Source organism: Trichosurus vulpecula, chromosome 4, assembly GCF_011100635.1.
Source record: "Trichosurus vulpecula isolate mTriVul1 chromosome 4, mTriVul1.pri, whole genome shotgun sequence".
Classification (NCBI taxonomy): domain Eukaryota; kingdom Metazoa; phylum Chordata; class Mammalia; order Diprotodontia; family Phalangeridae; genus Trichosurus; species Trichosurus vulpecula.
The window spans coordinates 159,912,110-159,984,198 of record NC_050576.1 but is presented as its reverse complement, the minus strand read 5'-3'; the positions used below and the strand labels follow the sequence as shown (position 1 = coordinate 159,984,198).

General features: G+C 41.4%; 1 protein-coding gene across 1 annotated transcript; it reads left to right on the top strand.

Annotated features, from left to right (window-relative positions):
- The first annotated feature begins 24,528 nt into the window (after positions 1-24,528).
- On the top strand, positions 24,529-53,461 carry LOC118845708 (SLAM family member 7-like). Its single transcript, XM_036753713.1, has 7 exons — positions 24,529-24,663; positions 39,222-39,575; positions 46,910-47,206; positions 47,586-47,705; positions 47,982-48,073; positions 48,508-48,598; positions 53,112-53,461. Exons 1-6 carry the CDS (start codon positions 24,573-24,575, stop codon positions 48,589-48,591), a joined length of 1,038 nt encoding a protein of 345 aa, XP_036609608.1. The 5' UTR covers positions 24,529-24,572; the 3' UTR covers positions 48,592-48,598; positions 53,112-53,461.
- Positions 53,462-72,089: the final 18,628 nt, after the last annotated feature.

The following is a 72,089-nucleotide window of genomic DNA, read 5'->3' as shown; positions in this document are numbered from 1 at the left end:
ATGGTAAACCACTTCAGTATCTGTGCCAAGAGAATCTCGAAGGGGATCATGGGGAATGGGGACATCACTGAAAAACAACTAAACAACAACGACTTACAATTATTAACCCAATTTGTCCTCACAACAACCTTGGGAGGTAGGACCTATATTACCATGCCCATTTTATAGATGGGGACGTTTAGATGGGTTAAGTTAGAGAGAGGGGTTAAGTGAGCTAAGTGGCTTCTTCAGGGTCACACAACTAGTAAGTGTCTGAGGCCAGACGACTTCAGGTCTTCCTAACTCCAGGCCCATTGATCTATCCAGCCACTTAGGTGTCTGAGAGAGAAAAGAAATTCAGATTTGTGGTCACTGTATCTGAGTCAGCTATTGGTGACTGCAGCACTCTTGGACCCAGAGCAGACACTGCTTCCCAAAAAGATTTGTGAAAGGGGGCTCCCAGCTTGACCCTGCATTGGAGTGGCACAGGGTCACCTGTCTATGATGTGAGTTAAGTGACTATATTCTGGGACTAGCTCTGCAATTTACTAGCTGTGTGACCTCGGGGAAGTAATTTCACTTCTCTGGCCCTCAAATTCCTTACCTGTAAAATGGCTATAAATCCCCCTGCCCCCTACTTTGTAGCTTTGTATTCACATTCAGTGTTTTGGAATTTTCTAGAGGAGAGGGGTGGGGGTGGGGAAGAGCAGTGGTATAGGGATGGAGAAAAGATCCCTCAATGTCCTCCCACTTTTCTTTACCTCATTTAGGAAGGAGGGAACACAAGGTGGAATAAAGGGAAATGGGGGGAGGTGGTACAACGGGTGTAATGTTAGCTCACATTTATATAACTGAAAATCACTTTTCCTACCATGTCTCACTTGATCTTCACAATAACCTTGTGATTACAGGTGAAGAGAGTGAGGCTCAGAAAGGTGCGGTGGAGTTGTAGCTTTAAGCTGCCTCTTCTTACAAGGCCCAAATTTAGGGCTCTTTTTTCTCTGCCACCCTGTTTCTTCCTTTACTTAGCTGGGGCAGGAAGAGAATGGAGGATGACCGCTAAACCCCAGTACTAAGCATGGCCCTGTCAAAGTGCCCTACATCTTAGGCAGGGGTGCCAGAAATGATTTTTTAAATTAACTTTACATTATTCTAAATCTAAATATTTCTGGCCTAGGGAGAGGAATGTCCAGACTGGAATAATTCCCCCCCACTACCTGTGGAAAAAAAGGAAATAGTCTGGTATGATCTGTGCTTGATGAAATCATGCAGGCTCTTTTCAATGATTTCTTCCTTCCTTCCTTCCTTCCTTCCTTCCTTCCTTCCTTCCTTCCTTCCTCCTTCCTCCTCCTCTTCCTCTTCTTCCTCTTCCTCTTCTTCTTCTTCTTCTCTCTCTCTCCCTTCCTTCCTTTCCATCATTTCTTCAACACTATGTTCTAGAATTCTGCTGGGAGTCCAAGTCTAGCTAACTTGCCTATAGCTTGCAGACTCTCTTTTCTCTCATTTCATTTATTTAAAAATTTTAAAACACTTTTTAAAAACTCTTCCTTCATATGTTCCAGAAATTCTAGTTGATTTTGTGCCCATGTTGTGCTTTTCTTTGAGGCTTTGCTTGTAGATCCTTTGGAGTAATTCTCTTCTTCTTGGTTTGTGTCTTAAGTATTCTTGTCACCATAATATATGGTGGAAGCCTTTTTTTTTTGTTGTTGTTGTTTATTCTTCCAGCCTACTACCTTACTTTGGGTTTGACAATTTGAGGCAACCAGAATTGCCTGTTCTTGTTCTAGAAGAGAAGCCTAGCCTCTGCTCACTTTTGGAGGGAAGATCTAGACTAGCCCTGTTGCTATTTTCTTGAGTCTTTCAGTGCTGTGTTATTTCAAGATCTCAGGGACTGCTCAGGTTGAGGACCTGTAAATTTTTATGCTCCCAAAGTGGTCTGATCTAGGCTGAAGTCTGATTGCTGCCCCTTGATTGATCTTTAAAGTTTTTGACCTGGGTTTTGATCTAAACAAGAGTAATTGTTGCTGGACTAAACTACTATCAATCGGCTGAGGAGCCCTTCTGCTTCAAAGTAACTGAAATGCAGGATCCCTTTTTTCCTGCCCTAGTTATTTCTTTGGGCTAGAAGTTGGAAATGAGACCCTGCTCTGCTCCTGAGCCACATTGCTGCTCCTTACTCTGGAATACTTAATTAATCCCAATGTTTAGCCTACGCAGTAGGCGCTTAACAAATGTTTGTTGATTGATTGAATACTCCTGCTCAGGTGCAGCTAGATGGTGCAGTGAGGAGAGCACCAGCCCTGGAGTCAGGAGGATCTGAGTTCAAATACGACCTCAGACACGTGACACATGTACTAGCTGTGTGACCTTGGGCAAGTCACTTAACCCCAATTGCCCTGCCTTCCCCCTCCAAAAAAAAAAAAGAATAACCCACCCAGATGCCGGCAACCTCCTTAATTCAACCTTGGATTTGTGTTGGAATGGGGTAGTGGGTGAGAATGCTGCCAGTTGGCACCTGTTCCTATCATGGTACCCTAGTATGAATTTGTAATCTCCTCTTGCCCTCGTGCAGTTTTTCTTTTGTCTGGAGGCACACTCCTGGCCATCCCCCTTCTCTAGTGTCCGAAGACGTCTCTGTCTATCTCCCTATATGGACCTGCGTTGGAAAAATGTTTCACTGACTTTTTCTTGTATTTCCCCATCAGGATTCTGTCTGGTGCATTTTCTAGATCTTTGGGGAGGAATTTTAAGAGGAAGCTCACTGCACTTCTTCCTAATGCTCCCCATCTTGGCTCTGCCTGACGACGAGTTGTTAATGTGTTTAAATGAAAGGCTAACACAGGAGTCTGCACCTTGTTACTTCTTTTAAAAAGTGTGCAGTTTTCCCTGATGAAATTGGAGAGTAGTTTGCTATTGGCTAGCTGAAAACTGACCAGGCCTTTGAAAAGTTCAAATTTTCAGCTCTGGAGTCAGTGAAAACAGTTTTAAGGAGTGTAACCATTGCAGAAGACAGGAGAGTCAGTCACTGATAAAGATGGTTAGCCTTGGCCCATGGGAAAATGAGTCATGAATTGTAATAGATTCAAGAAGTCCAATGTGTACTTCAGTACATAGATACATTGCTCTAATCCTGCTTCCTTCACTCTGCCCTACTTCCCATAAGCCTTCATGTATTTCTTTAGATTTTCCACATTTGTTGTTTCTGTTGGTGCAGCACCCATTTATCATGTCTCATCAAGGAACCAATGATCCAATGATCTGTGATTTCATTGGTGTAGCCTGTGTCTACTGAGCATAATCATGTCTTTGTAGAAGGTCTTTGAGAGTTGCTGTGTCAGATGCATTGCTACGGTCAATGTTTGACCTTGGCTTGGCTGGTCCTTGGACTACAGACACACAGATTCATCAGTGGGGCCAGGCACAGATCCTTTCTATCTTGATGGGACTTGTCAGCGCTTGTGATCTCCTGGAGCAGTCATTAAAGAACCCAGAGTTACCTCCAGGCTGTGATGAGGCATTAGAGCAGGATCTCTTATTGCCTACATTTCATTCCATGCTTGGACTACAGCAGTAATAACCTGCTGATTGGTTGGCTTGCCACAGTGCTCTCCCCATACCATTCCATCCTCCATTCAGCCATCAAAGCCATTTTCCTAAAGCACACACAGTCTGACCATGTCACTCCCTTACTCAATAAACTCTAGTGGTTTCCTGTCACCTCCAAGATCAAATAGAAAATCCTTTGTTTGACATTCAAAGCCCTTCATAACCCACTCATCCCCTACAAATACACTTTTGCAGTTTTCTTAAACCGTACATTCCATTATGTATTCTTTGATCAAGAGACAATAGCTTCCTAGCTGTGCCTCCAACAAGCCACTTCATCTCCCAACTCCAAGCATTTTCCCCTGCCTGTGCCCCATGTGTGTAAAATGCTCCATCCTCATCAGTGCCTCTTGACTTCTTTGACTTCCTTCAAACCCTAGCTTAAAGCCCTCCTCAATCTCTCTGAATTCTCATTCTTTTCCTCTGTTGATTACTTCCCATTCATCCTGTATATAGCTTGTTTGTACATATTTCTTTACTTATTGTCTCCCCCATTAATTGTGAGCTTCTGGATGGTATGGACTCTCTTTTGCCTTTCTTTCTATCCCCTGTGCTTAGGACAGTATCTGGTATATAGCAGTAGTTTAATAAATGTTTATTGACTGATTGACATTTGGATACCACTATATGTTCAGCCATTTTCTCAATTGTTGTTTCTAGTTCTTTGCTATTTTGAATAAAGTAGGTATGAATGTTTTTTTTTTTTGGTTTGTTTGTTATACTGGCCTTTTCTTCCTCTAAATAACACCCTGAGGACATAGTCTGAGCCAGGGGATTAAAAGGTATCATGGTGGTCCCCAGTTGTATTATTGGCTTGTGAATCAGCCTGAAAAGTCCAAATCCACCAACCTCATTAATTGTCTATATGATAGTCACATCTTGAGTTTTTGCTTTTTGCTTAGATGTCTATTTTCCAAGAGTTTTCTTCTCTCAGCTCTTGGGTTTCTAATTAGAGATAGGGCAGAGATGTACAGCTTCTCCACCCTTACTGCTACCCTAGCTTATCTCTACACTCCCTGCCCCCCCCCCCCCCCCCCCCCCCCCCCCCCCCGCCAAATATCCTTAGCAATATTAGTTAGGCAGAAGTTCATTTTGGAAAAAAGTGCTAAAGCTCCTACTTCAGGGTCAAAGGTCTAGTTGTATCCTTTCATCCTGCTGGGATCTAGCCCAAGTGAAAAAAAAGCTAGCTGTGTAAGTACTCTTCAATTTAGCGCCAGAAGGGAATACACAGAGCTGTGCCCCAACCCCTTCTCCCAGTCTAAATATTTGTTGTGGTCACAGCCTGAGACCTGATTCTGCGATCCTGTTTTGGGTTAAAGAAACATAATATAGGCCCATCCCAGGTCTGAGCTGGCTGTGAGTTTAATGCTTCCAGTTGGTGGTTATAACAATGGTACTGCAAGTCCACTCCAGGGGAAAAAAAACCTCTTTTCTGAGGGGGTTGGGAGTTTAAAGCTGAATTTTTTTTCTCTCTCAGACACCTAGGTGGCCCAGTGGATAGATCAATGGGCCTGGAGGAGACAGGACCAAAGAGGAACTGTCCATTGCACATGATATGAATTCAGTTTTTGTCATGTTGAGTTTGAGATGCCTACAGTACATTCAATTTGAAATATCCATTAGGATATTTGAACTCAGATCCTCCTGACTCAGGGGGCTGGTGCTCTATCTACTGCACCAGATCTAGTCCAATTTCTTAATTTCACAAATGAGGTAACTAAGGTCCTCAAAGGAGAGGTGACTTGCCCAAAGTTGAATGGGATGTGAATGACTGAACTGGAATTGAAATCCACATCCTCCAATTCTAATTCTGGAGATCTTGGCATTGCATTGCATTACCCTGTATTGTAATATAATCTTTCATGTAAGGCATCTAGGTGACTCAGTGGCTAGAGTGCTGATCTTGGAGGCAGGAAGAGTTCAAATCTGACCTCAGATACCAGCTATATGTCTCTGGGCAAGTCACTTAGTCTCTGTTTGCCTCAGTTTCCTTGACTGTATATGGGGATAATAACAGCATCTTCCTCCCAGGGTTGTTGTGAGGAGCAAGTAGGATTAAAGTACAGTGACCTGGTACACAGTAGGTGATTAATACATATTTGTTCCCTTCACCTCTCTTGTGTGTTAGCCATATCTTTTCAACTGGAGGATAAGTTTTTTGAGGATTTATGTATATAGTTTCACAAAGCATTTTCCTCACAACTTTATAAGGTAGATGATACAAGGATTATCATCTTTATTTTATAGATGAAGAAACAGGTTCGAAGAGTCTCTTGCTGATGGTCCTACAGCAAGTAAGTGGTTCAGCTAGGTCTCAGACATTAAATCCTCTGACTTTTGATCTATTGCTCATTCCACTCTACCACACTGTCTACCCAGATCAGGGACCCTGACAAGCTTCTTTTGTATACTTCAAGGTGACTAGCTAGGACTGGGCACAGAGTAAGGCTCAGTAAGTACCATGCCATGAATATGTGTCCAGCAAATGTCCAGGAAACCATCACCTGCGGTCTTCTAGGAAGCCACCAGGTGGAGCCAGTGCCAAAAAGTGTATGGTCCTGCCTGTTAACAGACTTCTGCATATTTGCACACATTTAGGAGCAAGTTACAGAGACCATGAGAGGTAAGGGTATGATCCCACTCAGGCTTCATTTGTACTTTGTAGATAATGAAACTCTTTTCAGATGTAAACTCTTTTCATTGTCCCACTGCACCTAAAGGGTGAAGCCCTTTCAGATAGGAGTGAATGATTACTTAACTCAAAGGTCTAAGTAGGTCATTTGTATATGAAAATGTCAGCAGAGACCATGATCTTACCCAATGTGTATATATATATATACCCAATGTATAGATAACTGTATGTTTCCCCTAACCTCTCATTTCCATGGAATAGCAGGAGAACCATAGAGTTAGAAAAACCAAACAAACTCTAGGGAACTCTGAACCCTAGAGCTTTTTAATGATTATGAGGCACATGGTCTTCTCTATACATGAACATTTGGTAAATGTACTGGATAGTGGTTACTATTAGTTAGGGCGAGGTCTTTCATTGAGAGGACCAACCCAGTCCTGAACCAGGCAGTTATCAAAGGAAAGCTAAACCTCAGCCCTGACACTTGTTCTATGGGTGGTAACAGCAGAGGTATTGAGGGAGCACACCTGAGAGAGACTTCTATAAATTTTAGGCAAAAGGTCTCTGTACAAGAGCAGAATAACCCAATCTAGGATTGCAGCTAACTTTGAAGTTGGAAATAGTTGGAGAATACAGTTGCCTATCAAAGAATAAGTCCTGGGCGTCCACACTGTACTCTGTGAGGAACAAACCCTTTTGCGCACCCAATTCAGCAGAGATTTTATGAAGAGAAAGGATATTGAGGCCCTGCAGTTATAGAGTTGGGAATTGCCTTGGCCAGATGTATTACCCACACGTGTGCCTCACTACCATTGTACTTTAAGGATACACCCACTTTCTCACACAGATGCAATGTGTATTTGTGGGAGAGTGTTCCTCAGGCTAATGGGGGGGGACACATGCATGTTTTGTAGCTACTGTGTTTGCAATGCCTGTTGAGTAAATGTCTTTACTCAGAGCTATTTGAGTCTACTGACTGATTATTAATAGGAAGCACTCTGATAGGGGTTCATGCACTGTAGTTTTAGAAGGGTGGTACCACAGGGTATACCCTCAAATCTTGAAAGTAGTTGTGCTTCTGAGGACCCAACCTGTGAGTATATATTCACTTTGGGGAAGTAGCCCAGAGGGGGTACAAGACACAAAATAAGTGGCATTTCCTTTATCTTTCCCCTGGGGACTTTAAGAAAATTTGAGATATGACTCTTGGACGTGAGTCCACTTGTGCATGAATTCTTGACTCATGAATAGAGGGTTGTTATAAGAGAGTCACAGAGAGTGGTGGATATAGTATACCAGGCCCTCAAAATGCTACATAAGGCACTGTATAAATCTGAGTGCTAGACAATCACCACCTTTCTAAAACAGAGTGCCCAGAACTGAACACACTAGGAGAGCAATGAGAACGATGACCCTGAGGTGATGCTATGTAAGGCCTAATAGCAGCATCTTTCTTGACCTCTGTCAAGTATTTGACATTACTGATCACCTTCTCCTGCATTGTACTCTCTCCTCTACACTGCTCTCTTTCACTTCTTTTCCTATCCGAACCTTTCTCAGTCTCCTTTGCTGGTTCATCATCTATATCACATCTCCTAACTATGGGTATTCTCCAAGGCTTTGTCTTTGGTCCCCTTCTTTCTTTACACTCTTACTTGATGACTTCAGCAACTCTTTTGGGTTTAATTATCATGTCTGACAATGACCACAAAATCCACATATCCAGCTCTAGTCTATCTTTCCTAGCTTTAGTCATACATCTTTCAATACCTAATGGATATTTCAAGTTGAATGTACTGTAGGCATCTCAAACTCAACATGACCAAAACTGAATTTGTATCGTGTGTGGTGGACAGATCCTCTTTGGTCCTATCTCCTCTGTACTCTGGATCCTGCTAAGGATGTTATCAATGACTCCTGCCTCTTCTCCTTATGGTTCAATGTGATCATTGGCCTTGACCTTTCTCTGTCTCCTTTTTGCATAGTCCTCAGCTGGGATTAGGTTCCATTCCCTATAGTGGCTCTCACAGCTTCTAGTAAAATCTGGGACATTTTGCTGGTTCTAGGGCTCCTGCAAAATATCTTCCTTCCCCCCCTTCCACCACTAGGACACATGCTCAGTTGTGGAGCTGGTCCTGTCTCCTCAATGCTCTGAGGCCTCCCCGTGTAGTGACCTATGGAGGCTGACTTTGTTCCCTGGTGCTACTCTGATAGACCAGGACTGAGATCCCTCCAGCTTCTCCTTCTCCTGACTTGTCCCCTCTCAGAATACCCACAGGCTTCCAATTCCCTGAGATTGGGTTGGGTTCAGGCTGGCTTGAGAAGTCTTCACTCAGAATGCCGACAGGCTTTGTTATTTCCTGAAGTTTTCACTAGTGACATGTTCCCTTGCCATGATCTCTCTCTAAGCTCATGAAGGCTTCTGCCCACCTTCCTGTCCAGTCTGGACAGAGGAATTCACCACTATTTCTCTTCAAACATCTTAATGGTTGATCTTTCTCATGCCATTTTAGATATTTGCTGGAGTGCATGTGGGAGACCCGAGTTTCTCTACAAACTTGTCTTCTTAACCAGAAGTCCTCCATTTGGCTTTTAAAGCCTTCACAACCTCTGTTTCCCAACTGCCATTTCCAGGATTATTATACATTACTCCTATTTCCCAATTCCATAGTTCAGCCAAACTAGATTTCTTGTTCTTGCTCACACAGGATCTCTCACCTCTGTGCTTTCATACTTCCTGTCCCGAGTACCTGCAATGTACCAGCTCACCTCTACTTTAAAATCCTTTGTTTCCTTCAAAATTGTGCTTCTATTTGAAATCTTTCCCGATTCCCCACCCGCAAGCTACCAGAGCCCCCTTACCAATTTACCTTGTACTTGCAGTATTTTGTGTAAGCTTATTATTATACTTGTTATTACCATTAGAAGGTAAGCTCCTTGGGGGTAGGGACTGTTTCATTTTTCTCTTTATATCATCAGTGTTTAGCACAGTGCTTGACACATGGTAGGCACTTATTAATTGATGGATTGATTAGCCTGGAAAAGCGAAGACATGAGGTTGGGGAATACTGTAATTGTCTCAAAATATTTTTTCATATGAGAGAGAGGAATTAGTCTTGTTTTGCTTGAAGCCAGAGGGAAGGAGCAGTGAATGGAGGCTGCAGAGAGGTAGCTTTCCATTTCCTATAAGGAAAGATAATCTATCTCTTAGAGCTCCCCAGCAGGAATGGACTGCCTCAGGAAGGAGTTATTCATTGGGTTTCTTGTGTTGGGGTGGCTCCTCTCTCTTCATTTTACCCACATTGTATTCCTCTCTGCTGCTGAAGAAGCTGTTCCCTTGGGGATGATGATGATATTTACAACCATAATGTAGCCCTGGTTTTGAGCCTGGAGAATTTGCTCATCTCTTAGGAGAGGAGAGATGTTCTTCTCTCCAGTCAACAATGATTTATTAAGCATTTACTCTTTGCCAAGAACTGTGCTAAGAAAGAAGAGCAAGCCAGTCCTTGCTCTCAAGGGGAGCACGGTCTAATAGAAGAGACAACATGCAAACATCTATGTCCCATCAAGATATAGACAGGATAAAATGGAGATAATTGGCAGTGGGAAGGCAGTAGAATTACGAGAGATCAGGAAAGGCATCTTATAGAGAGTAGGATTTTAACTGGGACTTGGAAGAAGCCAGGGAAGCTAGGAGCTCAGGGGAGGAGAGAGGGCATTCCATGCATGTGGGATAGCCAGTAAAAATGCCCAGAGTCAGAAGATGGAGTGTCTTATGGGAGGATGTGACCAGAATGGCCTTTGTTTTCTTTGGGTGGCTCAGTTTATCTCATTGGGTGCCGAGCCTGCTGCTCCTCTTCCGGGGCAGGAAGCCCAGAGACCCATGCCTGTGAGCAGAGAACTTCCTGTGTGATGAGTCATGGGGCTGGCTGAGGGGAGGTATTGACTTCAGAGCCACTCCCTATTGGGTGTTAACCTAGGGGAAGGGGCCAACTCAAGAACCAATCAACCCTGGTCATTCAGGTGGCGCTTGATGATGTCAAAAACTCTATAAGAGGGGAGAAGACGGCTTGACGATTTCTTTCCTTTTCCGGTTGGCACGGGAGCCGTGGCAAGCGTGACTCTGGGCCAGCCCTTGCTCTCGGGCTGAGCCCAGATGTTGGTAACGATGAATTGTATTGGGTCTGTCTGTTGATATTTGTAATTTGTTTGTATTTTGTTTTGAAGTTCAGGGTGCTGGTTCGTTTCCCCCGAACTAAATGAATGTTCTGAACCTCAGGGTGCTGGCTTTTCCTCCTGAAGTAAGTGAATGAATCTGTATTTAGTCTGTCTCTTGATGCTTGTCTGTATGCTCCCCTCAACTCACTGAATGCTAATTGAATGCTGACGTTTTTCCCCTGAACTAAATGGATGTTGTCTGTATGCTAACTGAATGCTGGATTAAAGTAAGCTGGTCAACCCCTTCACCGTGCTTTCCTTGTTTAAGCAGATAAAAAGAACTTGTGCTTTCCTGGCGTGCCAGCAGCCTCCTGGGTGCATCTTACACCCCCACAGAAGCTGCTAGCCGATTGTTAAAACAGAGGAACAGCCAGGAGGTCGGTGTCCCTGGTTTGCAGAGTACATTGTGTTGTGTTTGTCCTTTGTTTTCGAAGAGGACCATGACATCAGGAAAATGATGACATGACTTGCAGTTGATTTTGATTTGAGTGAGGGAGGGCTGTACAAGGTCACTAGCCTCACTTTCTTCTCCAGAGCCATCTGGGTTCAGTGGCCTGACATGCATCAGGATGACTGGAGATGGCCCAGATGCAATGGGAGATGCTGGCCTTTTCAGGCTAAGGCCCTTTCAGATTCTCACTTTAAGTGAGGTAAGGGCCATTCAGTGAACAAGCCCCTTTAAGAAGTGAGTCATGGAGTGGCCACTTTAATAAGAAAAAGAGAAAAACAAATCAAACTGGGAGGGGAAAGGAAAGAGGAGGCCAGGTTATGAACTACTTTGGTCACCAAAGAGATTTTATATTTGATCTTGGAGGTGATAGGGAGCCATAGGAGTTTACTAACGGGAGGGTTACGTGGTCAAACTTAGAAAGATCCATTGGATACCTAAGTATAGGATGAACTGGTATAGGGTGATTCTCAAGGCAGGGAGACCAACCAGCAGACTAATGCAATAGGCCAGTTGTGGAGTGATGAAGGCCTGTACCTGAGTGATTGCAGTGTCAGAGGAGAGAAGGGGACTTATTTGAGAGATGTTACAAAGGTAAAATGGATGAGATCTGGCAATAGATTGAATATGGGTGGTGGTTGTGGTGTGTGTGAGAGAGAGAAGTCAAGGATGACATCTAGGTTTTGACCCTGAGTGACTGGGAGGATGGTAGTACCTTCCATCAATGAACCTTATGCAAATGTTTTAGCCTCGAAGCCAGGTTACATAGCTTTCAACAAGAAGAGAAATCTATCCACCAATGCCCTGGACATCTCTATTTGGTTTTTCTTGGTTGGGGACAGGTTCTGAGAGTTAAGGGAAATGAGGAAGCAGAGACTTCAGGAAAATCTCATTTAGGAATCTGATGTAGGAAGGAAATGTGACATTTTTTGGAGTCAGTGATGATGGAAGGAAAGGAATCACTTTTTAAAGTTGAGGGGGAGGAGGTCACAAAGCAGAAGGGAAAGCAAATGAGCAAAGACTTTGGGGCCAAGGCTGGGAAGGGAGTGGCAGAAACAGAGGGATACTGGTGGAGAGTGATGGGAGTTGGGAGATACTGGGAGAGATGGGAAGGCACTGAGTGCATTAAGTGGAGGGGCAAGGGAGAAATGGGACAGAGAAACAGAGTCCAATGAAACATTGAGAGATGAAGGAGTGGGTGGGGGGCAAGAGGGCATTAAGAGACCAAGTCAAAAAAGAAAAAAGAGACTAAGTCATGAGGGTTTATCTTGGGCATTCCAACATTTACCTGAGGGTAGAATAGGATACTTGTCCTGAATCTCAGTCATTATTGGGGATACCTTTGGCAGAGATGTACTGAGATAGGAATTTAGACATTTAGCTTTCCAGGAGAGCAGAGGCTGATGCAGACACTGGAGGAAGGAAGGAGGGTAGTGTTGGTTGTTCACAGTGTGTTCTTTCTGTCTCTTTCTGTGTCTCTGTGAAGGTGAGGTGGTATCCATGTTTTCTTTGTGATCTAAGAGGATTTCCTATTTCCTTTCCCTTCCATCTGTCTTTGAGTATAAGGTCAAGGTCAAACTGGGGTGAAGCATCTCTGATGACATCTTCTGGGGCCCAGAGTATGAAAGAGTCACACACAAGCTTTAGGTTAGATAGAGGAGCTCAGGCTGGTGTAGGGGAGGGAGGATGTGGTGTTCCCATTCTGCCTCAGTCTTGTGGTTCCAGCCCTTAACCTCTCAGCCTCAAGGAGATCTATAGCAGGTATTTTTGTCCATTGCCCTTCCTTTGTGGCAGGTTTTGGGGTAGGCCCTGTTATTAATGTCCTTGCGGCTGAGCCACCTCTGAAAGTTTCCTTCCACTTATCAAGCCATTTGAGGGTGTGAAACAAGTCCTATTGGGGCTTTTGAAGTTCACAAACTAGCTGTGATAATTGCAACTAGGTAAGAGACATTGGTAGATAACATTAGTTCTTTAATCTGACTGCCTCAGCTGTATGGGCACAGAGAAATCTCAAATGATTAATAAACAAATGTGAAGTTTTTATTTATTTTTAAAAAATCAAGAACTAAATACTGAAAGCCCTCACTTATCAGGAGACAAAATGTCTATTATTGAGATCAGATTAAGGCTATATTTTAGAACTCAGGGTTTTTTTTTTTTTGCCCAGACATTCAATTCAGTTTGATTCTATTTGATTCAACAAGTATTTATCAAATATCAAACATTGTTAGGTGTGTTGAGCAGTCAAAAGATCTTTGTGTTTGTTTTTTTTCCCTGATGACACCATCAAAAGAACTGGGCACAAGACGCAGGTATCCAGGTTAGGTTTTACTCCTAGATCTATTACTGACTGAGTGACCTTGGACATGTATCTTAACTTCTTTTGCCCTCAATTTCCTCATCTGTAAAATGAGGGGGTTGGATTAAGAGAAAGCCAAAATCTGTGAAACTGTAATGCTCAATCTTAGCCCCAGATACTAGCAAGGAACTATGCCTTTTTTCCCCCTTTTCATAGAGAGGTAAGTTACATTGGTGGAGAACATTTCATGCATTGTGAATCCAAGTCACCAAATTTACTGGTGTAATGGATTGGGTCCTGTATTCTGCTCTGTATCACCTACTTACTCTCTGGATTGTCTCAGACACTTACTAGCTGTGTGACCCTGGGCAAGTCACTTACCTCTGTTTGCTTCAGTTTCCTCATCTGTAAAATGAGCTAGGGAAGGAAATGGCAAACCATTCCAGAATCTTTGCCAAGAAAACCCCAATTGGGGTGATGAAGAGTTGGGATGTGGTTTAATACCAACAACAGCATAGTGAATGAAATTAGCATAATGCTTGCCAAAACGTCCCACTAAGATCAAATTATGGAAACATTGGTGCCAAGTTATTTCTGGCACTGCAGTCTTTATACTTTGCACAATTCCAAATATGGAACCTTTAAGGTTTTCTAGTGGTTTACTTCCTTTTTCTACCTCAGGTACTAGTTATCATTGTAAGGCTTCAGTTACATTTTTATTCCAAATGTACATTTTTTTTTTCTTGCTCAAAGTACCACAGCTCCTTCCCTGAGGAAAATATTAACTAAAGTTTTTAGCTCCACTGTAATGCAATATTGTACTGTAATAGTAATAATAATATTGCAATATTATGCTCAGTAGTGTAAGAATACTGTATGAACAATTGTAGCTTTTTTGTGTTCCAAATGACTTTTTATTTCAAGTCAATTCCATTTACCTCCAACATATTCATTAATTAGTTTAATTTTAACAGTACTAAATATCTTCTCCTCTTTTAGAAGTTTAATATTATGACTCTAATTATTTTCAGAATCTCCTAACCTGGAGGGGCGGGGAGAGTTTATCCAAAAAGATATCTTTTTTTTTTTAGATAAGGGAGTTGGATTTTATGATTCCTAAAGTCCCTCCCAGCTGACAAGTCTACGATCAGTTTCCTCTGCTGCAATACTACTGTTCTTCATGGGAAGAGAGAAGAATCATCCCAGAAAAATACCCATTTCCCCAAATCAAAGGAGAAGTGTGGCTGTTTATAAACCTAGACTCTGACAGTTAGACCTCAACATCGCACTCAGACGCAGATAGGGGGGAAGGACAGAAAAATAGCCAACCTGATTAACTGGCCTGAACGAAAATGAAAAAGGAGAACTTAAGACAATTGAAGAGGAAGTAAATTATCAGGAACATTTTACCCAGTTATATATTAACACAAGTGATAACTTAAAGGAAATAGATGAATACTAAAAATATAAAATGCTCAGCTTAACAAAAAAGGAATTAGATTATTTAATCCAGTATTATAAAAAGAAACTGAGCAAACCCTAAATGACCTCCAAAAGGAAAACCAAAAAATCTATGTAAATACATATTGAGGGATTTGTTTTTCATTTTTCAAAAATTTGTTTGACAGGAATGGAAGGTTGAGGGATAGATTAATTAAAAAATACTTGTGAGAAAAAAACAAATAGAGGGAAGGAAAGAAGGAGGAGGAGGGAGAGAGACAGAGAGACAAACAGAGACAGAGACAGAGAAACAGAGAGATGGAGCAGATCTCAGTAGGTCCAGAAGTGAATGCAAATGAAGCAATCCATTCTTTTACTTTATTTTATTTTTTGGCAGGTCAATTAGGGTTCAGGTCCTCCTGACTCCAGATCCAGTGCTCTAATCACTGCACCACCTAGCTGCCCCCAATCCACTGTTTTAATTCATGGTTGCTATTCATGTGTGATTTGGGCTTGTGTTATCCCTGATTTTAAAGTCAGAGTTAATCATTACTCACAGTTCTTTAGCTGCTTCTTGTCCTTGCCTCTCAGCTTACCGTAATAGCCTAGAGAAATAATAGTTGGAGGACAATATAAAATCAAATTGGATGCAGGACTGAAAATTCTCTACCAGCTCTAAACATCAGTCCTAGAATGAATAGAGCTGGGAATATTGAGCAAAGGTTTCAGTCAGTCTAGGAAGACTTCCTGGAAGAAGAATTGTGATGTATTTCCATCACCTAAAGATAGTTCACTTTGGGGCAGTTAGAAAATATTGTGCAGACATCAAAAAAGAAATCATTTCTAGGTGCAAACTTCCTAACACTTGTTTCCTGGCTCTTATAGGTCTCTCAGATTGGAATAGTTAGGTAGCATCCAGATCTCTCTCCAACGGCAAACCCAGGCAGGACGATCACCCATACCATAGGGCAAAAGGAAAAGGAATTCGGGTGTTTAACCTGGAGCAGAGAAGACTTAAAGGTAAGACCATGATATCTTCAAATATTGGCCCCAGGCAGCAGAAATAGGAGCTATTGGATTTAGATTTGATAAAAGAAGAATTTCCTAGTTGTTAAAGCGACCCCAGAGGACAATGGCTTCCTCTGGAGGCTCTGTGCCTTTTCTGCAGCTGGTTTCCTTCTGCAGGTCCTCAGGAAACGACCACCTGACCTCTTGTCTGAGATGTTAAACAGGTGATTCTCCCAACTAGTTGCCTTCTATAACATTCTGGGAGTCTGTGCTTCAGGGATTCTGTGATCAGTCTGGGAAGTGCGGCTGGAGCCACATGTAGAGTGCCTGTCTCAAAGGCCAGGTCAAAGAGTTTTTACTTTTATCCTGTAGGAAATCAGAAAGTCTTACTAGGATCAAAAATTCAGAAATGATTTTCAAAACAAGAAAATTGCAGAAAAGGATCTTGGAGGCCCTCTATTTAGTATAATCCTCTCATTGTGAAGATGAGCAAGTGGAGACTTAAAGAGGTAAAGGGACTTGCCCAGGGTCACCTAGATTGGTTAGTAAATGGCAGGGTAGGGCCAGTATTTGAACTGAGGTACTCTTCTGACTTTAAATCCAGTGATCCTCACTGAAAAACAAAGTGGGTGCTAATTGGCTAGGGAAGTGGCTAAACAAATTGTGGCACATAGAGGTAAAGAGATATTACTGTGCTGTAAGAAAGAAATGTGAAAAATTCAGAGAAGCATAAGAAGACTTGTATGAGCTGAACCAGAGGAAAGGTAAGGAGAACCAGGAAAACAATATGTAAAGGGAAGGTAAAGGGAAGAAACAAAAAATCAAATTGAATTGGGTGGTTACAGTTTGCCTCCTCCCACCTCCCTCAGTATAATAGCTAAGATTTATATAGTACCTACTATGTGCCAGGCACTGTGCTAAGCACTTTGAAAATATTATTCCATTTGATACTTATGACAGCCCTGGGGGTCAAGTGCTATTATGATCTCTACTTTATAATTGAGGAAATTGAGGCAAACAGAGGTTAAGTGACTTGCCCAAGGCCACACAGTTATATCTGAGGTCACATTTGAACTCAGGTCTTCCTGACTCCAGGCCCAACTCTCTATTCACTGTGTCACCTAGCTGCCCAGTATAAATGATACTATGCAACACCTCGCTCCCTTCTTTTTTTGTCAAGGTAGAGGACAATGGATGGGAAGTGCTTCATATACCCTCAGGCTCAGTTAATATGTTGGTTTAATTTTATTGAATTAGTTTTTTTTTCTTTTTAAAATTCTTGTTATAATTTGTTATAAGATTATAATAATAATTGTTATAATAATTTGTTGTAAGAGATGGCTTGCGATGCTTCTCTCTCTCTCTCTCTCTCTCTCTCTCTCTCTCTCTGTGTGTAGGAATTTCTTTTTAAAATGAAAGTAATATAAAAGCAAAATCTATCAATAATAATTAAGCTAAAAAAATCTGCTCATCTTCCCATGATACCGCAACTGAGGAAGATTCTCATAGGGTGTCATGAAAATGAGGCAGAAGACTAGCTCTAGAGCTGGAAAGGGTCTCGGCGGCCATGGAGTCCAACCCCCTCATTTTATGGATGGAGAAATTGAGGCCCATCATTCCTCAACTATGCAGGGAACTGAGTCAAATTTATAAAAATAAAAGCCATTAACCAGTTGATAAATGGTTAAAGGATATGAACAGGCAGTTTCCAGAGGAAGAAATCAAAGCTTTTTATAGTCATATGTAAAAATTCTCTAAATCACTATTTTTAAAAATGGTATTTTATTTTTGCCCATTTGCATGTAAAAACAATTTTTACTCTTTTAAAAAATTTTTGAGTTCTAAATTCTCTCTCTCCCCTCTGTTTTTCTTAAAACAGTAAACAATTTGATAGGGGGGAGCGGGGAGGAGAGTAAGGGGGAGGAAATTTGGAACTCTACAACTTGTGGAACTGAGTGTTATAAACTAAAAATAAAAAAAAATTAAAAATAAAGGAAACTTAAAAAAAGCAATTTGATATAAATTATTCATGTCTAAATAACTATCGGTGAGAGAAATGCAAATTAAAACAACACTGAGGTACCATCTCACACCTATGGGAAATGATGAATGCTGGAGGGGATGTGGCAATATAGGTATACTAATGCACTATTGGTAGAGTTGTGAACTGGTCCAATTATTCTGGAGAACAATTTGGAACTATGCCCAAAGGGCTATAAAACTGAATATCCTTTGCTTTAGCAATATCACCACTCAGTCTGTATCCCAAAGTGATCAAAGAAAAAGGAAAAGGATCTATATGTACAAAAATATTTATAGCAGCTCTTTTGTGGTGGCAAAGAATTGGAAACTGAGGGGATGCCCATCAATTGGGGGGATGGCTGAACTAATTGTGGTATATGATTGTGATAGAGTACTATTGTGCTATAAGAAATGATGAGCAGCATGTTCTCAGAAAAACTGGGAAGACTTATATGAACTGAGTCAAAGTGAAGTGAGCAGAACCAGGAGATCATTGTATACACTAATAGCAATAATGTAATAATGATTGACTGTGAAAGATTTAGCTACTCTGATCAACACAATGATCCAAGGAAATTCGGAAGGACTCATGATGAAAATTGCTATCCATCTCAAGAGAGAGAACTGATGAACTTGGAGTATGAATTGAAATGTAATTTTCTCACTTTATTTTTCTTGCTTTTTTGTGACGTGGTTACTATGGAAACATATTTTGCTTACATGATTTCACATATATAATGAGTATTTTATTACTTGCTTTCTCAAGGAGAGGGTAGGAAAGGAAGAGAGGGTGAGAATTCAGAATTCAAAATTAAAAAAAAAAGTGTTAAAAATTAAAAAAAAAATTAAAAAAGAAGAGAAGCGGAGGCCAAGAGAAGTGAAATGATTTGTCCAAAGTCACACAGGTGGTATATGGCAGAATCAGGATTTAAATCCATGTCCTCTGTTATGTCCAGTGTTCTTTCTACTATATCAGGCAGAGGAGGATAGTGATGAAGGAAGAGCTGAGGCTGGGTTTGATGAGGTAAATGGGGATGTGCTGATTGGAGTGGCCAGCTATAAGCTTCTTTCACTGGCTCATTCCCTAGGTCATCTTCCATAGGTCCCCAGGCAGATGCTTCATGGCCAGTTGAGGGACCATACTGTGCTATAATATGGTAGCAAGGCAGCTTGAGAGAAGGTGGAAGAACTAAGAATAGAGTTAACATTTTAAAGTAAAGTTGTATTTAAAAATATAAAAATCCTTCTTTGCTCTTGGTTTGTACAAAAACAGGTGTTGGCCTCAGGCCAAAGTTTGTAGACCCTCAGACCAGATGATCTGTAAAGCCTCCTCCAGTTCTAAACCCTGTGATTCTGTCTTGTAAAGCAAACATGATGATCAGAGATTCCTACCCCTGTTGGGTTGCAGATGCTCATTCTAGCTTTCAGTAGCTGCGTACTAGTAAACGTTTAATAAATGGCTTTTCAGATAAAAAGAAATATAGCTTAATCTGTATCGTTAACGTGATCACCATTACTTTCTTAAGTCTGGACAACCAATAAAACAATTCTACCTCCTACTTACCAGGCCCTTGTTAAATGCTGGGGATACAAATAAGCAAAAGAAAGATAGTCCCTGCCCTCCAAGGGTCAACTGTTTTAGATGCATCGAATTGAAAACAAGGTTTGTGGGTGTCATTTAAAGAAGGAGAACAAGGCATTCCTGAAACCTCACACTTTAGACAGTCTGTTATGAGCCTATGGAGAAGAGTAGGTGGTCTGTTGGCTTCAGCTCTGCGTAACTGTTTCCCATTAGTGGAGAGATAGTGGTGAAAGTGGTCAATTTATTCTGCTAAATAAAACACTATTAGATAATTTTAAATGGAAGAAAAAGATCATACAATAGTAACACCACATGTTCCTAGAGGAAAGCTCCTGGTTCAGGCTCAGATCTTCAATGTGTCTACTTTTTGCATTTTTGAGAGACCAGTAGGCAAATAAATTGTCCATGGTTGGGTACAGAGATTTGATAAAGATGGAGCCTGAGCAGAGGTGGGGAAATAGTATGATGGACTTTCTAGGTTCCTTTGGTGCCTCTGGGGCCCTGTATGGCCTATGATTGTCATTGAGTGGGGTGAGGGAAGGGGGAAGGGAATAAGCATTTATAGAGTGCTTACTTTTTTTTCCTCTTCCATAATTATTTATTCTATAATTAAAAAAAACCTGGGGCAATTAACTCTTTTGTCCCATGTAGTTTCGTTTATGATTTCTTGAAATAGAGCAGTGGAAAACCAGGCTTTGATAAAGCCCATTGGGATTCAAATGGAGCTACTTGACCATTCCTGAAATCCAAATCACCCTGGCTCTTGCTGATTGGCTAATAACAGATCCCAGCTCAAGTCTCACTTGGTCATTGGGTTCTGATGGCTCAGAGTGAGTGTAAATAGCAATTGTTTCTGTTCTGGCCAGAAACCCTGAGTGTCTTCCCCTCGCAGTTTAATTTTTTTTTTGAGTAGGTAAATTAGGCCATCTTTTGCCTCTTTTCTTACCTAGCCTTAAATCACTGAATGGGTGTTGCCTCAGACAAACTAAGACCTGGGCAATACTTTAGCTTAAAAAGGCCAAGGTCCCCCACTGCATCTGGAGTCATCTCCAGTTGCCCTAATTTATGCTTTGCCACTGAACTCTGATGACCTTGGAGGAGAGAGTGAGGCTGATAACTTTGCACAGGTGTGCCTCACTTAAATCCCATTCACTTGCAAGTCAAGACATCACTCTTCTGATGTCATTGGTCCTCTTCAGGAATGGAGGACAAACAACAACTACATGCCAGATGCTGTGCTAAGTGCTTTTTATAAATATTATCTCATTTGATCCTCACAATAACTTTGCTCTGAGGTAGATGCTATTATCATCTTCATTTTACAGTAGAAGAAACTGAGGCAGGCAGAGGTTAGGTGACTTGCCCAGGGTGACACAGCTAGGAAGTATCTGAGGCTGGATTTGACTTCAGGTCTTCCTCACCCCAGGTCCAGTGTTCTATCCAATACATCACTAGCTGCCTGGAGAAACCCAACTCCTCACCTTTAGGTCCATCAGGCACACTGACATCTTTTCTCAGGGACCTTCCCCTTCACTGTAGGTGAAGCAGGTTGTATGGTAAAAGGATTGGAGACTATATTATATGAAGACCATTTAAAGGAACTTGAGATGTTTAGCCTGAAGAGGACTTGGTGGGGCAGGGACAGTTAGCCGTCTTTTGGAGTTTCAACACTAGAAGTACCAGGTGTGTCAATTGACACAAAAATTTTATTATAATTTTACTTTGAAATAAAAATTTGCATCCTATCTCTACTTCCTTTGCCTCGTGGATGAAAGAGCACACTGTATTGATTGACACAGCTTGGTCCTTCAAGGTCTCCTTAAATTCCAGTCCTTCTATTAAAGGGATAGAAGAAAGAACACAGGAGTTGGAGTGATTGGCTCTGGGTTTGAATTCTGGCTTTGCTTCCTACTACCTGTGTGATGTAGGATAAGTCATCCCACCTCTCTGAACTTCAGTATTCTCATCAGTAAAATGAGGCAGTGTACTATATGGAAAGAGTGCTTGTTTTGGAATCCAGAGACCGGGGTTCAAACCTCTCTTCTGATCTCCTTAACCTTTTATTTCAGTTTCTTTGTCTGTAAGACGATAGGGAAGGACTATCACAGAATCACAGAATTGAAGAGCTAGGAGGGACCTCAACAGCCACCTAGTATAACCCATCCATGAAAAGAATCCCCATTGCAACATAACCCAACAAATGGTCATCTAGCCTGGGCTTGGAGACCTTCAAGGAGAGGGAGGCTACCACCCTTCAAGGTTGCCATTCTATCTCTGGGAGACCTCTCATTGTTGGTAAGTTTTTCCTGGAATCAGGACTACATTTTCCTCTTTGTAACTTCTACCCATTCTTCCTGGTTTTGTCCTCTAGGGCAGAACATTCACAATTCTCTCTCTCTTTTTTTTTTTTTGCAGAGCAATTGGGGTTAAGTGACTTGCCCAAGGTCACATGGCTAGTACACGTGTCAAGTGTCTGAGGTCAGATTTGAACTCAGGTCCTCCTGACTCCAGGGCACCTAGCTGCCCCCCATTCACAATTCTTTCAACTGATTCTTATGTCCTCCTATGTCAGGGAGCTCTCCTCCGTACACCTGCCAATTTGTCAATGTCCTTCCTAAATCATGATGCCCAAAACGGAACACAATACTCCAGGTGAGGTCTCACGGGGAAGGAAAGGGAAGGAGTAAGCATTTATAGAGTGCCCATTGTGTGCCGGGCACTGTGTCAAGTACCTTTTATAAATATTATCTCATCTGATCCTCACAAAAACTCTGCAAGGTAGCTATCATTCTTCCCATTTTATAGTTGAGGAAACTGAGGTAAACAGATTTAATTGATTTGTCCAGGTTCATGGGGCCAGATGTGCATTTAGGTCTTCCTGACTTCAGGCCCAGTGCTCTCTGTCCCTTGTGACAGCAGTTGTTCCTAGGGAGGAATAAAATTTCCTGATTCCTGGAAGCTAAAACCCTCCACTTTCTCTACTCTCACTCTCTTCTTAACTCCTTACAATCTTCTCTTCTCTTGCCTTCTCATTCCAGGGAAACTGCTCTTTCCAAAGTTACCAATAATTCCTTAAATTGCCAGATCCAGTGCTTTTCTCTCAATCCTCATTCTCTCGACCCCTCGGCAGCCTCTGACGCCGTTGATCACCCTCCTCTCCTTGATACTTTCTTCTCTCTAAGTTTTCAGGCCACTACTCTCTCCTGGTTTTCCTCCTATCTATATGACCATTCCTTTCCACGCTCCTTTTCTGGTTCCTTATCCAAATCACATCTTCTAACTGTGGGTGTCACTCAGAGTTTTGTCCTGGACTCTTCTCTTCTTCCTCTATACCAGGGCTGTCCAACCTTAGGTTTTTATTGAAACAATAGACAGTATATTTTGATTTGCCATTTTAGTGAGAGCTCTGTGGTAGCTCAGCTTCATTTAGTAAAGCATTTATGTAAATTTCTGTGCTTGCAGGCAGGTTGCATAAATCGCACTGTGGGCTGCATGCGCCCATGGGCCGCATTTTGGACAGCCCTGCTCTATACTACTTCACTTGATGATCTCATCAATTCCCATGGCCTTAATTATTGTCTCTGTGCTGATAATCTCAAATCTACCCATCCTTGCCCCAAACTCTCTGCTAACCTCCCATTTTCATCTCCAGCTGCCTTTCAGGCATCACAAACTAGATGTTCGGTAGACATCTTAAATGCAGTATGTCTAAAGCTGAACTCATTATCTTTTGTCCCTAAAAACTTCTCCTCTCTTATCTTCCTGATTACTGTACAGGACAACACATCCTCTCAGTCCCTCAGGTTCACAACCTAGGATTCATCCTGAACTCTTCACCATCTCTCATCTCCCGTGTCCAATTTGTTGCCAAGGGCTGTTGATTTCACCTTTGCAATCCCTCTTGAATATACTTCCCCCTTCTTTCGTTCGGCACGGCCACCATCCTAGTACAGGCTCTCATCACCTCACACCTGGACTATTGTAATAGCCTGCTGGGGCGGGGAGGGGGTGGGGGTCTGCCTGGCTCAAGTCTCTCCTCTAATCCATCCCCCATTTAGCTACCAAAGTGATTTTCCTGAATCACGGGTCCGACCATGTCAGCCCCCTACTCATAAACTCCAGTGGCTCCCTTAACCTTCAGGAGCAAATACAAAATGGTCTGTTTGGCATTCAAAACCTTTCATAACAGCCTCCTCATACCTTTCTAGTCTTCTTACACCTTACTGGCCACCATACACACTTCAATTCTGTGACCCTGGCCTCCTGGCTGTTCTGTGAACAAGATACTCCATCTCTTGGCTCTGGGCATTTTCTGCGTTTGTCTCTCATGCCTGGAAGGCTCTTTCTCTCTATTGGCCTCCCTGGCTTCCTTTAAGTCCCAACTAAAAACTCATCTTCTAGAAAGTCTTTCCCAACCCCTCCTAATTCTAGTGCTTTCTCTCTCATTTATTTCCTATTTATCCTGTATATACCTTGTTTGTACATATTTGTACAAACTCCATTAGATTATAAAGTCCTTGAGGGCAAGAACTGCTTTTTGCTTCTTTTTGTAGCCCCAGGCTTAGCACAGTGCCTGGCATATAGTAGGTGCTTAATACATGTTTATTGATTTATCGACAGAGGTAAATAAGAAAAAAGTCCAGCCTTTGCTCAGCCTCTCTGCCTGGTTCAGAGCAAACAAGGGAGGCTTAAGAGATAATTTTGAGGGCTGCAAGCAAGGGTGTTCTGGAATCATCTTGAATTGAGATAGTAGACAGTTAAATTTTCACTGTGATCATTAACACTTTGGATATCTGTAAACTGCAAGTCAGGGCTTGATTTATTGTTTTGTTGATTATTTATACTTGAGAATGACGGAGAAAATTTACTAATACAGATTAAACTTTAAAATGTACTGTGCTTACTACCTCCCTATTCCCGTCTCTGCACCCGCCCCCCTCTCCCCTAGATTGTTAAACGTCTGTGGTTACAGACTTACTCCTTACTCCCTGGCTACTATCTATAAGGCAACAGCTGTTTCCTCTCTACATTTACAATCTGTGAATCCCCATCTTGTGCCTTTTGATTGATTGATTTTGATTTCCTTTTCCATTAATGGGAGAAGTGGATTGGGTAAGACTATGGAGGGGAGGGACTTCGGATTAAAACAGTTCTCTGCACTGCCTGGGCTTCTTAATTATGAGGAGGTCACATTGGTTTGATGTCTTAGTCCTAGACTCCTCTCTGCTTATGGCTTGCTTGAGTGCCACACCTCAAAGGGCTGCAGAGTGGGAGGGAGGGGAGGGACCATCTGTTTCTCGTTCGTGAAGAAGAAATATTTTCTCAGCCCATTGTGCAGATGAGCAGATCTCCAATGAAAGTGCCATTTGCCAATAAACTTGTATGCCTCCAGCTTCCCAGAGTCCTGGGTGCCCTTGTCTGTCTCCTGGGTAAGTCTTATTGTCTTTACTTGTGTTACCTTCGTGGGCCCTTCAGCCTTGAGCCCATGAGGAGGGTATCAATGGGGTCTCTTCAAACTCTCTAGCCTAAACTCTTGGCTCTGAGAGATGCTTGGCCAGCTACAGCAGAATAGAGCCCTTAGTGAGCAATGGGGAGGGGAGATCTTCTTAACTCTTGGCCTCATAGGCTGCTTTGGGTGGAGGGGAAGGTTGAAATTTATTACAGGGGAAAAATAAAAGTGACAGAATGGAAGTTCATAGAACTGAGACTGAGAGGTAGGGTTGGGGTTGGTGCTGCTAGGATTGACCCTTTGACTATAGAAGTAAGGAGAAAGGGGCATCTTTATTTAGGTTACTTCCAGGAACCTCATTCCCTGCCACCTCACTTAAGGAGGCTGGTTTGAATATTGATTCAGAGTAGTTTTTCCATGCCTGGGGTGAAGCCCCTAAGCCTGCAAGACATAGTTTCTCTTTTAAAATATATCCTCTATCTTTGGGTCACAGAGCCTTTTCTGCACATCCCAGATCCACCAAATTATATTTAACACAGAGATAGCTATTATCTCTCCTAAAGCTTCTGTCTCCACTCAAAAGGTCCCCATATTCCACTTTTAAAGTTGAAATTTATAGCAGCTGACTCTGCTTCCTCTGTATTATTTTAGAAGATGATGCCCCACCCCACCCCTAATATATCACTAATGATTTTTCTACCTATGTTTTTTTTAAACTGCCCTTAGACTTGTTCCTACCCTTAACCTTCTCATGGTCTGAGTCTCGGCTCTCCTGTCTGTGAAACGGTTCAAATGTAAAAAAACCCTATTTAGGTTTTTAATGCCCTTCCTAACATGTCCCCTTTCTTTCCTTTCCAGTCTTTTTACGTGCTACTCACTGCTTCCTCCAGCCCCCTGCTGTGTGATATAGTAACATTGGCCTTCGTGAGCAAGACACTCCATCTCCTGACTCCTGGAACAGTGTCTCCCTTCTTATCTTCCCCTCTAGCTTCTCTGGCTCCCTTTGATCTCTGTTTGAATGCTACCTTCTGAAAGAAGCTTTTCCCAGTTCTCCTTAATGCTTCTCTTTCCAGATCTGGAGAAGGATAAACACTATACCAAAGTTTCAGAACTGAAGAGAGAGTATTATACAAACCAGATCAGGGAAATGAATTTCTATTCTTGGTTATTAAATGTCTGGAAAAGGAAGTGGTGATCAGTCTAATAACCCTATCCAAGATGAAAATGTGTTCATCTCATTTTCATCTTGGATAGGGTTATTAGACTGATAGATCAGGAGAATGCTATAGCTAGAGTTTACTTAGATTTCTACAAAGCATTTGACGTAGTTGTAGTCTTCTTGTCGACGAGATAGAATTCTTCTTGTGGGGCTATCCAGTAGGTAGATTTGGGAAGATATTAAATGGCCAGACTCATAGAATAGGTATTAATGATTCAATGTCAACTTGGAAGGAGGTATTCAGGAGGATGTATTAGGCATATCTATATAGTGTATCTATGCTTGGGCCTTTCCTATTTGACATTTTAATCAGTGACTTCAGTAAAGGTATGGAAGGCATGCTTATCCAGTTTGCAATGGTAGATACATAGTGGTAAGGATAGTTAATAGGTTGGATAACAGAATTAGGATCCAAAAAGATCTTGACAGGTTAGAATACTGGGTCAATTTTTTTTTAACCAGACTTGTGATTTCATTGCTCCAGGGATCTCCCATTGAGGAACTACTTCCATTAATGCAGATCGGTGCTTTCTCTTCTATGTGTTTCTTTGGGAGTCTCCTACAGACACTAAGAAGGTTGAATAGCCAGCCTAAGGCAAAGGTGGGACTTGAACCCATGCCTTCTTGTCTCTGAGGCCATACCTTATAAATACAGAATGGCAGAGTCCTGCCTAGAGTGTATGGGAAAACACCTCGGGATTTTAGTGCCTGAATTGTTAGTGTGATGGTAGCTCAAAAAAATATGATCTCAGGCTGCATTAAGAGATTTATAGTGTTCAAGATTAAGGAAGTGAGAGTTCCCCATTTGGAATATTGTACTTTGCTCTGAATTCTATATCTCAGGAAGGATGTTGATGAGTTGGAAGGTAGCCAGGGGGTGACAAGCCCTTAGACCATATGGTATGAGGCTTGATTGAGGGCACCAAGTATATAGAGAGTAGAGAAGAGAAGGTGGGGGTGGCGTGGGAATACAACAACTCTCTTTAAGTACACAAGGGGTTTTCATCTGGAGGAGCAATTAGATTTATTCTGTTTGGCCCAAGAGGATGGAATCAGCAGCAATAGGTGGAAGAAAATTTAGGCTTGATGTCATGAAAAACTTTTTTTTTTTTTGGCAGGGGGAAGGCAAGGCAATTGGGGTTAAGTGACTTGCCCAAGGTCACACAGCTAGGAAGTGTGTCAAGTGTCTGAGCCTGGATTTGAACTCAGGTCCTCCTGACTCCAGAGCTAGTGCTGTACTCACTGCACCACCTAGCTGCCACCAGGAAAAAGCTTCTTAATAATTAGAACTTTTAAAAAGTGGAAAGGGCTGCCTTGGGAGGTGTTTGAATTTTCCTACCTTGCAGGTCTTTAAGTAGAGGGCAGATGACCCCTTGTTGGGCGTATTGCAGTGGACACTTCCTTTGGGTCTGGCTTGGACTAGATGGCTAACGAGGTCCCTTCCAATTCTAGCATTCTATGATTCTGTGACAAATAAAACGATTTTGTGGGAGTGAGGGTGGGGAGGGCAAGGCAAGAAGATTAGAGAATGGAGATAGATGCTGTATAGTCCCACTCTCCCCATCCCCCATGATTATTAAAGGTGATATAAAGTAATCAAAGGGCACTTCTTCCTCTTTTCAATACACTAATCCCTTCAGGAAATGGGGAAACAGAGTGCTTTCCTTGGGTGGATCAATACTCTAACCTAGGGGTGAGGAACCTGTGGCCTTGAGATAACATGTGGCCTTCTAGGTCCTTGGATGCGTCCTTTTGACTGAGTCCAAGTTTACGGAACAAATCCTTTTATTAAGGGGATTTGTTCTGTGAAGTTTGGATTCAGTCACAGGGCCTCACTTGAGGACTTAGAGGGCCACATGTGGCCATGAGGCTGTAGGTTCCCCACGCACGCAGTCTCTTTGGTGGTTGAGGGAAGGCAATAATCTTAACTAGACATGAGATATTTCTTCTTTTAAGTACTGTTATACTCTTGACTATTTCCTGGAATCTTAGCTTTCGTTCTTGACTTTTTCATGCATTCTCCTAAGAGAAAGATGTTAAGCCTAAGAAAAAGTTAAAAAGGGCCTTTAGTGCAGGGCATTATTTCCTCTGAAGTTTGATTAAGCTCTACTTAACTTTTCTTCCTTCAGATAAGTTTGGAAAGAACTCTAGACTGGAGAAATGTATTTCTTAACATTACCAGTTGACCTAAAAACCCCTTTAACATGCTTCCACACCCGCTTGTCAATATCCTTCCTAAAAGGTGGCACCCACAGCTGAACACACTACCCCACATGGGTTCTAACCAAGGCAGAGTACAGCATGTTCCTTCCATGTTGTGGGTGTTAGTTTTCTCTTTGTCTGCCAATGAGACTCTGTTTACTCATGTGGACCTTGTAGACGCCTAAAACCTACAGATCTTTCTCAGACAAATTGCTATTTAACTGAGCCTCTCCCATCTTATGCTTGTGAAGTTTATTTTTTGAATCCAAAGACAGACACATCTGAGTTTCCCTGGTATTCTATCTTTTCCCAGGACCTCACTTGGTCCATCTCTACCTGGGCTACTGTTTTCTGGTGCTCAAAAAAAAATATTCCAGGTATCTTTGGTGTAGTAGACTGGAATTCAGGAAACCTGGGTACAAGTTCACGGTTCTACAATTTACTAGCTGTCTGACAGCTGTAAAGTGGAGATAATAATGCTTGTCCTACCTACCACACTGAGTTGTTATAAGGAAAATTCTTTGTAAAATATAAAACATAAATATGATTGTTATTATCACGTGAGCTACAATCAAGTTGGCCACCTCTAAGGCAGTTGACAGTTTCTTCCTGAGAGTCCCCCCTGTGCAGAGTTTTATATGGAGCTTGGAAGGATGGCAAGAGGGCACAAGAGGCTTGAACTCTCCCTTTAAGCAGCTCTGCAGGAGGAACTGAGCCCTAGAGTCCAGGTTCTCCTGATCTGCCATACTCAGAGCCACAGAGCTAGGTTCAAATGAACAGAGTTTTGACTTGCTTCATGGGATAACTATAAGAATCATCCTAGAGCACCAGTCCTGGAGTCAGGAGGACCTGAGTTCAAATCCGGCCTCAGACACTTGACACATTTACTAGCTGTGTGACCTTGGGCAAGTCACTTAACCCCAATTGCCTTGCCTTCCTCCTTCCAAAAAAAAAAAAGAATCATCCTTTATACTTGCATAAAAAGCTGAATTTGGTGACAAAACTGTGTACCTGTCCAATACCTGTCTGTGCTTAAGCTATGATCAAGATTGCTCCGGCTGCAAAGGCCATAGACATCTTAAATTCAACATGTCCCAAACTGAACCCATGACTTTTCCCCCAAACCCTGTCCTCTTCCTAACTTCCTTATTACTGTTGAAGGTCCCACCATCCTCCCAAGTCATCCAGGCTTGCAAATTAACTGTCATGCTTGACTCCCCACTCTCTCACTCCCTATATCCAATCTGTTGCTAAGGCTTGTTGATTTTTCCCTTCATAACATCTGTTGTACATGCCCTCTTTTCTTCTTGGACACAAGTTGTGTTCGTCCTTCGTTCATTTTCAAAGAGAACCATGACATCAGGGAAATGATGACATGATTTGCAGTTGACTTTGATTTGAGTGAGGGAGGGCTATGCAAGGTTACCAGCCTCACTTAGTCCTCCAGGGCCATCTGGCTCCAGTGGCCTGATATTCGCCAGGACAACTAGAGATGGCCCAGGATGCATTGGGAGACCCTGGCCCTTCCAGACTAAGGTCTTTTCAGGTTCTCACTTTGAGTGAGGTAACACCCATTCAGTGAAGAGGCCTTTTTCACAACAGTGGTCCAGTCCCTTGTCACCTCTTGCCTAGGCTATTGTAACAGCCTGCTGTTGGTTGGCCTGCACCAAGTTTCTCCCCATTTCAGTCCATTCTCACTCAGCTGTAAAAGTAATTTTCCTAAAGTCTAACCATGTCATCAACCTCCTTTTCCCCCAACTCAGTAAACTGCAGGGGGTTCCTATCACCTCTAGGGTCAAATAGAAAATCCAAAAAACAGAAACAAAACCCTTGTAACAAAGAGGCATAATCTAACTAGTTTTCCTGACTTGTTTAACGTTAGTGCAATGGCAACTGGGTGGTGCCATAGTGCACAGAGTGCCAGGCCTGGAATCAGGAAGACTCATCTTCCTGCGTTCAAATACAGCCTCAGACACTTACTAGCTATGTGACCCTGGGCAAGTCACTTAACCCTGTTTGCCTCAATTCCTCTTCTGTAAAATGAACTAGAGAAGGAAATAGCAAATCCCTCTAATATCTTTGCCAAGAAAATTCCAAATGGGGTCACAAAGAGTCAGATATGACTGAACAACAAGAGTAAGGCAAGCATTCAAAGCCCTTGTAACCTACCTCTCCATCCTAAAAGCTGCACACCTATAGCTTCTCCTAGACTGGCACGTCCTCTAGTTGATACAGGTGTTTGTTCTCAGGAATTTTGGAAAAACCGAGATCAGCTGCTTTGACCCACTGTAGACACTTCTACTGAGAGTGGTTTCCAAATACACTTCAAATTTCAGGAGATCAATGTCTGCATCAAGGGGTGTTGGGTGGAGGAGTGGGGGAGGGGGAAAGGAGGAAGAAGGTAAGGGAAGTTGGGGTTGGTATTTTTCTTTTCTCAGTTCTATTATAAATATTAACCTTCATTTCTGGTTCCAACTGCTTCCTGGCTGACTGTTCATCGACTGTGTAGGACTCTGACCAATTTTATTTCTTTTAAAATTTTGAGCTTAGCAAATACCAAAGTGAGAAATTCCATATACATGTGTAGAACGGACATGAAAGTGCAGATCACCTTTCTATAGTGCTTGCTTTTTTTTTGAACTTATAGTAAATTCAGCATGTTAAATTCAGTAGACTGTCCTGGACTACACTCCACTCTCACCCCAGTGAGACAGACCTTTCCTGCTAATCTTCTAGGTTATCTTGGGCTGGAAAATTATTTCACTCCATCCTTTTGTTGGTTCTGCTGCACCAGAATTGATTTCGAGACATTTTTTTTTCTTTTTAAAATTTATTTATTTATTTTTAGTTTTCAACATTCACTTTTATGAGATTTCGAGTTCTAAATTTTCCCCCTCCCCATGAGAACATGCATTCTGATATAGACTATACATGCACAATCATATTAAACATATTTCCGCATGAGTCACGTTGTGAAAGAAGAATCAGAACAAAAGGAAGAAGCCATAAAAAAGAAGAGAAAATAGTATGCTTCAATCTGCATTCAGACTCCATACTTCTTTTTCTGGATGTGGGTAGCATTTTCCATCATGAGTCTTTTGGAATTATCTTTATTCATTGCATTGCTAAGAAGAGATAAGTCTATCAAAGATGGTAATCGTACAATGTGGCTGCTAGTATGTACAATGTTCTCCTGGTTCTGCTCACTTCACTCAGCATCCATTCATGTAAGTCTTTCCAGGGTTTTCTGAAGTCTGCCTGTTCATTATTTCTTTTTTTTTTTAATTTTTAATTTTTTATTTATTTATTTTTAGTTTACCACACACGGTTCTACATAGTTTGAGTTCCAGATTTTCTCGAGGCATTATTTTAAAGTTGTTTGGAGGGCAATTTGGGAGAGCTTAAGGCAGGAGTGGGGAACCTGTGGCTTGGGGCCACATGTGGCCTTCTAGGTCCTTGGGTGCAGCCTTTTGACTGAGTCCAAGTTTTACAGAACAAATTCTTTTATTAAGGGGATTTGTTCTGTGAAGTTTAGATTCAGTCAAAGGGCCATACTTGAGGACCTAGAGAGCCATATGTGGCCTTGAGGCTGAAGGTTCCACTCCCCTGGCTTAGGGCATTCTGCTTGACCTTATCCCTTCTACCTCCCATCCCCATTGGAAAAAAAGAAAAAGAAAACTAAAACTCTTGTAACAAATATGCATTGTCTAAGCAAGTTTTTTTTTTTGGCTTGTTCAACATTAATGGAATGTGGGACGTAGGCCAGTATAGACCAGACACATACAGAGTATGACCCCACTCTGCACCATTTGTCATTTTGCCTTGTTTGTTACTTTGTATATTTGAATTTCCCCTTCTCTCCTATCAGTTTAAAAAGCATATCATTTCCTTCTCAGTGTCTCAGCTACCAAGTGGTACCTGAACTTGCCTCATTCTCACAAAGTGGAAGGGACCAAAGAGATGGTGATGATTCGGGGCAAGCGTTGATTCCCAGATTGGCCTCTTCCCCAGCAGCCCAGCCTGACTCAGCTCATAGAACCCTTACCCATTTTAAAAGTAGCTTGTGTCAAATATCATCAGGAAGGGAAATCTATTTGTCTCAGTTCATTCCCACTTTCATTACTTCTAAAGCTGTCCTGCTTGTCCTTATCCTACCCACCTCCCACCCCCCATTGGGGAATGGCTGAACAAATTGTTGTACATAAATGCAATGGAATATTATTACAGATATGCATTTCTGGGCACGTCCACTATGTGGATTTGTTTTGCTTGACTTGGATTATTTGTTAAAAGAATTTTTCTTCCTTCCTTTTGCTCAGTTAATTGGTGAGAGGTGGGGTGGTGAAATGGTATTGTTGCAACAGTGAGGTCAAAGAAGAGGATAGGAGAGAACAGAAGGAAATTCAGAAAGAAGCGCAGACAAGTAGGATAGTTTTGAATGCAGTGTGTAGAATTTATTATATACTTTTCATTAAAAGGCAAAGAGTGTGAAATTGAGATTCATGATTTCATACAGAATCCTCTTTTTGTTCTGCTGTATGCATAGAAATGTTCTTTTTTGGGGGTATTTTAAATCCAGAATAAAAAAATTAAAAAGAGAGAAGATAGGGGAACAAAATGAAGATGTTGGGAAAATGTATTGCATGTGAATAGGTTGAAAAAGTGTTTTTTATCTGTTGTACTCAGAGCAGGGATAAATATTTGGAGAGATGAGGAACATCATGGCTTATCTTAGAGACATCAGGACCTAAATTGAACAATCTCTTCTCCAGAAATCTGAGAATATTTTCTGGAGGAGCCAGGGCTAAGTTATGGTCAGTAGAGCTATAATCACAGGCCGAGTGCAGGCGGGGGCCCCCAGGGTCAGCTCTGGGATTAGTACGTATGGGTATGGCTTTCATCTGAGGCCAATATTCTGCAAAGGTGCACAATGTCATAAATCTGTTGCCCTTTGGGCAGAGTGAAGGTCTCCTGGAATAGTAAGGCTAAATGTTGAGAGCAGGGTAAGGTCATAGAAAGTAGAGCTCAGAAACAGCTAGGTGTAGGCCGAGGAGATGAGCCAAGGGACTGAGCAGTCACGGGAAGAGATATCTGGAGTCATATTGCCTAGCAGCATATGTTGCATGTACTCAAAGAACCAATTACCAGGAAATGACTTTATTTACTGTAGCTGCTATGGCTCCACATAGGGCCTTCTGTGTTTACAGATACATCCGCCAAAGAGCAGCTGTTCTCTTTAGAAGAGCAGGGGTTCTTAACCTTTTCATTCCCCATTGTGGACCCTTTTGTGACTCTGGTGAAGCTTAGGGACAGCTTCTCAGAATGAATCCCCTCTGCCTTTTGTAGCTTAAGGAAAAAGGAGGCCTAGGGTTGGGAGTATATAGATAGATTGGGCATTTATTAAGGGCTTACTGTATGCAAGGCACTGTGCTAAGTGTGGGGACTACAAATACAAGCAAACAAGGAAGTCCCTACCCTCTAGGAGCTTACACTCTAATGGGGGTTGGAGTGGGGGGGAACAAGACAACACAAAGAGGAGCTAAAAACGAGGGGGAATTAGGCTGCTGTTGAGGAGGTAAAGAAGTCCACAGAAAGAGTTGATCTGGAAATGAAAGAATCATGGTTGGGTGTCCTCATGAAAGACCAGGCTTAGGACTCTCTTCTAGTTAATATTCAATCCTAGAAGTAATAAAAAGCCACTCAAGTTTATTGAGTAGGAGGAGAGGAGATATTTTAGGAAAATTACTTTGGCAGCTATGTGGAAAATGGATTGGATTGGGGAGAGACTTAAGGCAGGAAGAATAATTAGGAGGCTATGAGAACAGTCCAGGTGTTGTAACAAGAGGTGATGAGGGCCTGAACTGGAGTGGAAACTTTACAACAGCACTAAGGACTCAGAAAAGCTGAAAAGAAATTTCCCATTGGGCGTTAGGGGTATTTCTATAACCCAGGGAGAATAGAAGGTTTGGAGAGTATGACCTGTGATGAAAATGTAAAAGATTGAGGTGATATAGTTTGGAGACAAAGCAGCTTATATGTCTTCTCCATGAAGCCAACTCCAGTAAATCTAACTGGTGACTTTAGTTCTCTAGATACCTGCTGGAGTCTACTCAAAATCAGAGACTCATAAATTCTTGCCTCTCCTTCGTGATCATTTCAGTCTTCAAAATGACAGAAGTAACAGAGGAACTGCTATTATAGTCCTGATCTTACCAAAGAGAAGGAGCTATTTGCTGAAGTAGAAATGATGGAAACTTTGGTGGAGGGGAGGGGAAGAATGCTATTCTATTGTAGAATTCCTGTTAAAGATAAGAAAGTCAGGTGTAGTTTCACATGTACCCCAGATTAAGGGAGAAAGGATTTCAAAGAATTCAGAAGAAGGAGAAGTAGGATCCTAGGCCCTTAAATTCTCTAGGGGCATTCAGTCTGATAAGGATGGGAAACTTTCAGCAATAAAATTTTGTATATTCTAACAGTCCTCCTGACAAGACATGTACTGGCTGCCTTTGTGAGGGGATATAAGTTGCTAAAAATTCAGGTTGTTTGATTTCTGCCCTGGGAAGAGAGAAAACTCTCAAGAGCTTCCCTCTCTCTTCAGCACCCCTCACCCTGCCCCCAACCCCAACAAAACCCTAACTTCCTAGCAGGAAATCCCCTATTTCAGTTTTGCCTTTTGAGACTGTTTCTTTTCTTCCCAAGTTGGGAAGAAATAAGACTCATTAGGCTCCTTATAAGGCAGCCAGTTCAAGATTTGCCAGAAGGATTCTTAGAACATAAAAACAGAAACATTTCCAATAAGGAAGGGAGAAGCTGTGTCTGAAAAGAGCAATGCCATGGTCCTATCAGAATAAAATTAGGAATGTTTAAACAAGATAATGAGGCAAGCATGGACCATGACTGCTGAACACAATGTAAAGCACTGTATTGTTTTTTTTTTCATATGGTAGGAGAAGATCAAAGTAAGAAAATTCTACTGCTTGGGTTGATAGAACCAGGGAATATGGAACTAAACACCTGGGCCAACCACACTTGGAAAGGCATCTTGAGTTTGGGGGAGGGGGAAGGAAGAGTGTTCAACATTCCTTGGGGGAAGACTGTCTCTGGGATACCATGAAGATGCTGCTACAAAGAATTTCCAGTCTCCGCCCCCCCCACCATCCCCACTGGCTCATGTAGTAGTTTACTATTTAAGGTAATTATTCTGGATAACTAGGTGCTAAGCTCACTTGTTTCTTCACACTTGGCATCTAAAAAAGCCTGGTTTGGGGGATGGGGATAGAGTGGTCACCTTTCCAGAAAGATGCTTTTAGAAAAGGCGCTGCAGGAGCTCTTGAAACCAATTCTCATGCCTCACCCTTTGACCCCTCAAAATATTATGTTAGAGTTGGACTAGACTTTAGGCTTCATCTAGTCTAGGCCTCAGTATATGGAAATGGCTGGGCTACCATCATCTTGGCTGACTCGGAGGGGACAAATTGATGTAATGAGGTGACTGGTTCCATTATCTAGGCCTTCTTTCCACTCCTTTGTTTTTTTGTTTTCAGTCCTGCCCAACTCTTCATTTGGAGTTTTCTTGGCAAAGATACTGGAGTGGTTTGCCATTTTCTTCTCTAGCTCATTTTACAGATGAGGAAACTGAGGCAAACTGGATTAAGTGACTTGCCCAGAGTCTAGTGCTCTATCCACTGTGACACCTACCTGCCTCTTTTCCCTCCTATCTGGGGTAAATTTGGGTCCTGCCAAACTTGTCTTCTTTTCAAGGAGCGGATCAGCTGCTTTCCAGTGGGAAACCTTCCCTCAACGCCACTTTTATCATCCTGTCACCAGCCCTACCAGGTCATAGCTCAGTTCTTGCTCCAATACCAGGATCTGCTGTATGTTCTTCCTTAGATTAAGACAATCACTTGTCAGTGTCCTTTTAGGTCTCCTTCCTTGAGGCAGGCTTCCCCATTTGAGGTCGATTGCTTGCTCTAGGACAAAGCCCCAGGTGTCCCATCCTAGTTATGTTTAGGGATGGAACGCTGATAAGAGGTAATGGAAAGAAGGTCCTGTTATTTTGCTTTGGTTTTCTATTCTAACGAGAATGATCATTGAAGTGGGGGAAAAAGGAACAAAGTTCTTGACAGCGAATTGGAGACAGCAAAAATATGCAGCTTCTTCCCTTCGTGAATTCAAGACACAGAGTCTAGATTCAGCATAAACCATGGTTATCAAATTACTGGGTGAATGTAATTACTGAGTTACTGTTAGTGATCTCTGGAGGACAGTGGCAGGACAGTGGCAGTAAAAAAAAAAATGGAGACGGATGGTGAAGAACCAGAAAGGTGTCATAGGACTGGTGAAGTACAGATATTCCAGTTTTTTAAAAAGGGAAAAGAGTGGAGTTTGTAAATTATAGGCCAGTAAAACTGGCTTTAATTGTCAAAATCCTGGAAAATATTAAAAAGATGGCCAGTGAATATATGGAAAAAGAAGCTGGCAAAGGTCATGGATTCATTTTTGGACATTGGTTTTGTGGACATTGATTCTGTTTTTGTGTGTCTATGTTACAGGTGTTTTGTTTTCTAGTGTGGGGAGAGAGGGGGAGAAAGAGAAAATAAACGAGCTTGTTAAAAAACAAAAAAACAACAGATAATACCATACAGACCTCATTTTCTGTTTTTGGACTGAGTTGTTAGGTGGGTAATATAGTTTGCCTAAGTATCAGTGAAACATTTGATGAAGTCTCTTGTGCACCTGGGGACATGGCCCAACTTGTTCAATGAATCCCCCACGCAAGGCTTTTGTTGTTCAGTCGTGTCTGACTCTTTGTAGCTCCATTTAGGGTTTTCTTGGCAGAGATACCAGAGTGGTTTGCCATTTTCTTCTCCAGCTCATTTTGTAGATGAGAAAACCAAGGCAAACAGGGTTAAGTGACTTGCCCAGAGTCCCACAGCTACTAAGTATTTGAGGCTGGATTTGAATTCAGGGAGATGGGTCTTCCTGATTCCCAGCCTAGTGCTCTATCTACTGTATCACTAGATAAGGCTACGCAAAATACAAAATGGGACAACCAGATGGCGCAGTGGATAGAATGTGCCCGAAATCAGGCACATTCATATACAAAGAATACAGAAAAAGAGGAATGTGTATGAAACTCTTAAGTCTTTATTACATACAGCTTGTTTGTTGAGTATGTATTATACTTAACGGTATCCCTTTCTGAACTTCCTTCTGCTTTCTTTTGTGTGTTTTAAAGGTTTTATTGTTGCTCTTTTCTTTTTTTGACAGTTGTTAGTATGATTGCTTTTCTTTCCATAATTCTCCCTCCCATATAAAAAATAGAAGCCCTCCCTTATAACAAATAACTATAGTCAAACAAAGCAGGACAAATATGCATGTTGACTGTGTCTAATAACATATATCTCATTCTTTGCCTTTAATCTATTATCTCTCTGTCAAGAGGTGGAAGGCATATGGGATTCATCATCAGTCTTTGGGAGTGGCTATTAGTCATTGCAATGTTCAGAATTTTTAACTATTTCAAAGTTCTTTCCCTTATAGTACTGTAGTCTTTGTATAATTATTCACCTGGTTCTGCCCATTTCATTCTATATGAATTTATACAAGTCTTTCCAGGTTTCTCAAAATTTATACTTTTTACCATTTTTTTTTACAGAGCATTATATTAACATACTATAATTTGTTCAACTGTTCCCCAATTGAGGGACACATATTTTGTTTCTAATCCTTTGCTATAACAAAAAGTGTGACCACAAATATTTTTGTACTTTTGAGTCCTTTTCCCATTGGGGTGTAGGTGCATAAGTTTTATTAATGGTCAAAGACTGTGCATACTTTTAGTGGGATTAGTTTTTTGGGTATTGTTGGAACAGTTCACAACTCCACCAATAGTGCATTTATGTGCCTGTCCTCCCACGGCCCCTTCAACAATTGTCATTTTCCTCTTTTGTCATCTTTGCCAATTTGGTGCCAGGCAGAGTCACAAAGTTGTTTTAATCTTCTTTTCTCTTATTAGTGATCTGAAACATATTTCTCATATGGCTGTTGATGGCTTTTCTTTTTCATTTTGAGAACTGCTTGTTCATGTCCTTTAGTCTTTTATATATTCAAGAATGGCTCTTGTTCTTATATGCTTGTATGAACTTTCCATTACTAGGTGCCCAGGACAGAATAGATAAAAAGGCTATATACAACAGTGTTGTAAATGAAGAAGACAAAATAATGTGAAGAAATGAACATATGAGATACAACATGGTCCACTGAAAAGAGTGCCAGATTTGGAAGCAGAGAAATGAAATTCTCATCTCAACTCTGCCATGTATATCCTATGTGACCTTAAGACAATCCCTTAGCCATTTTGGGCCTCAATTTTCTCACTTGTAAAAGGAGGGGGTTCAATGAGATTACCTCTCAGGTCATATGCACTTGGTAAATGCAGGACAAATTAATGAATGAGGGATGGGGTGGGTGGAAATTGAATAATGTTTCTGAAATCCTTAAAGGATTGAAAAGGGAGCGATGAGTTCCTACCTATTTCTACTAAGGACAGAGAGTGCTTATATTGTACCAGGAAGAATACTGCAAGAACTACAATGTAAACACCTTCCTGACAATAATAGCACATGTGTGTGTATTAATAAAACATTTTACATAATGACCTCATTTGACCCTTAAAATAACCCGGCCAAGGTACTTGTGGAAGGATTATTGCTCCCATTTACAAATGAGGACATCAAGGCCAAAAGAGGTTCAGTGATTTGCCCAAGGTCTCATATAAGTGGTAAAGCTGGTCCTCAAATTTAGGTCTTCTGGATCCTGGTCCAGTCTTATTCCTCTGCAACACGTGGTGGGGGTTCATGCTTTATGACAGTTGCTGGCTATAAGTGAATTCTACGTCCAGTTCTAGTGTTGGCCTGTGCTGCCCCTTGGGGAGGAGACCTTCTACTTCCGCACCGCTTTCCTAAAGTGGGGCTTGTTTAGGGCAGTGCTATCCTGATACAGAGGGATGAACTAGATGACCAAGTTCCTTCTGACTGAGGGAATCTGAGATGCTGTGATCTGCTCTAGCTAAGTAAATAGTGCTGATCCCTGTTCTCTGTTTCCCATCATCCCAGGTGCCTGGACCTCTGGAGCTCAGAGTTCTGGAATTCAGACTTCTCTGCATGGGGTCAAGGGAGGTTCCATCCTGTTTCACTTGAACATAAGCTCAGGAGAAAAGATCAAAAGCATTGCATGGAGCTTTGAATCTAAACAGAGTCATCAGATTCTGTTCTATTTTGTTCCTGAGGATGAGTCTCTAACATGGGAGGATCTCGAGAACACAGATGAGCGGAGAGTTCGTATGACGTTTAACATGACATCCCTGAGGATTGGGAATCTCACCTTTGAGGATCATGGGTGCTATAGAGCTCGAATCCAATATTCTAAAGGAATACTCTGGGATCAAAGCTTTTTTCTCTTTGTTAATGGTAAGTGAGGATAATATACTGAGAACTCAAAGACCAGCCCCTGAGACAACCCACGCTCCACTTGAGAGAGTTTATGCTTCTTGTCACATAGGACAAGGAGCTATCCAGGAGCTACCAAACTCAGTCTTATCTCTTCTTCCAGTTTCTTTGACAGGGATAGGAAGGAAGGTTTCTTTCCCCATTATTTGAAGGGAATATGTATGTGTCAAAGCCCTCAGAATTTGTATTCCCTGACTCCAGAATCTAAAGAAGGCAAGAATGAATTTGAATGGAAATAGAAATACCAGGTGGAGTTTAATTCATCTTCAAGAATTTGTGTAAGTATCCTCAAGAGGCAGCTAGGTGGCTCGAAATGATTTCCCATCTCTGATGTCAGAGGAAGGGAGATCCTGGAGATTGGCTGGCGAGACTCTGGCTATTTGAAATTCCCAAATATGGAAGATTCCAGAAAAAGGTAGGCTGTAGGGGATGTCAAGAGCTGATGCAGCCTGATGTAATTGAACCTAAGCCCTCCAAAGCAGAGGTGTTTTTAGAATGATCGCATTCATTCAGGAAACCCTGTTCATAGTCCATGTGGTGTTATAACATCCGATCACCTCTTTAAACTCTTTTTCTATTGCAAATACCCTATATGATGTTGGTTCTTTTCTGTGGCTGTGGCTGTGGCTGTGGCCTGGATTTTGGAAGTACAGTTGTAACACTAGCACCCTCTTAGTTCAGGTTTGATGTCATAGTCAATAAACATTATTAAGCACCTACTATGTGCCAGGCACTGTGCTAAGTAAGCACTGGGGATACAAATAAGAAAAAGAAAGTCAACTCCAGCCCTCAAAGAGCTTACAATGGAATGAGAGAAGATAATACACAAAAGGAAGCTGAAAGGGGAGAGTCAATGGAGGTCTTCCAGGGAGATACCTGCCTGGGGGTACATGTCTGTGGAGTCCAAACTAAGCAGTGCAACTGATGGAAAATTAAATTAGCTGGAAAATTCTGAGCCCTCTATAAAGTGAAGTTTGGGGAGGAATTTATTGCTCTATCCTCCAATCAGAGGGGGAGAGACAACTGAGGATGCTGAGTATCGAAAGTGGATCAGTTTCCATGATGATAAGATTTCCAGTGATGAGCTCATCCTGGGGGAGGCTTGATGTTCATGGAGTTAAAACCAAGTGGAGCAGTTGATGGGAAATGCATGATAATGTTGGGATAATATGAGGTACTTGCAAGTCACTGAACATTTAATAAAGGAAGCAGATTTACTTTGCTCTTACACAGCAAGAATATGTAACAAGGATATAGTAGCACTTAGCTTCTCTGAATGTGGCCCTCCTCATCTCTTTCTGGAAATTCATCTGGTCAGTAGGTCATCACAATAAGTTTACTTGTGTGGTCTCAGGCACCCACTAAGTCTCAGAAGTCCTGACTACATGTGGCTAGGACCTTTTATGTCCCCAGACCAGGAAGTTGCATCTGGAAAACATGGGTCCTACCACATACCACCACTTGGTAGCAAGGTCTTTCGAATCTTTTAGAGGAACTGCTGCCATTTACATTATGGTATAGTCCTCTTGTTAGAGGTAATACTAAGGTAGGGTGAATAGGGGAAAAGAAAAAACAAAAACAAAAACCAAAAAAACATGGAGAACAAAATCCAGAAATTCTAGGCCTTTACTCTCCCTTTTCAGAAAGACCAAGTCTCAAGTCTTTTACTGGAGAGTCCTCCTAATATGGGCAGTATTGAGGGAAAAACTAAAACAAGCAAATCAAAAACAAAACAAAAAAATGTGGAGAAACACAAAAGCCAGAAATTCTAAACCTTTCTTCGTCTTTTAGAAAGACTATGTCTCTAAGGCTCACAGTCTGGTCTGTGTGATAGAAGATGCCACGTCTTTTTATTTATTTATTTTTAAATTTAATCATATTTTATTTTTCCAGTTATATGTAAAGACAAGTTTTAACATTCTATTTTTGAAGATTTTGAGTTCCAAATTTTTCTCCCTCCTCCTTCCCCAAGATGGCAAGCAATCTGATATAGGTTATACATTTGCAACCATGTAAAACATACTTCCACATTCATCATGTTATGAAAGAAGAAACCAAACAAAAGGAATAAAAAAAACCAACAAAAAAGGGAAAATAGTATGCTTCAATCTGCATTCAGTCTCTATCAGATAGCATTTTCCATCACGAGTTCTTTGGAATTGTCTTGAATCATTAGATTGCTGTACTTACATACTTACATTTTGTAAGCACAATCATAGTTGATCATCACACAGTATGTTCTGGTTCTGCTCACTTCACTCAAGTGATGCCACATCTTGGAGGTTCACGGTGGGTCTCCTAATGCAAAGTGGTGATGATGAATCAGGGTAGCACCAAGAACATCAGAGTCCCAGCACACATGATGACATCTCCAGTGTAGTCACAGATTTCTTCTCCTAATGTGAGGTGATAAGAAAAATCCATTATACTAAGGTCCTGTCACTAGGGATTTGTGAAGTATAGCAAGGTCAGAAAAGAAGCAGGCTTTTGCTTGTAGGATAGGGCTTAGAGACTATTATAATGGACAATATTTATGTTATCTATACTCTTAGACCAATGAGTCAGAGTGGACACAGAGACAGAGATCTTATAACTACTATCAGGAGTACTTTCACTCTCTAAGGTGAACTATAAAACCACCAGGGTGAGCATGGGACTGATGATCCCATTCGATCCCATCTCCTCCAGTAGATTGCCTCCCATTATCTCCACTATCACTTTCCATCTCTCCCTGTCCGCTTGCTGCTTTTCTGTGCCTACAATCATGCCCATATCTCCTCCAGTCTTGAAAACCCCTCATTTGATCCTTCCATTCCTGCTATCTATCAACCTAAATCTCTTCTGCCCTTTGTTTCCAAACTCCTTGAAAAGGCCATCTGTCATAGGTTCCTCCATGTCCTTTCCTCTCACTCTCCACTTAACCCCTTACAATTTGGCTTCCAACCTCATCATTCAACTGAAATTATTCTCTCCAAAGTTACCAATGGTCTCTTAATGGTCAAATCCAATGGCTTTTTCTCAGTCTTCATCCTCCCCAACCTCTCTGTAGCCTTCTAAGTCATAAGGTTTCCAGCTCTTTTCTACTAGACTGTCTTCATGGCTGTATATGTGGTGTGTATATGTGTGTGTGTGTGTGTGTGTGTGTGTGTGTGTGTGTGTGTGTGTGTGAGGGTTGGATAACTAAGTCATAGTTTCATAGGATTTAGAGCTGAAAAGGCCCTTAGAGTTTATCTAGTTTAGAGTTTTCCAAATTATGGGGCATGTGAGACCTTGGAAAGGGGAGTAGGGTCAGAGAATGAAGCAATGGTCAAAATTATATATTTTCAAATACAACTCCCAGAGTCTTTGAGTTTTTGAAGAGATATCATTAAGAGGAAATCATGTTGAAGAGGAAAACACTTGTTTGGCACCATGACCAGAAAAGGAGCGGTGTATAGAAGTTGCAAATGGACAAGTTAATTTTTTTTGCACTTAATAGTATTTTATTTTTTTCTCAATTACATGTAAAGATAGTTTTCAACATTCATTTTTGTAAGATTCTGAGTTCTAAATTTTTCTCCCCCTTTTTCCCTTCCCCCTCCCCTAGACAGCAAGCAATCTGATATAAGTTATACATGTATAATCATTAAACACATTTCCATGTTAGTTACATTGTGAAAGAGGAATCAGAACAAGATGGAAAAACCATGAGAAAGAAAAAAACAAAGAAAACAAAAAAGTGAAAATAGTATGCTTCAATCTGCATTCAGACTCCATAGTTCTTTCTCTGGATGTGGACAGCATTTACCACCACAAGTCTTTTGGATTTGTCTTGGATCATTGTATTTCTGAGAAGAGCTAAGTCTATCATAGTTGATCATCTCACAATGTTGCTGTCACTGTGTTTGATGTTCTACTGGTTCAGCTCATCTCACTCAGCATCAGTTCATGGAAGTCTTTCCAGGTTTTTCTGAAGTCCACCTGCTCATCATTTCTTATGGAACAATAGTATTTTATTACATTCATATACCACAACTTGTTCAGCCATTCCCCAATCGATGGGCATCCCCTCAATTTCCAATTCTTGGCCACCACAAAAAGAGCTGCTATAAATATTTTTGTACATGTGGGTCTTTCCTCCTTTTTCATGATCTCTTTGGGATACAGACCTAGCAGTGGATTGCTGGATCAAAGTGATAAACAGTTTTATAGCCCTTTGGGCATGGTTCCAAATTGCTCTCCAGAATGGTTGGATCAGTTCACAATTCTACCAACAATACATTAGTGTTTCAATTTTCCCACATCTTCTCCAACATTTGTCATTTTCCTTTTCTGTCATATTCATTAACCCGGTATGTATGAGGTAGTACCTCAGAGTTGTTTTAATTTGCAATTCTCTAATCAATGATGATTTAGAGCATTTTTATATGACCATTGATAGCTTTGATTTTTTCATCTGAAAACTGCCTCTTGGTATCTTTTGAGCATTTATCAATTGGGAAATGACTTGTATTTTTACGAATTTGATTCAGTTCTCTATATATTTGAGAAACGAGGCCTTTATCAGAAACACTGCCTGTAAGAATTGCTTCCCAGATTTTGTTTTTCTTCTAATCTTGGTTGCATTGGTTTTATTTGTACAAAAGCTTTTTAATTTAATGTAATCAAAATTATCCATTTTACATTTGATAATGTTCTTTCTTATTTGGTCATAAATTCTTCCCTTCCCCATAGATTTGACAAGTAAACTATTCCTTGCCCTCCAAATTTGTTTATCGTGTCACCCTTTATGTCTAAATCATGTGCCCATTTCAACCTTATCTTGGTATAGGATGTGAGATTTTGGTCTATTCCTAGTTTCTGCCATACTCTTTTCTAGTTTTCCCAGCAGTTTTTGCCAAATAGTGAGTTTTTATCCCAGAAGCTAGAGCCCTTGGGTTTATCAAACAATAGATTGCCATAGTCATTTACTACTTGTCTTGTATACCTCACCTATTCCACTGATCCATCACTCTGTTTCTTAGCCAGTACCAAGAGATTGTAGAGTGATTGCCACTTTATAATATAGTTTTAAATCTGGTACAACTAGACCACCTTCCTTTGCACTTTTGCATTAATTCCCTTGATACTCCTGACCTTTTCTTCTTCAAATGAATAAATTTAAACTTGTAGCAAGTAGGGGCAGTGAAGTGGTGTGGTGGATAGCACCCTGGGCCTAGAGTTAGGAAGACTCATCTTTGTGAGTTCAAATCCAGTCTCATACACTTAGTAGCTGTGTGACCCTGGGCAAGTCACTTAACCCTGTTTGCCTCAATTCTCTTATTTGTAGAATGAGCTAGAGAAGAAAATGGCAAACCACTGCAGTATCTTTGCCAAGAAAACCCCAAATGGAACCATGAAGAATTGTACACACCTGAAAAATGACCAAACAATAACAAAACTTGCAGCAGGAAATAAGCTTTCCAATAATTAGAATCATCTTAAAGTAGGAATAGGCTGCCTCAGGAGGCATTTCTTTCCCCCTCATTAGTGTTCTTCAAGAAAAAGCTTCAAGAGGATGACCTCTTATCAGTTATGTTGTAGAGCAGGACTCCTTAAACTTTTTCCACTTGAGACCCCTTTTCATGTTTTGGCAGCATTCCTTGGCGTCGTGTGGCCTGAGGGCATACACAGTACAAAGTGTGCATGCTTTGTGTTCAGAACCAAGGCTGCTGTGAAGCTGTGCAATGCCACACAGGCAAGTGCTGCCAGAAACACATTGGATTCATTACATGTTTATTTTGAATTAATTTTTGGTCCTTGTGTGTTTAGAAACCTTTTACTGTTGCCAAATCTTTTGCAACTCCATATGGGGTCATCGCTGTGTAGAGGAGATTTTGGAAGAGAAACTGGTGGCACTAGTTGATCTCTGAGGTTCTTTCCTCAGAGGTAGGTGGTGCCATGGATAGAGTCCCAAGCCTGGAGTCAGGAAGGCTTGAGTTCAAATCTGGCTCCAGAGAAAAGTAGCTGGGTGACTCTAGGCAAGTCACTTAACTGCTACCTGACTCAGTTTCCTTAACTGTAAAATGGGGATAATAGTAGCACCTCAATCACAGGGTTGTTGTGAGGATCAAATGACAGACTAGTTGTAAACTGCTTAGCGCAGTGCCTACCTAGCACATAGTAGACACTTAGTAAGTGTTTATTCCCCTTTCCCTTATGCTTCTGAAAGGGTTGCCAAACTGTCGTTTGTGGAACACCACCAAGCAGGTAAGGGAAGAGAGGACATCCTGCTTCTGATTCTCTTGGTTCACCTGGGCCTTAGTCCTTTCCATGGCTTCTGTTTCCATCTTTAAAAAACGAGGAGAAGGTGCTTTGGTATCAATTGATCGGATACTTGTAGAACCTCGTCCAGGAGCTTCTCTGGTCCTTGTGTAGCTTTTACAAAGCTCTGAGGATTCTCATTCCAACTCTCAATCACACTGGTGAGTTAAGAGCCAGTGCAAGGCACTACCTGTCCACAGGGTTCTAGAGGAATCCCCAAGACACTGGGGGTGGGGTATAAATGCTTTTCTAATGCTATTAGCTCAAACTGCCACCCCAGTGTTTTCCAGAAGGATAACTGCCAATAAATAGTTCCCCAGTATCATTTAACCAATTTTCACCAGTTAGCCTTTACAAGGGGTTATTTTCTGAGAAGAAGAGAACAGATGTACAACCCCCTATAACCAGGGGGTACACTGTCTCTTAGGCTTAAGTTTCGGAGGAGAGTGGACTCAGGCTTAGAGTGGCTTCTGTGAACAGTCACTGCACCAAATTCATTTCTACATTCATCATAAGCAATGGAGCACTTGGTATCTTAGGTACTCCTAGGCTTGGCTCTCATTCCTTGGAATTTTCTTGCTATCAGTCATCAAACTGTGGCCTGGACTCCTGTCACTGGACTTGGGATGGCTCACTCTCCCAACCTTCACAAGCTCACAAAGTCATAGCCATCTCCAATACTCCTTCACCTAAAATGAAACGAGAAAAAGAACAGAGGTCCATATTCACAGGCCACGTGGCACATCTGGTGCATCTGGTGAGGAGGCTATGTGGCCCCTTCCCACACAAAATCTCATAGTAAGTCTTCTTCACTTGAACCAACCAGGCAGGAAAAAAAGGCTGGACACTTTTGACTTTCCAATGCACACCGAGTTCTGTCTCCACAGCAAATTAAAAGCCCATCTCTTTGCCATGGGGGTTATACAGGCCAAACAAGCTGCTCATGGTTGTGAGGATTGGGTTTTGGCTAGTCCCCTATTATATTTGAATCTTAGTCTCTCTTTTGTTCTCAGAGCCCATCTTCCCTGAGATCAAGGTACTCTCAAGTTTCCTGACGTCAGATTGGTGCAACCTCACCTTAGCATGTGAGGTCACGGGAGACACAAAGGAGGTGATAGTGGCCTGGGAAAGTGGAGATATCCCTAACATGCTACTACAGGAGGAGAGTCTAGGGCTGCTCTCTAACTTTAGTATAGTGAATCTGTCCCTGCCATGGAGTGTCCAGGACTCCTCCCTCACCTGCATAGCCAAGAACCCTGCAGAGCAGAAAAACTCCACGTTGAAACTTCGTGATGCCTGTAAGAATTCAAGTGAGTGTGGCCTCCTTGGGTGGGGGAGGAGGGAGGATGTGGGGTGGAGCTGATGGTGTGGTGGGAATCAAGGAGGAAGAGAAGAAGAGCTATGAAGGTGGGGGGACTTTGGGGAAAGGGGCAGAGGGCTGGTCATTTACCCTCACCATTTCTCTAGCCTCCAATTAGGTATTTCAGTTAAAGGTACCACTATCCCCTCAGGCATCCAGGAACTTAATTTTTGTTGAGCTGAAATAAATTAGGCCCAAATGTTGTGTTCCTGCCCTCTCCTCTCTTGGCCACTTATCACCATTCTGTCAGTCAAGGTTCCATCTCTTTCCCCCTTAAATTGGAGTCTCTCCCATTTCCTTCCTGTTCTTACCTTTTCTGTTCTCTAAAGGCTGGCTCATGTCAGATCTCTCAAGGCCTCACTGGCCGATTGGAATTTTCCTTCTACTCATATTGTTGGGGATCCTGGGGATTGGACTGTGGATCTGCAGAAGAAAAGAAAAGAAAGAAGGTATTGGTTGAAGGCGAGGATTTTCTCCTTTCCCTTCTTAATTAGGGGCCCCTCCCCTGCTAGTTTTGGACAGGGGTGGTGCCTAAAGGGTGATGGGTGTAGCATTTATTCTAAAAGGGGGGAGGGTCCTGTCAGGCAGCTAGAGGAAGTTGAGTCAAAGCCTCACAGAGTCAGGGAGCCCTAGGTCTGTATTGGGGCTGGGGAGAGGGAGTTGGGATGCTACCTCTTAGAGTGTGGGGAAAATCAAATCTCTGTCTTCTCTATTTATTGATTCAGTTATGGATTCTTCAAAGAATCAGAGAGATAGTGATATCAGCATCCAATATGCAGTGCTGAACCCTGACAGGCCTCCTGAGGTCCAGAACCAGGTGACTGAGGGTTGGGAACTCCTAATAGCTCCGTGAAGCTCTTCTTTCCTTCAGTTCTTTACTCCCACAGGCTTTACACATCCTGTGCCTTCTGCCCTCTTCTACTTAACTGATGCAAAAGGTAAGTCAGGATGCTGTAGCAGAGAGAGTACTGGCTAGGAGACCTCAGTTCAATTCTAGTTGTATGATTTTGGGGCAAATCACTATACCCCTCTTTGGATTCAAAATTTTTCCCAGTCAGTCACATTCTATGACCATCCTATGATCTCTGATACAGATGGCTCTATGCTAGGTGCTGTAGGGACACAAAATAAATATAAACCATTGTGTGTTTCTCCTGTCCCTGCGAGAAATCTGACTCTGTGTCCCTCCCCAAATGTCCAATTTTATTCCCCCAGTACCACCGAAGTCCCAATATCTTTCTTATCTTCCAGAGCCAAGAAGCTTGTGAGCAGCAGCCACCAGAGAGGAATCTCCCCATTACCATTTACAGTGAGATTCAGAAGATGACCCGATAATGCTCAGGTAATGAGGATATAGTTGGGGAGATTCTAGACATTTAAGCTGGTGTAGGATATAAAAAGGGAACTCAGGGTCTCAACATGCAAGCCTTAACCCCTCTCCCAACAGGTCAATGTATTTGAAAGTATTTCGCCTACCTGTCTGGCTTCCTAAGATCTTCTCATTCACATGTAACTACCCCTCACAAGGGGTGGGCCAGCCACAAAACATCTCTGCTATTTGCAATTCTTCTTAATTTGGGAAGAGAGGAAACTCACTAGAGATCAGCCCTTGCAGGGGGGAGGACATGGAATTTTTTAGGCACGGTTACAGTGAGAGTTGTGGGGTGGGGATGCTCTTGAAGAGAATGAGGGTGGACAAAGGGAGGGACAGAGGTTGTCTCACACCGTGGTGTGGACGTGGCAGCAGCTACTGATTGAAACATCTGTAGGTCCTTTCTTTAAGACCATGAGAGGTGACCTTCATTTAAATAATTAAGCTAGAAGATGCATGTGTGTTTTATTGAGGGTGCTTGACCCAGTACAGGATCACAAGTTAGCTAAGAGAGAGAGGAACATCAGAATGCCCTACCCTGCTCCAGCCTTACTTCCTTTTAGGTTTTTCTTAAATTTAGTGTGTTAAATAACACTTTTACCAGATTTAATATTATTTCTCATAAGGACTTATGGTCGACCCTATCTTTATATTTCTGGATTCCCCTTCGTTTGTTGCTTGAGTGTGCAGTGGGAGTCATTAGGAGAGAAGAATGTTTCCTAGCATAGGGCTAGGAGTGCAACCTTCAGCCTATTGTTAGAGAGTTTTATTCTCTAACTGGAGGTCTAATATGAGTCATTTTGTAATTATCCTTCGGAGTACAGAATTGCTTTGATTTCAGACCCTATTGCATAAATGTACCTCTTAGACATGAGTCAATTTGCACACATAAAGGGGGTATGTGTGTGTGTGTATGTATTGCTATTATTTTTCCCCATGTGGCTTTGTATGTCCACCTTGTTCTGTCCAGAGCTGGCTTGCAGAGAGGCAAGAATAGATATCATTATTATCTCTTCCCTTCACCCTTCTCTAGGGGGTGATTCCTGCCAGGAGAGGAAGCAGGAGGTTGGGGTTAGAGGATTACTGGACTAGAAATATTTGCTCCATTTGCTCTATTTGCTCCATTAAATATGACTAGTCTAGAGGAAGAAGTTTTTAGGTTCAAGATAAATTCTCGATTGCTATTCCTTAATGGGAAAAGAGTACCCCAGGCTCTCTATATAAGGCTTGACCCCCCTGCCACCACATGCCAGTTCCACAGTGAACACATACAGCAAATAGCAAAGAAACCCATTTGTCCAAATTGAGACCAAACAGAAATCAGAGAAAGGAGGACATGGGAAGTATGGGAGGATATATGCCAGACAGAAAGAATGAACTCTTCAATTAGGAGAAAGATAACTCAGCTCAACCAAGAGAGGCTCTCAGATCTCACCCAGGATGAAATTTCCCAAAGTCTGTAGTGTAGCAAATGGGTAACAGGGACATGACAATGACTGTTGGATTCTCTACCTGTCAGTTTCTTCCCAGAGTCTTTCTCTCCCTTCAGCAACCTGAAGAGAGGTTGAAATTGCATATCTTCTCTCTCTTACATGGAAACCAGAGGAACCCAGATCTCTCTTCTTTCCCACTCTCACCAATTCCACCTGCCCCTCACACAGGCAGGGGGCATTTAGTAATCATTCTCCACCAATGAGGAGAGAGTCTAATGCAATTGGCTCTTTGAGCCAAGGGTTACATACACATTAACCCAAAATTTCCATTATTCTCCCCACTGGGGAGAATGCTTGCTTATGCCATGTTTGGGTAGATTGATGGCACAGTGGATAGAGTGCTGGGCCTGGGTCAAGAAGACTCATCTTTCTGAGGTCAAATACAGTCTCAGACACTTACTAGCTATATGACCCTGAGCAAGTCACTTAACCCTGTTTGCCTCAGTTTCCTCATCTGTAAAATGAGCTGGAGAAGGAAATGTCAAACCACTCCAGTATCTTTGCCAAGAAAACCCCAAATGGAGTCATGGAGAGTCAGACACAACTGAAAAATGACTGGACAAAATGCAATCTTTGCTCATATATGCCTTTTATCTCTTTCCAGGCTACATGTATGAGCAAACAAAGATGTATGTACATATATATATACAGATGTATATATATGTATGCTGGTGGGAAGGAGGACTGTATAGGGGCATATACATCCCTAAATGCTAGACGCCAAGTCAAATTAAATAAACAAATGGTTATTAAGCACTTAATATGTTCCAGGCACTATGCTAAGAATTGGGGATACAAAATAAGGCAAAAATAATCCATGACCTTTAGAAGCTCACATTCTAATAGAGAAGACAACATGCAAACAACCATGTACATAAAATAAACTTATGTATTTACAGGGTAAATTGGAAGTTATCTCAGAGGGAAGGCACTGAAATTTTACCTGCAACTTGAAGACAAAGAGGGAGAATATTCCAGGCATGGGGGACATCCAGTGAAAAGCCATGGGGTCACCATGGAATGTCTTGTGGGAAGAGCAGAAAAGAGGCCTATGTAATTGCATCATAGAGTATGTAGAGGGAGAAAAATGTAATAAAATTAGAGCTAGGAAGGCACTAGGTTATAAAGGACTTGAAAAGCCAAACAGGATTTTAGATTTGATCCTGAAATTAACAGGGAGTCATTGGAGTTTATTGACTAGGGGTGACATGGTCAAGACTGCACTTGAGGAAGATTGCTTTGAGGGGGAAATGGAAGTTGGACTGGAGTAGGGAGAGACTTGCGGCAGGGAGACAAGAAGCAAACTATTTCAACAGTCTATTAGTGAGGTGATGATGGCCCACATCAGGTGGATGATGGTGTTAGAGAAGAGTAAGGGGCACATACGAGAGATGTTGCGATGGGACAACTGATAGGACTTAGCAGAAGATTGGACATGGTGGGGTAGGGGGCATGGTGGGACACATTGAGGAGTCAAGGATGACACCAAGGTTGTGAGTCTAGGTGATAGGAGAATGGTGGTACCCTTGACAATAATGGAAAGTATAGAAGGTGGTGGGTTGGGGGGAAATATGAGTTCAGTTTTGGCAGGTTGAGATTAAGCTGTCTATAGGAAATTCAGTTTGAGATGTCCTATAAGCAGCAAAAGAAGTGAGATTAAAATTCAGAAGAGAGGTCAGGGCTGGATAAATAGATCTGAGAATTACCTGAATAGGTTAGATTAGATAAAATATTTAACAAGTTCTTACTTTGTGCCAAGTACTGTAATATAGTGAGGATGCAAAAGTGCTGAGGCTATAAAAACAAGAAAACAAGATGGTCCCTACTATCAAGGAACTTATATTTTAATGAGTGAATAACACATAAAGGGAAGGTGGAAAGCAGGTGGGGAAGGGATCTTTATGGGATAAAAACAACCATTGTAGAGTTGGAGCAGATAGGATAGTGAGCTAAGAGGCAAGTACACAGAAGTGAGCATCTGCCGTCTTTTTGTTGTGTCCGACTCTTCATGACTCCATTTGGAGTTTTCTTGGCAAAGATACTGGGGTAGTTTGCCATTCCTTCTCCAGCTCATTTTACAGGTGAGGAACTGAGTCAAACAAGGTTAAATGACTTTCCCAGGGTCACATAGCTAGTAAGTGTGTGAGGCCAGAAAGATGAATCTTCTCGACTTCAGGCCCAGCACTCTATCCACTGTACCACCTAACTGCCCAGAAGTGAACAGAGATGATAATTGAATACAGTGGGAGCTGATGAGATCACCAAATAAAGTGAAGAGGGAGGGAGAAGAGTATTGGAGGACACTCATGTTAGTAGTAGTGGCCTGGGTGAAGATTTAATAAAGGAGACTGAGGAGTGGTCACATAGGTAGGAGGATCAGGAGAGAGCAGTGCTAAGACAATGGAGAGAAGATGGAATCAAGGACAAGAAAGTGATTGACAGTGTCAGAGAATTCAGAGAGGTCAAAAAGAATGAGGATTCAGAAAAGACCATTAGATGTGGTAAGTAAGAGATCACTGGTAATTTTGGAGAGGGTAATTTCAGTTGAATGATGAAGTGGGAAGCCAAACTTCCAAGAGTTTAGAAATAGAGTGTGAGGAAAGGAAGTAAAGGGATCTATTTTATGTGGTCTTCTCAAGGAGTTTAGCTGCAAGACAGGAGGGATATAGGGCAATAACAACCAAGGATGAATGGATCAGCTGTGAAGGTTTTTCAGACTACATTGTACTTAAATACTTTGTATATGTTTATGTTTGTTAACTTTGCATTATACTGTGTACAATTTTATGTGTGTATGTTATCTCCCCCATTAGAATGTAAGCTCATTAGGAGTAAAGGTTGCTTAATTCTTCGTACATGTGCTTTGTACTCAGTGCCTAGCATAATGCCTGGCAAATAATAGCTGTTTAAGAAATAAGTGCTGATTGATTGATTAATAATATATTGAACAAACATTTGAATCTGAACATCTCATTATATCTTGGCTATAGGTGAATTAAGTTGGCCACATTGATTATACTCCTTTACTACTCTCCTGGCTCTGTTCCTGACTCTCTGGACTTCTCTACTATGCCGAACAGTCTTCTCCCTCTGGAAGATTCCTCCACCCAAAAGTTCTTCTCACCCTAGAAGATCCTTCTACTTAATGGTCCCCTTTTTTAATTGGTGAAGTCCTTCTTCATTTGAGAAAGTGCCCAAGCCAGCCACAATCACTCTTTTACTTCTCACAAGACTCTAGAGGCTCCTGACACTTACAACTTATCCACTGCCCCCCAATATTTCCTTTTCAGCTCTATTTTATTTCCCCACCCCAACTTAATAGTATTTTTTTCCAATTACATGTAAAGGTAGTTTTCAACATTCATTTTTAGGGTTTTGAGTTCCAAATATTTCTCCCTCCCTCCTTTCCCAACTCCCCAATATAGATTATACTTATTTTCATATTAATAATGTTAATTATCATATTATTAATCATATTACTATTTCCACATCAGTCATGTTGTAAAAGAAAGATCAGAACAAAAGGGAATAACTGTGAAAAAGAAAAAACAAAAAATGAAAATAATATGTTTCGATTTGCATTCAGACTTCATTAGTTCTTTCTCTGGATGTGGATAGCATTTTCCATCTTGAGTCTTTTGGAATTGTCTTCAATCATTGTACTGCTGAGAGGACCTAAGTCCATCAAAGTTGACCATTGCACAATGCAGCTGTTACTGTGTATATTATTCTCCTGGTTCTGCTCACTTCACTCAGCATCAGTTCATATAAGTCTTTTGAGGTCTTTCTGAAATCTGCCTGCTCATCATTTCCTATAGAACAATAGTATTCCATTGCATTCATATACCATGACTTGTTCAGCCATTCTCCAACTGGTGGGCATCCCTCGGCTTTCTTTAATATGTTATCTTTCCTTCTTAGAATGTAAATTCCTTGAGAATAGGGACTGTTTTTCTTCTTTCTTTGTATTTATGTTTTCAGTGCTTAGCACCATGCTTATTCCATAGTAAATGTTCAATAAATGCTCTGTTTGGTATAAATGTTATTATTATTAATATTACATTTGTATTAAATGGGGTTTTCTACTGCAGCTACTCAGAGATAGAACATTAATCTTGAGTAGTGGTTGAGAAATAATTGCAAATAGCAATAACATCAACGATGTTACGTTGTAAGAAACTTTGTGACAAAAAACAAGCCTGTCCATCGCAGGAATATTATCGTTGAACTTTGGACTCATTTAAAGGCAGCTAGATGACACAGTGGATAGAATGCTGGGCCTGGAAACAGGAAGACTCATCTTCATGAGTTCATATCCGGACTCAGACACTTACTAGCTGTGTGACCCTGGGCAAGTCACTTAGCCCTGTTGGCCTCAGTTTCCTCATTTGTAAAATGAGCTGGAGAAGGAAATGGCAAACCATTCCAGTATCTCTGCCAAGAAAACCCCAAAAGGGGTCACAAAGAGCCAGACACAACTGAAAAACAAATGAACAACAAAAAGAGTTAGAAAGACCTGGATTCACGTTCTGTCTCTAATCCACATCAACTGTGTAAACCTGGTCAAATCACTTAAACTCTCAATGCCCCAGCCAACTCTCAAAGACTAAGTTAAGTTGCACAGATGTTGTCAATCTGCATTAGTAAAGGGAGTTTCTTCATCCATCAGATTCTTGAACCAATGAAATTATAGGTCCAGTCGCTATCCCTACCCTTTGTTATTATTTTTAAAACAAGTTATGCAGATGAAAATAATAAATGATTCCATTAATACCCATATCCAGTAACACCCATATTGATTTGCTTGTACATCTTTATTAAATTATGATGAATTATTAATTTTATTTAAATAAAGTGTGAACTGAGAAAATTATTTTTTAAATTGTTTAGTGAAAATTGTGAGAGGTGTGTGTGTGTGTGTGTGTGTGTGTTCAGAATCACTGGGACGGGGCAAGTATGATTAGGGGGAGTTGGTTAATCATTGAGGAATGAATTCAGGTAGACTTTTGTCATCTGTTTGGGTTTGCCCTGAACTCTGCCAAAGACCTTCCAGATTAAAAAAAAATACTGCAAGCAGTTCACCTTAGGGAAGGTACTTCTCTTTGTCCTGGGCTATTATCACTCAGAGGGAGACATTGCCTGTTCTGCTCCCTCCTTTGGCCAAGGTGCCCTGGAGCCTTCTCTATGGAGGAGAAACACTTGGGTTCAGTAATCAAAAGCTAGAAGAAACAGATCATAATAGATACAAGAAAGAACCTTTTCCTCCTGGGCTCAGCAATGTAAAGTAGAAGTTGTCTAGGGGAGGGAGCAGGAAGAAAGGAATAGGATTGATGTGACCATAGGGAAACTATTATCTGAAGTAGGAAGTGGGGAGAGGAGAAAGCCTTAGAAATAGAGAAGAAAAGGCCAAAAAAAAAAAAAAAGAAAGAAAAGAAATGGAGAAGAAAAGGCCAAGGCCAAAGTCTGAAATTCCTCTCAATGGAGCTACCTCTGCTCTTTCCCCATTCCAGTATTCTAGAATCCTTTTCTGCATAGTTGAATCCTATAAGTAAGGTGGATTTTAGTGTGTGTAAGGTGAATTTTTATTATTATTTCTTACAGTTCAGTTTCCCAGGATCAATAGCCATAACAATTTCTTGTTCCCAGATATTAGATATGAGTTCTCATGATTTTGGTTCAAAACATCTCCACTACGCTTGCGTGGCATTATATGATAAATAATATAAACATTTGTGCTTAAATTGTAAACATCCATTGTGACTGCACAGCGAGATATAGGGATGAAGTAATGTAAACTTGTCAGGCTATTGCTGGCAATATGCCTTCTTTGTCTGTTGTCCTATAAGGTAGATGGGCACTGGTCAAGGAATAAGGAAACTTTAGGGTTGAATGTACAAGCTGGAATGCTGTGTGTGCCTTGACTGGCTCCCATCAAGGCTTGGGGGAACCCTTAGCATTGAATGCACGAGCTGGAATGCTGTGTGTGCCTTGACTGGACCCCATCGAGGCTTGGGGAAAATCTGTGTTTGCCTCAACCAAGCCCTATTGAGGCTTGAGGGGATTTAGGGGAGTGCACAAGCTGTGCCTATTTTGATTGATCCCATTGAGACATAGGTTTAGTTGCCCCCCCTTCTTACCCAGCTGGCGCTGTGAGAAGGGTGATTAGAGAATGCTGTAGGAGTTGGTGCTTCCATTATCAACAACCCTTGTGAGAAGACTAGACTAGAATAAAGTAAGATTATTAACTCCTTTGAAGCTGTCTTTCCTGTTTGACCAGATAAAGAGTGAACCTGTGCTAGCAGTCATCCTGTGTGCTAGTGTTATCTGTCTTACAAATCCTAAGTGTTAAGTATAGAGGTATCAGCAATTTTGTTGCTGGCAGGAATGTAGAATCAAAGACCATCTATCTTGCTTCCAAGCTTCATTTTTATGACACTGGGAATGTTGTGGTTAACAGAAGTTCCTTCACCACAGTTTCTGTCAAGATCTTTGCAGTTTGCTAAGTGGGTTACCCATAATGCTTTGAAAATTACCCAGTTGATACTATAAGCAAATTAAGAGAGCAAGGAATAATTTATTTGTCAGATCTATGAAGATTGGAAGAATTTATGACCAAATAAGAGATAGGGAACATCATGAAATGCAAAATTTGATTACGTTAAATTAAAAAGTTTTTGCATGAACAAAGCCAATTCAACCAAGATTAGAAGGGAAGCAGAAAGCTGGGAAACCATTTTTACAGTTGGTATCTATGAAAAGTCCCCATTTCTAAAATACACAGAGAACTGAATCAAATTTATAAGAATACAAGTCATTCCCTAATAAGATAAATGGTCAAGGGATATGAACAGGCAGTTTTCAGATGAAGAAATTAGAGTTATCTATAATCACATGAAAAAATGCTCTAAATCACTATTGATTAGAGAAATGTAAATCAAAATGACTCTGAGATACCACATCACACCTATCTGATTGAATAACATGACAAAACAGGAAAATGATAAATGTTGGAGAAGATGTGGGAAAATTGGAACACTGATTCATTGTTGGTGAAGTTGTGAACGGATCCAACCATTCTGGAGAGCAATTTGGAACTATACCCAAAGGACTATAAAACAGTTCATACTCTTTGACCCAGCAATACCACTTCTAGGTCTGTATCCCAAAGAGATTATGAAAAAGGGAAAAAGACCCACTTGTACAAAAATATTTATAACAGCTCTTTTTTGTGGTGGTTAAGAATTGGAAATTGAGGGGGGTGGAAATTTAGAACTCCAAATCTTATAGAAATGAACGTTGAAAACTAAAACTAAATATATATATATATGAAATAAGGTTACTCAGGAATAGTGTTGCTTGTTCTTTCTTTTCAAAGAGGACCAATGACATCATAGAGTGATGTCTTGACTCGTGGATGTATTGGAATTAAGTGAGGCAGAGTTGCACAGTCATCAGCCTCACCCTCTTCCAGAGTCATCTAAGTCCAGTGGTAAGACAAAAGTCAAGACTACTAGTGTCAAGATATTTGGAGACACCCTGTTTCTCAAAACTAATGCCCAGCAAGCAGGCTGTGCCCTGAGCTCGGCATAACAAAAATCATTTGCACTCTGGATGATCTCACCCTCTGGTAAAGTATATTGCTTTGACCAGCCCTGGCTATTCACTGAGGGATTTATGTTTGGAGCTCTCCCTATTTCCCAGGGACCTGAGAGCCATCCATCACACCTCTTGACATGCTCACAATCCCTATTTCTTTGTAACAGCTAAGTGGTTGAGAGGAGCATTTTTCCATCAGTGGTATAGTTGTAGCTGTTGGTGCCTTTGAATTGGCTAAAGTCAGCACTGGTCATGGCTTTTGCTGCATTCATGACTCGGGAAATAAGTTGATTCCTTTACCAGTGGTTTATGGTCAGAGAAATGAGATGGAAAGGAAGGGCCAAGAGGCCACCCTGCAGATCAGGTTACCTACAAGAAAAGGTCCTGGGTCTTTGGCCTTTTTGTTGGTTCTTTTCTGTTCTGGGGGCAGGAAGTACAGACTCTCATCTAGGCTGCTTGTATGAGCCTTAGGGATCTTGAGACACTTAACACCATGCCTGGTATGTATAAATGTTTATTGATGGATTGACTGATTGGAAGTCCAGGAATCCAGGCCAGGTGCTGCAACCAGCATGGCAGCAACCCTCTGCAGAAGCAAGGATTTGAGACTCTAGCCCAGCAGAATCTGGCAGCAAGGCTGACTTGGTGGGACCTACCATATATAGGAACTGAGCAAAATTATGAGCCTAATCCCCTACCTGGGGAGACAGAGGCAGTATAGGGAGGATTTTGTTGCTGAGGCATTGAGGGAAATGTTTGTACACTTGTTCTTACTGTATCTATGAAGGACATTTACTCTTCATAAAAGCCCATCAATATTAAATGGTTAAATAGAACTCAGGTTCCAGTCACTGGGCTTAAAATGCAGCTGATGGGGGCTTGAGCAGATGTATAGCAAAAGATAAATCCTGATGGCCTCAGGATACCTGAGAACCCGGAGGGAGGGAGTCTCAGGTCTGGCCCTGAGAGAGTGGAACCATAGTCAGCTATGTCCCATAACTGTTTCCTTCCTGACTGACTACAAACTTTCTTAGCTCTTCCCTCTTAAAAACAAAACCAAACAAAGCCCTTCCCTTGTCCCTGCCATCACCTCCAATTACCATCTTGTATGGTCTATCTCTTCTCTCCCTCAGTCCTAGAAGCAGATTGACATAGTAAATTTTACGTGGTAGATTTGGAGTCAGGAAGACCCAGTTTCAGATCCTACTTCTGAAGTCTTTTTTTAAACCTTTTTAGATTTTTTATTTTTTTGGCAGGGCAATTGGGATTAAGTGACTTGCCCAAGGTCACACAACTAGTACATGTGTCAAGTGTCTGAGGCCGAATTTGAACTCAGGTCCTCTTGACTCCAGGGTCGGTGCTCTACTCACTGCGCCACCTAGCTGCCCCCTACTTCTGAAGTCTACTATGTAGGCAAGTATGAGTAAATCTCTCAACTATTTTTGAACCTTAAGCACCTAAGACTGTGAGTTATGACAAATGTCTATCTATGCTGGTGAAATGGATTTGAGCACTGAGTAAATCGTGGATATTTGATCTAGACTTCTTTTTTGCCTGTCTCACTTTGTACCTTGTAACATACTGGTGTGTGTGTGTGTGTGTGTGTGTGTGTGTGTGTATGTGTGTGCGTGTGTGATGTCACTCCATTCCGTTAGATGATAAGGTTTTTAGACATCAGTTTTCCATCTTTTAGTCACTTAACTAATGTAGACCTCCATTTCCTTATCTATGGGTGGATCTTTTAATAATCATACTGCCTGTCTCATTGTGTTGTCAGGAAAGCATTCTGAAGCTATTTCCTTTTATTTTGTAAAAAAAATTACTTATTTTAGAGTTTAAAAAAATTTCAGTTTCAAATTCTTTTCCTCCTTCCAGCCCTTACCTCACTCATAGAGAAAGCAGGGAATTTGATATAAAACATACATGTGAAATTATGCAAAACATATTTTCATATTAGTCATGTTGCAAAAAAAGCAAGAAAAATAAAGAAAGTGAAGAAAATTATTCTTCAATTTGCACTCAGAGTTCATCAGTTCTTTCTCTGGAGGTAGATGGAATTTTTCATCATGAGTCTTTTGGAATTGTCTTGGATCATTGTCTTGATCCAGGTAGCTAAGTCTTTCACAGTTGATCATCATTACAATATTGCTGTTACTGTGTAAAATGACATTCCAGTTTTACTCACTTCATTCTGTATCAGTTCATATAAGTCTTCCCCAGTTTTTCTGAAACCATCCTGCTCATCATTTCTTATAGAACAATAATATTCCATCCCAATCACAAACCACAACTCATTCAGTTATTCCCCAATTGATGGGCATCCCCTCAATTTCCAGTTCTTTGCCATCACTAAAAGAGCTCCTATAAATATTTTTGTACATGTAAATTTTTTTTTCTTTTTTTTTTGATCACTTGGGAATACGGATTGTAACTATTTCCTTCTTCCCAAAATATAGCGAAGCAGAATTTTTCCTCTTCTGGTGGGCATAAGAATGACCAAGAGTCTTTTCTCTTTCTCTTGGCTTGAGGTTGGAATTATTCTATATGTGCAGCTGGCTACTGTATCAGGAAGAGAGATAAGTGTTTTGCTAAGGCATACTGTCCTTAGGCTGGGGAGAAACTGCCAGGGACAGTGTTTTGGGGCTAGGGAGAAATGTGATCTTAGAATTGGGGTCCAAGCATAGACACCCAAGTACCCCATCAAAAGGACAGAAATGATTAATCTCAAATGTAACATTACTTGTGAGTGAGAGGGATATAACTTGTGAAGACTTCACAGGATAATAATACAGGGGCTACTCTCTTCTCATATTTCTGGAATAAGAAATGTCTGAAGGAGTGGGAGAGGCTTGGAATATAACCTTGTAGTGACTTACCTAGCTTCTAGAAAGTCAGGGCCTGAAGCTGCAGGTGCCTCTCCCTTCCCCCTCTCTCGTGCTAGCACAAGAAATTTACCAAATAAGGAGATAATGGACTACCTGTGATATGTTCGTTGTCTGCTCCAGGAAGGTCCCCCTCTCCTTCCTCATTCCTTCTCTTTTACCTTAGCCATATCATAGCCACATCAGTAGCTAAATAAGGAGACACGTTTCAGATTGGCTATACTCGATATCCTGGTTCTTTGCCTAGCTTTTCATGCCTAGATTGTAAACCCGCCTCCCAGCCAATGGAGAGGAGGGATAGTGGTGGGTGGGAGTTCTTTTGCAATAGGATATATGTTGGTGCTTTGCCTTTGTGAGCTGCCTCCTTCCACTAGTCCATCCTAGTGGAGGCGACGCCCAAATCTTGCAAGAATTGAATAAAATATGTTCCTCCTCCAGTCAAACCTTCTTTTAGTCAGAGACAAAGTTTATTGTTCAGCCAATAGAAGTGGGGGGGGATTTTAAGAATCCTTGCATTTGTGATGCCAACACAAATGGACCAGATTTTAAGAATGTGAGCTATTTGTGATGCCAATGGAAACAGGCCAGATTTTAAGAATATGAGCAATTTAATGGGGGCAAGATGGACACTTTTATAGAGAAAGATTGTGGGAAGATCTGGATGTGATCAGAGAGTAGTCAATAGCCTGGAGCAACCAGAGATAACAGAGTAGGGGTCCAGATGGGATTGAGGGTGGGAAATAGCCTGGGGTGGTATATTAGGAAGGCAGAATTTATGATTTCAAAGAGAATCTCATATGTGCCTAAAAGGTCTGGAACCGCAGGATATAAGGAATTCTCTAGGCAGAAGGCAGGAGAACTAAAGCATGTATTTACACTCCACAGTAACAAGCCCACAAACCAGTGTCCCCATTTTGATATTTTCATCAAAAGCTTCCAGGCCCAATAAGTCCGCCTCACAAGGGTAACGAGGAGGCCACAGAGAAGTGAGATGGTATAAGGCAAAATCGTATACATGCTTCCCCTCTACGGTAAGAAGATTACCCACTAGCCTCCAGTCAGCTCTGCTACCGGCAGCTCAGCTTCGGCTGTAGGCATCTCTGGCTCCAACCGGAAAAGGAAGAGAGGATCTTCAAGCTGTCCTCTCCCTTCTTATAGAGTTTTTGACATCATCAAGCGCCGCCTGAACAACCAGGGCCGATTGGTTCTTGACTTGGCCCCTCCCCCTAGCGTAGACCAGGTTAACACACCTCCCCTCAGCCAGCCCCATGACTCATCACACAGGAAATTCTCTTATTCCTGGCATGGTTGCTGGGCTTCCTGCCCTGGAAGAGCAAGCCCCAGTGTCCAGGGAAGCTCAATGAGGTAAGCTGAGTCATTCAAAGAAAACAAAGTCCATTCTGGTTACAGGTGGTCTGAAGGTAATAGACAATGAAGGGTTGGGCCGGGACAGAGGTAACAGAGAATGAAGGGTTGGGTGAGGAGGAGAGTGGGACGCTGCCACAATGAAATGACAGGTGAAAGGATTATTGAATATCTAGGTGGGGATGTGTGGGAAGGTTCAGGAGCTGTTGTATTTTGGAGGTCCAGGTCTCCATCATTTCCACTGGGATTCACAGCTTGAAGAGCAAAACAGCCAGAATGAAGTGGCTTCTCTTGCCGGGAATGCCAAGGTCCACTGGGGTCTCCTTACCAGGCCTTACTATCTCACCTATCTCCTCCCCTCTACTCCTAAAACTATAAAAAACATTTTTGTGGGTCTTTTTGGTTGGAAAATGCATTAGATATCACCCAGGGCAGCAGCTTTGCTGTCTCAATTAAATGAATTATTGTTATCTCCCTTATCTCATGGTTTTGATTTACTTCAGGACTTGACAGTAATGGTAAGTGTTGGGCAAGATGATTTCTGGAGTCCCTTCTGACCCTAAGATACCATGAAGTGCAGGTGCACAGGGGGTGGATGCCTTTTGTCTATTGGTCTGCAATGGATAGGTGACAAACCTATTTTGGAAACTGGACAAGATGGCTACTCATGTTTCCTTCCACTGTAAGCAATAAGGTTAAAAATTTGAGAGGCAAAAACTAGAAGTCTCAATCTTGAGGAAACTTGATTTTCCATTCCCCAGACCCAAGCTGCCTGAAATCTTAGTGGTCAGTGCTGTGGTTTGTGGTCATTTTTGTTCAGAGGCTGGGGCAGGGGCAAGGCTGGGACAATACTTCTCTTTCACCCCACACAACCTCCCCCATCTCTCACTTCTTCCTCCTGCTTAATGCGTCAGAAATGGGGCTAAGGCTAATGCACCCTGAGTTCCCAACATACCTCCTCCCAGGCTAGCAAACATCTCTGCAGCAGCTGCTTTTCAACTGTCTGGTGAGACACCAGAGTTCAAAGAATCACAGAACCTCTGAGTTGAAAGGAACCTCAGACATCTTCTAGTCCAAACCATACCTGAACAAGAATCACTTCTGCAGGGCATTGTACAAATGTTTACCCATTCTCTGAAGCCCTCTGATGAAAGCCCTTCCTCCTTTGAATATCTCTAACTTTTGAGAAGATTTTCCTTGTTTAAATCTGCTTCTTTGCAGCTTTTAGCTATTATTCCTTATTCTGCTTTCTGGGGGAAAAACAGAAAAGCCTTGTTCACATAATAACCATTTGAATGCTTGAAGACAGCCATCATGCCCCTCTTAAGACTTTTCTCCAGGTTAAAAAATATTAATAGTGTGGACCTGAAAGTTTGGTTGAAGGAGGCAAACAGGCTAGGAGATTATAAATTCATATTGTTTATTCCCTTAAAGCTAGCAGATATGTGCTGCATGGAGCCAGAACATAAGTTCTGACTGTCTGACAAATGAACGAACAGCTTTAAATACATTTCAGAACAATCACAAGTCAAGATGTTTATGTCCCTCAGACCTGTGGTCTCTGTGTTACAAATTGACAAGACAATTGACAAGGTAGTGTCAGTTGGAAATTATAATTCCCAAGAGGTCTATGTTTCTCCTGTATATGCATATGCCCTTAGGATGTCAAGATAAGAGAAGCCCCCTATTCTGGCTTGGTGGGAAGAATATTCCTTGTCAATCTCATCTGGTGTTTGAAGTTGCTGACACAGGAAAGGGCATTTTTAGAGCAAAGTAAAGCATTTTGCTTGATTAGTTTCAGGCTTTGGATCTTATTGGGGTTTCAAATCATCTGAAATGATTGTCAATAGCTAACATTTCTATAGTGCTTAAAATGTGCCAGGTACTGTGGTAAGTGTATTACAAATACTATTCATTTGGTCCTCACACAACCTTTAAAAGTAAGGGTTATTATTTTCATTTTATGGAAGAGGACACTGAGGCAAACAAAGGTTAAGTGACTTGCTCAGAGGCACACAGCTAGAAAGGGTCTGAGGTCAAATTCGAACTCGGATCCTTCCTGACTTCAAGTTCAAATCCAGACTCTGATGCTTACTGGCTGTACGACTCTGGATGAGTCATTTAACCTCTGTCTGACCCAGTTTCCTCAATCTGTAAGAGGGAGTTAACAAGAGCACTAGCTTTCCAGGGTTTTTAGTGAGGATACTTTGGTAGTCTACTTCATTTCAGATCGACACCATCTTGTCTGCCCTCTTGTGGATAATCTCCTGTTTATCAGTATACTTTCCAAAATGTGGCTCTCAGAACTATCCATGGCACTCTGGGTGTGATCTGACCATGGCAGAGTTAAATGGACTTATTGCCTTTCTAGTATCAGACAGTATACCTCTCTTAATGCTACATAAGATTTGTCAACCTGAAAATTTTTTTAAAAGAGGCAAATAGGCTAGGTGATATATAAATTCATATTGTTTATTCTCTTAAAGCTAGCAGAATACATGCACGGAGCCAGAACTTAAATTCTGACTGTCTGATAAAAAGAATGAGAAGCTTTAAATATGTTTTAGAACAATCCCAACTCAGAATGTCTGTGTCACTCAAATTTATGAGCTCCATATATGTTTAACCATAGTATGAGAAAGGAATTTTCTTAATTGAGTAAGTTGTAAATACAGTAAGATAAGAGAGTTGACAAAGTGTCAATTGAAATGACAACCCAGGATATCTGTGTTTCCTTTACCATTAACATGACATAACATAGTATATGTCCATAAAATATTAAGAAAAGTCCCATTATTAAAGATAGTGTCTTGGGTTAAGGGCCTTCTCCTTAATGGCATAAACGGAAGAATGCTCTTAGCTTCATCTGGCCCTTGTAGTTGTTGAGTCAGGAAGGGGCATTCTGGGCTTGCTCAGACTACAAAGAAGGGAAATCTGTTAGGCAGAGGTGCTTCTTCTGGTTGATTAGTTCAGGCTCTGGCCCTTACTGAGGTTCAAATGATCTTAAATGGTAATGATCCAATCTTAAATGATTCAACAGATTGCATCGAGATTCTCTTTGACAGTCATAAAACTGTCAGATCTTTTTCAGATTACTGACTAGGCATGCCTCTCCGACTGTGAATTTGTTAAATTGATTTCTTGAACTCAAGGGGTAAGACTTTTACTATTATTAGATTCACTCGAATATTCTAACCTGGAAAGTTCCTTATGGATTCTGGTTCTGTCCCTCAACATTTCCTATGCCTCCTAGTCAGTCAGTCACGTTTATTAAGAATTTACTATGTGCTAGCATGAACTATTCTAAGTGCTAGGAATATAAATATGAGCAGAAAGAAAGGTAGTCCTTGCTTTCAAGGACCTTCCAGTCTAATGGGAGAAGACATACGCAGAAGCTGGAAAGTGGGGGAGGTACCCACTATAAGATAGGGTAGAGAAAGTCCCAAGTACAGCATGGACAGGAATGAGACATGGCTGGCCCGGACATCCCTTTTAACTGGAGGTTTTCCCATGTTCCCTCCAACATCTGTCATTTACCTTCTCTGTCCTATTAGCCAATCTAATAGGCATGAGGTTGTGCCTCAGGATTGCTTTAAATTTTTAAACACCATAGAGTCAAACAGAGATCCCTGGTGCACTCCACTAGGGACTGCCTTCCAAGTAGACATCAGACCACTAATGATGATTTTTTTCTTTTTGGTCCAGACAGCCAACCATTTCTGAATGCAACTAACTCCACTGTTGTCTAGTCCATATCTCTCCATCTTGCACACAGGAATAATGCAAAAAGTATTTATCAAATGCTTCATTAAAATCTAAATAATCCTTTTATTTGCCTTTTATTTACCAATCTACAAACCACTGGAAAAAAAAGAAACGAGCATAATTGAGCACAACCAAAGAGCCACATTGGCTCTTTGGGATAACCAGTTCTTTTTCTATGTGTTCCCTCATCGTAGTTTTATAATAATATCTTCCAGAATTTTGCTAACATTTACCAAATGTTAGGGTCATTGGCTTGTAGTTTTCAACACTCCACCATTCTTCTTGTTGAGATATCTGGGTGGCTCAGTGGATAGAGTACTTGACCTAGAGTTAAGAAGCCCTGAATTCAAATCCAGACTCTGATGCTTACTGGCAGTATGACTCTGGATGAGTCATTTAACCTCTGTCTGACCCAGTTTCCTCAGTCTGTAAGAGGGAGTTAATAAGAGCACTAGCTTTCCAGGGTTTTTAGTGAGGATAAATGGGATAATATTTATAAATCACTTTGTAAACCTTAAAGCACTTTGTAAATGTTATTATTAGAGGAAAAGGGAAACACAAGTAAAATTGACCAATTCTTCTTTCTTTCTATTGTCTATCGTTGCCCCTTCCACCCTTAGATGTTTATAGCAAGTCACAGAATCATAGACTTAGATCTGGAGTGGGGGTGGGGGATCCTCAGAGTCCATCCAGCCTAACCCCTACTCCTATTTTACAGATGAGGAAACTGATGCCTAGAAGTACTAATTGATTCAGCTAAGGTCAAGCAGGTGTAAATGGTAAAAATGGTTTTTGAACCTTGGTCCTTTGACTCAAAATCTAGCATTCTTAACTATTACACCATGGAAGAAGTTCTGTCTCATTTTTATTGTTATTAGTTTTTTTTTTTTTTTGGAAGGCAGGGCAGTTGGGGTTAAGTGACTTGCCCAAGGTCACACAGCTAGTAAGTTTGTCAAGTGTCTGAGGCCAGATTTGAACTCAGGTCCTCCTGATTCCAGGGCCGGTGCTCTACTCACTGTGCCACCTAGCTGCCCCTCTGTCTCATTTTTTATACCCTTTCCTCTCAACTGACCTAAATATGCCTCAAATTCTTCCCCGCTCCCCTTGTCCTTAGCTCTTCTAGCCAGCCTCAGCTTATCCTGAGCTCCCATACCTCAGGAGAATTCCAGTGGAGGTTAAAGAATTGTTTGTCAGAGACATTGTAATGAGAGCTCATTATTTGGGCCGAGGTTGGACTAGAAGGCCTTTGGGTGCTTTCCAACAGTAAGGCTCTCTGAACTGAAGACACATAGGGCAGAAGGGGCTAGATTTCCTTTGTCCATCAGACAGGAGACAGCCCTACTTAGAGGCAGGGCAATAGAATTTCTGGGCTAAGAGACTATGTCAAGAATTTGAGAGACAAAACCTAAAAAGTGCTGGCCTTGAGGCAATTAATGTTAATCTCACCTTTTCCCCACCCATCCTTCCTGGGGCCCTGGTATAGTCTTGCTTGTGGTATGTGGTTATTACTGTCCATAGCTAGATGTAAAGGAGATAGCTCTTTACCCAGTTTCACCACAGACACCTCATACGTCAGAGATGGGTCCAAGTTTCTTGCAGCAGGGGTCCCTCCTCCCGCCTCTTCACCTTTCTGGGCCTCTGTAGCAACTACTGCTTGACTGAGTGGTCAGACTGAGTGGTTTCTCCTGCCAGCTCAGCTGTGCTGCTCTGTTTCCATTAGATTGCAATCTCTTCCATTAGATTATAAACTCCTTGAGGGCGGGAACTGTCTTTTGCTTCTTTTTGTATACTCAGTACTTAGCACAGTGCCTGGCACATGGTAGGCCCTGCCTCCCTTCTCAGTGAAAATGACTGGTTAAGGATGTAAGTACTACAGAAGAGGAAGTGGAAGCTGGACTCCTCCCTGGCCTCTTATCCTTTGGAGCCAAGCCCAGGAAAGTCAGGCAGAAGGACAAAGCCTCTAAACAATTTGAGGTATCTAGAAATGGGATGGACTGTAACACAAGGGAAGGTATAATAGCCTAGCCCTGAGGATATTCATTCAGTTCATCAAGTATTGATAAAGTTAGGTGCCAGGTGCAGGGGTCACAAATGCAAAGCCAAAAGAGTTTCTGCCTTCGAAGAATTTATATTCTACTGGCAGATAACAGCACAAAGCAATGGAGAAAAATATGGGGGAAAGCAATGAATGTGGCATCGGAGGACCTAAGTTTCAATCTGACTTTTAATTTTTTAATCTTTATGACCTCAGGCAAATTATTTAACTTCAAAGTGCCTCTGTTTACATATAGGTTGAATAAGTGCATTGGACTAGATGGAATCTAAGGTCCCTTCCACCTCTAAGTTAATAGTGATTACTTTCCAGTTCTTTGCAACTACAAAAAGAGCTGCTATCAATATTTTTGTACATGTAGGTCCTTTTCCTCTTTCTTCGATCTCTTTGGCCATTTTACTTTTAGACAGTTGTGATTGGGACAAATTCCTAAACTGACTTTGAAATGTTTGCCTATTTTTTTTTGGATCTACTTTCTCAGGCTAGACAGAGTAAGTCTTAATACCTCTTGCACATAGTTGCCCTTCAGATATGTGAAGATAAGGGCAGCTAGGTGGCGGAAGTGAGTAGAGCACTGGCCCTGGAGTCAGGAGGATCTGAGTTCAAATCCAGCCTCAGACACTTGACACACTTACTAGCTGTGTGACCTTGGGCAAGTCACTTAGCTCCAACTGCCCTCCAAAAAACCCCAAAATAAAACAAAACCATAAGATATATGAAGATAGCTTTCCTGTCATCCTGAGTCCTGTCTTCTACTGGCTAAATGCTACCCAGTTCCTTTAACCAATATTCACATGTCATGGACCACAGTCCCATCAATGCATTTCTCTGAGCATACTCCAGCTGATTAATTTCCTTCTTATGCTGCATCTTTATACATTTGGTACAATTTCCTACTGTTCCAGGGAAATTATACTTGAATTTCTTCTAAACTTCTCAGATTCCTTTGAATACTGGGAGGACAGAGTTATTTCAGAATTCATGGGCCAACTGGTAAACAGACTAATTTTGCCTGCTGAATGGTGGAAGCTTCAAATTTCAGTTTTGGAATCACGAGGATCAAGCGTCCCCTTGGTTTGGGGATGAAACGGCTCCATACGGTTCTCGTCTGTCTTCCGCTCTGACTGTAATCCTTCTGGTTAACTCTCTCATGTCCGTCTGCTCATGCCACAACCCTCACCTCTCATATAGGACACAGTATGGCCTCAGGTGTTGGGGAGGAATGCTTGTGACTTCTGTTCTTGCCATATTTCTTTATAAAAGCTAATCGATGTGTTTACGCTCTCTTTTTCTGTTGAGAGGCTAGCAGCACTGGAATTCAGAAGACAGGACTCTGGACCCTGGAACAGTGGTCTTGGGAAGAAAGGCTAGCATCCTGGGATCCAGAGTTTTAAAGAACTATGAATACAGTCATGGTCATATTGGTGAGCCAAATGGAAGTGTTATATATACCGAATTCCTTTATCCATGAGCCTCTCGCCACCTAAATTTCATTTAAGAGCCAAAGATGCATATGATTAGTAACATTTCCTGTTTATTCTGAAGATCTGGAAGGGAAGCAATCATTAAAGAGAGAGAGGACAACTAGTCATGACTATCTCTGTTTGAGTGGAAGAATATTTTGCCTATTTCCCGTTTCTTTTTTTCTTTATAGGATAAACTACCATGATCACATACTATGTGTCTAAATCAATTTGAATCTGGTTGCACCTGAGAGAGTGAATTATTTCCATAGAGATAAAGGCTAATGCCAAGATATAGTGGTATTAAAATTGATTTTATGAATATTTCTTCCCTTAGGCTAGGACTACCAAAGGGTTGAAATGTCATTTCTGTGTTAAAACTGATCATTACCATTATAAAAGATAGCATCCTATGTTTTTTTTCTTAATTCTTGAACCCCTTCTAGTGAATAGTAGGGATGGTGTGGTTTATTAAAAGGTGTCTAGCTCCAGGGCCCCTGTGGCAGCCAGGAAGTGCTCAAACAGAGGGCCGTGTATTGGCTACCAAAGATATTCTCACTCTGAGCTAATTCAAATTCCTTGCCCCAGTGATCAGTCAATAAACATTTAAGTGCCTATGATGTAGTAGGTACTGTGCCAAGTGCTGAGAATTTAAAAAAAAGGGAAAACACAATCTGTTTTCTCAAGGAGTTCAAGAATTTCATCCTTCGAAAGGTGGAGGAACCAACAAGGGGAAATTCTCTTCTGGATCTGATTCTCATTAGCAGGGAATAACTTGTTGCTAGGGTGGAAACGATGGGAACCTCAGCGGGGGGGGAAGTGATGTCTCAGTCCTAGAGTATGTGATAGAGGCAGAGAGTATGAGTGAAAGGCATGAGTGCTGGATTTTGAGAAAGTAGATTTCAGAGGGTTCGGAAGAAAGATAGGGAAAATGATCTCATGGAGCAAAATGCTTCAAGAGAGGATGCTCAAGAATGAAATTCTCAAGTCACAAAGAGAAACAATTCAAATTAGGAAGAAAAATGAGATTTGTCTGAAGAGATCTATGTGCACGAGCAGCAAACTCAACAATGAAATTATATTAAAAATTTTTTAAAAAAAGAAAGATGGAAGGAAGGCCAGGAAACAGAAAAAGGATATGAGTGTTGACAAGGTCTTATAAAAATAGTGTCAGGAATGTTAAAACTGAGAACGAACTGAGGTTGGCAAGTGAAGCTAAAGGCAAAATATTCTATGGTAAATGACTTTGGGAGCCTGATATTTGCAAAGGAGGGAGAATACAAGCTAGCTAATGTTCCTAGGTACAAATTCTGGGTGGAGGAAGTGAACCATAGAGACATAGCAGAGTTTGCCACCCATCCCTGTCCACACGTATAGACCTCCACTGGGTGTGAGTTCAAACCCAGCAAGATTTTATCTGTAGCTACATGAATCTGGACATGCCCCTGGGGTTATAAGATGTTTAGTCCACCATTCCATTTAATTTCTTCTATTTAGCTATGAATAAAATGTCTAGACATTCCTATCTGTGATCCCATGTTGTTCCTTTTTAAAAAAAGTACCTCAAATTTTTAATTATAAATTCAACAAACATTAACAAGCGTAAACGTTTCAATATACAAAGAATAGAAAAAGAGGATTGTATTTGAAAGCATGAATTTCTATCTCATACAACTTGTTTTTTCTTTAAAAGTGGTGGCACAGTGGATAGAAGACTGGGCCTAGAGTAAGAAAGATGCATATTCCTGAGTTCAAACCTGGCCTCAGATGCTTACTACCTGTGTGACCCTGGGCAAGTGACTTAACCCTGTTTGTCTTGGTTTCCTCATCTGCAGAATGGGCTGGAAAAAGAAATGGCAAACTATTGTAGTATCCCTCCAATGAAAACCCCAAATGGGGTCATAAGAGTTGAACATGAATGAAAAATGACTGAACAACAACGAAATGAAATTTAACACATTAGCACCAACATTGCCCTGCTTGTCTCTGTCCCCTTCTGACCTTCTTTTTGCTCTCTTCAACATATTAAAACAAGATAAAACATTTTATCCACTCTCTTTGCTGGTCTTTTTTTTTGTATTTTTTTATTTGAGGTTTTGAGTTCCAAATGCCATCTTTCACTATCTCCCTATCCTCCACACTCCCTGAGATAGATAGTAAGCAATCAGATATAGGTTATACATGTGCAATTATGTAGAACATTTCCATATTAGTCATTTTGTACAAGAAGACTCGGAAAAAGGAAAAAATTGAAAGAAAAAAAATGAAAAACATCATGCTCAGTCTATATTCAAATAGTATCAGTTCTTTCTCTAGAGGCAGAAAGTATGCTTCATCATTAGTCCTTTGGGATTGTCTTGGATCATTATATTGCTGGGAATAGCTAAGTTCTTCATTGAACAATATTGCTGTTACTGTGTACAAAATTCTCCTGGTTCTGTTCACTTCACTATGCATCAGTTCATGTAAGTCTTTCCAAGTTTTTCTGAAATCAACCTGCTTGTCGTTCTTATAGCACAATAATATTCCAATATAGTAATATACCACACCTTGTTTAGCCATTCCCCAATTGATGGACATCTTTTCAATTTCCAATTATAATCTTTGCTGGTCTTTAACAGGGCCAGGATTGGAGAGGCTTCTGAATGGTAATGACTTCCTGGTATGGAAAGCTGGCCTTGGGACTGCATCTTTCTCTCCTCTCTCCAGTCATCCTGATTTAGGCAAAGGTTCTGAGCTGATAAGAGATTCTGGAGACCTGTGGAGACATAGAGCAAATAGGACCAGGAGTCCTTGTAGAGACTAAACCTGAGAGAAATCCAATAGGAAGCAATGGAAACTTTA

Coding starts and splice junctions, on each gene's coding strand:
- LOC118845708 (XM_036753713.1), top strand. CDS start 24,573: ATGAGCAGATCTCCAATGAAAGTGCCATTTGCCAATAAACTTGTATGC. Junction 24,664..39,221: donor TGCCCTTGTCTGTCTCCTGG/GTAAGTCTTATT, acceptor CCATCATCCCAG/GTGCCTGGACCTCTGGAGCT. Junction 39,576..46,909: donor CTTTTTTCTCTTTGTTAATG/GTAAGTGAGGAT, acceptor TTTTGTTCTCAG/AGCCCATCTTCCCTGAGATC.